General features: G+C 41.3%; 2 protein-coding genes across 15 annotated transcripts in view; one reads left to right on the top strand and one right to left on the bottom strand.

The window, feature by feature from the left end:
- Positions 1–18,506: 18,506 nt before the first annotated feature.
- cxadr (CXADR Ig-like cell adhesion molecule) lies at positions 18,507–34,906 on the top strand (the record flags this gene model as incomplete). Its single annotated transcript, XM_015030770.1, has 6 exons — positions 18,507–18,734; positions 24,381–24,585; positions 29,536–29,691; positions 29,787–29,909; positions 31,041–31,179; positions 33,088–34,906. Coding segments are annotated over 6 exons (1,155 nt in total), but the record flags the coding sequence as incomplete, so codon positions are not given.
- A 17,035-nt stretch (positions 34,907–51,941) lies between these two features.
- auts2a (activator of transcription and developmental regulator AUTS2 a) overlaps positions 51,942–62,003 on the bottom strand; it is a 360,916-nt gene continuing 350,854 nt past the window's right edge. For 10 of the 14 annotated variants that reach the window (XM_015030771.1, XM_015030779.1, XM_015030776.1 and 7 more), the window contains 10 exons: positions 61,210–61,254; positions 60,147–60,242; positions 59,094–59,165; positions 58,971–59,000; positions 58,238–58,309; positions 56,802–56,943; positions 56,583–56,684; positions 56,422–56,505; positions 56,050–56,299; positions 51,942–55,049 (listed from right to left, as the gene is read on the bottom strand). In XM_015030771.1, coding sequence (XP_014886257.1) covers positions 53,819–55,049; positions 56,050–56,299; positions 56,422–56,505; positions 56,583–56,684; positions 56,802–56,943; positions 58,238–58,309; positions 58,971–59,000; positions 59,094–59,165; positions 60,147–60,242; positions 61,210–61,254 — 2,124 coding nt within the window. In that variant the 3' untranslated portion in view covers positions 51,942–53,818. The remainder of the gene's footprint in view (positions 55,050–56,049; positions 56,300–56,421; positions 56,506–56,582; positions 56,685–56,801; positions 56,944–58,237; positions 58,310–58,970; positions 59,001–59,093; positions 59,166–60,146; positions 60,243–61,209; positions 61,255–62,003) is intronic. The other 4 variants (XM_015030777.1, XM_015030775.1, XM_015030785.1 and 1 more) reach the window with 4 other exon arrangements.

Here is a 62,003-nt window from a genome sequence, read left to right as displayed (position 1 = left end):
CTTTACTTGTATATGGAAAGTTTATCATCATTGCAGTATTGATATGATGAAGTTCTTGGATTCCTGTAAATATTGTGTAATTATGCACGTGATGTTACTCTCTCTCTTGGGTTTGTGTCTCCCGAAGCAGATTTAAGTGGTTACTTATTTACCACAAATCTTGTTGTGACATTCACTAGCAGTATGGCATATTGCATATTTTCCGTCTAATATCCTTTAAGAACTCATCAAAATGCATGGTTGTGTATCTCAGAGATCCACTGATGAGAGATTTATGACTGATTTTCTATCTTCAGTGTTTGTGATGTTTGACCAGTTTTACTTTATCTGCAAAACCATCCAAAATATTCTTTCAAGCACAACAGCTGTGAGCAGTCAATCATTTTAATCAGCTTTTAACAGAGACAATGTTCTCTACTGTTGATTTAAGACTGTTTTATTTTGCAGATTCAATTAAAGCAAGTGTCAGTCTTTCCACATTTATGCAGTCGTCTAAATCAAGGGATTTTTTCCAACGGCAAAACCTCCTGAGTTGAGCTACTACCAGCTCTGAGTGCAGCTAGGAACGCGCAATCGAACTCTGATGCGAACCAAAGGAGGAAACTCTGGTCCACCTTCAAACCTAGATCTCACTTTGGTTGAAGTGAACTCTGGTGCGGTTTGAATGCACATGTGAATGCCAAGCAGACCGGAGACTTCTCCAAAAGCAGGAAGTGGGACAGGGCATTCTACCAAAACAAACGCAAAGATCTAGCGTTGGCTGGAGAAATGACTCATGGTCTTAAAAAAGAGAAATCCTACTCCCACTAAAATCCGACACAACTCTATTTTTGTTTACATTTTGTGCGCTCATGTCAACTTTGGGGGTTTGCGTGTCATTTCCTTGCAGCGCCACTGCAGGCGGGGAGGGGAACAAGTTGTTCAAAGGGTTTGGATCGTTTGACGCAGCAAACCAAACTGGCTGAAAATATAACATGTTCCAGTTTTGGTCTCCAATCAAACCGAGTCTACAGAACTATCAGGCATGAAAACACTCCACAGTCAGATGAACTTTTATTGACATTTTTGTTTGTTTTAGTCAATAATCTATGACCGTTTTGTATCCCTCTGATGTCATCTTCAGTGTCAGAGTGCACAGACAGAACCAGGTCTCTGGGTTTAGACCTGCAGACAGAAAGTAAACATTTACAGCTATTGGAAGCAGCTAGTTATTTCCCTGTGCTTTAATGACGCTCATAAGCTGAGCATGGGTGGGGCTTTAAGCAGCTTTCGCGACTCTGTTCATAAATGCACTCTGATGTTGTAACAGGTTTTAGTTGGTGGTGATAAACCCTGGTTGCAATGTGAATCATGAATAGTAGTTGACATGACAACTCGCTCACGTAACCAATGGCTTCTGCTTGCTTCAAAATTCATGATAACATCAAAACCTGAGACTAGAGTGGAAACGAGAGTTCAGACTAAATTTGAAGTTCAAAAACCAAAAAAAAAAAAAAGAAAAATCCTTTAGGGAAGTTGAAATCAATCTAAAACAGTGTTTGACAAGATGTGAGCGTAACTACATGGATGTGTAGAAACTCCCTAACCTCGTACCGAACCTGAACTATCCTCATGTCTTCAGTTCTCTGGGCTAGGCGTCTCGGTGTGAAGATGCTCAGTGTGGCTGGCAGCCCCTCAGGGTGCTGCAGCTGCAGTTGCTGGTGTGCTGCTTCCTCTCTGCATACCTGCTGGGTAGGTGTCAGCTCAGCTCTCCACAATCCCTCAGCCTCTGGTAAATTATCTGTTGTGGAGTGTTTTTCTGCACAGCGTCGTGGAGAGCGGGTGATAGAAAGAAAAAAAAATTCCCTTTATCAAGAAAAACAGGCTCCGCAATTTATCGTAACGCTGTGTTTTCTTTTTAATTATTTTCTTTGCTCCAACTTCCAAAAAGCATAGTTTTTCGAGAGGTTAGCGTTGTGTAATTTATGGTGTGTATCACATTTTATCAGCTGCTGTCACAGAATGGGTTTACTCGGAGCTGAGTGGCGCAGGGCAGGGTTCTGTTCTGTCCTCCAGCAGAATGAGCAGAAGGTGAGGTGAATTGGAGGGAATAGCAGGTGGGGGTGAAGCAGCTGTTGAAGTAGCCATTTTTAGCACTTCAGCTCATTGAAAAACATTACATATAGTTAACTGCAGGCATGGTGAAGAAGGAATACAAGAACTGTGTGTGTGTGTGTGTAAATTCTTTATTGATTTGTTTTTACATGGCATTTTTAGATGTATTGCAAGAATGGACATTATATTATCCACATTAAATTAATGTTTGCTGTAAATAATGCCTGCTGATATAAACTTAGTGTTTTCTTACAAAATATTTACACAAAAATTGGTTTTAAAATGAGATTTAATAGTTTATGTGCAAAATGTTTTCTAATGTAGTCTGAATTATATTAGGAACAATAAAAAATTGATTGATCACTGATCTTATGAATGAATTTGTCACTATACTCGTATGCAATGAGAATAAATATAACCAGTGGCCATGACCATGTAACCCCGTCATTTGTTGCCTTTATAACAAAATCAGTGCTGAACTGAAGCCTTTACCTGCAACAAGATGAAATACTATTAATATGTTCTTATTTCTGTTACATGTAGCACATCTGTCTTGTTTTGAACAGTTAACGTTTTTAGAATACCTCAAGGGTCGGTGTTGGTTAGAAAGTAGTTAAAATGTTTTTAATTCTTTTTGTAAATGTGAGCCTAGAGTAGAAGAAACATTGTGGTATTTGTGATTGAAAAATGTGGCCACGACATTCTAGGTAACATTGCAACTTTCTAGATTGAATTATTTTCACTCTAGTAGTTAAAGCAGTGTTGAAATTTTCCGGTTACCGAGGTGACCAAAAGTGAGCCATTGTGTCTCCTTTATGTTATCAGAAGATGGATTTGCAGCAGTCTGGGTTTTCCCCCAGAAAACCTGCAATGGCCGGTGTTAGGGGCGACAGGTCAGTCCACCAACGGCCCACCATGTTTATGCATTAAAAACATGTTAAAAGCTAAAAAAATTCAGAGTGCACGAGCAGACGTCTTAATTTGGAAATGATGGTGTGTGAGACCAAAGGCCGGTTGCAGGAGTATCCCTATTGGTGCGCACCCTCTTGCACCCGGTGCAGTGTGTTAACTATAAACCTAGCTTAGCTGGTCTTTACTGTCACTGTTACTGGTGTATAAAAAAAGAAAAACTATTTAAAGTAAACAAACAACGCATAGCCTGATGGGAGTGCAAATAAACTGCCAGGGTTAATACACTGAGGGAAACCCTGATTATGACCACTGGAACGTGAAGTGAATATTTAGTCTTCAGAGTTGATGCATTTGCTCTTTTGGGCTGTACACACATACTTCAGATTCAGAGCTTATTTCTTCTTTTCAGGCAGAGACCTGAAACTGGTTTTAAAGGTTGCTGCCAAAGCATTTTTATGGCACCCAGATTCTGCTTTGACATCCAGATCAAAAGTTGGGGTGCACCCAATTAATCGGCCCCAATTTCCTTAATTTTGAGAGATAGGCAACCCTCTTTTGACCCTGCTGATACCACTGTGTTCTTCAGCTGCATTTATTTTAAATTCCAGCTACATTTACATTGATGGCATGGGTTTACTTTGCTATTATTACCTGGTCGTCATAGTTGAAAATTTAAGACTGGTTGCATTTCTTTAACTAAATTCAGGTTTTAGTTTGTACCAGGAGTTTTGGATCATGATTTCTATGGGCCAGAGTGCATGCTCTGTCAAAACCTATGGATTTAGGAATTTGACAGTAGTCAATATACCTATCAAAAGTAGTCTGAGGAAAGGAGTATTGGTGAGTGGCTTCAGGTTTCATTGAGTGACAGCAGCTCGGTGTGGTTCAGTTCAAAAAGCTTCTTCTGTGTGTGATTGAAAGACGCAGTAGAGTCTGTCTGCTTTGTAGCCACAGACCAATCCGGGTCTCCATAATGTAATGCCTGATGGACAAGTGTTCACGTTTGAATAAGTAGACCCACAGACAGGCAGCAGAGCTGCTGCTGCTGCCGCTGAGTTCTCCAAGAAGCAGCTGTTAAGTGTCTTAATAGAGCCCATGTATAATTCATAGGCACACACATGCATACATACACACACACACACACACACACACAGCTTTGTTGGATGACTGGCTTTCTCCAAAGTGCCAATAATTAGAAAAATAGTAAATCTACCGCCCAGTCACCGAGCCGCTTCCAACGACGCAGCTTTCTTTTATAAGGTGTGCGAGGGCATTGCCTTCACATTTAATCGCTCTGAGACAGATGAGCGTTAAGAAATTATTCATCTGCGACGGCTCGAGCCATAACACACCTCAGCGCTCCAGCTGTCAGTGAATGACCTTGGAGAATATAAGAAGATCCTCTTTTTTGTTGTCTGACATTTGGCCAAAAGCAGTTTTCTGGCAGCAGCTGAAGCAGTACGTCAAGTTCCTGGATATTGGTCTAATCTATATCATTTCTTTTTAATCTTTACAATTGTTTGTAAAGTATTTGGCTGATATTTCTCTTTGGTTAATTTCTATGTCAAACCCAACATATCAGTAGGTGAAAAGCCACAGCGTTGCGCCTCAGAGAGATTATCTTGTTGTCCGACTGATCCGAGATGTGCTATAAGCAGCGTTTGGCTACTGTCGGTCAGACCTTTTTAGATGTCATTAGAGTCATCAGGGAGTTGGCGGTTTGAACAGCAGGTTTCAGGCAAAAGCACTTTACTTCAGGTGCAACACCCTCAGCACTCGGCTGACCTTGCAGAAGCTTTTCTAGGTGCTATTTTCCTTTTGACTGCATGTGGTCTGTTCGTTTTTAGTGGGACTCGTTCCGTTTTGGACCAAGGTAGATACAACTTACTAGTTTGCTAAAGTTTTGCAGCCGATTGCTAATTGGATTTAAGTTTGGATGTTATCTGGACCCTTCTAATGCCAGAATAAACTTTGATCTGAAGAATCCCAGTGGAGGCTTTTTTTTCCTGTAACATTAAACACTACCAGCTGTTACCACGGTAACTATGCTTAAATCCAAATCAGTTTGTGAGGAATCTAAAACAAGCAGCACGTCCTGATTTGATTCCTTCTTAAAAGGCACTGAGTGCATAACACCCAGTGAGAATTACACAAATATTTAGGGACAATTGGGCAGAGATTTCAGGTTTGATTTATTTATTAAACATCATCGTCAGAAGAGGGAAAGCATTGAGAGAAATGCTTATAAATTAGGTTCTCTCTGGTTGCAAAATAATGCAACCACTTTTTTTCTGTTTTTCAGATACTGGAATCCAGAGTTGCATTGTGCTAACTTTTTTTTTTCTTTTTCTAAGAAGCATTTGTTAACTGTTTGTGGCAATGGGTGCAGAAAACTGAAACAAAAATCGCCCTCTCTCATGAAAAGTTTGAAAACTTGTCACAGGGAGAAAAAAATATCCCTCCTGGTTTAGTCAGGACACAAATTGTGGCATCACCATCGTGCGGGATGACTCCGCTCGTGCAGCGGAGTTATTTTTAACATTCCCAATTGCGTCTTGTCAGAGTTGGATGTCGACAAGCCCTGGTGTTCGGAGCTCCCTCCTCCTGTCGAGGCGTGAATAAAAACCCCCCAGCAGTCTTGCTTAAGCTGTAACAACAACTGACAAGCTTTTTGCCCTGTTGCTTTTCCACGGGGCTTCGCCACAGAGGTGCGTTTTACTCCACCTGGATTCGCCAGGCTTTGAGAGAAGAAGAAACTGCAGCCTTGAAAATAAATATCTGGCCCGTTTCAATGCTGGCTCGGTTTACAAAGAGAGGAGGAGGCGGATTACCCATGCTGTTATCTTCTAACAACGGCCTTATCTTGATGTCCTGCTGTAGAGTCTGGGAGGACAGGACGGCGTGCTCTGTGTTGTTACTCTTCCACAAACTCCTCATTCAGACTCCTCTGACTGCTGCCGATTTTTTTTGTTTTAAATGCATTTAAAAAGATATTGACTCTTCGGCGGTTATTCCAAAGTGCTTTGGCAACGTTTCAGTTTTGCTCGAGGCAAAATTTGACCACATTTTGTTTGATGAAATGCACAACGTTCAACTGGTTGGCAACTATTGATGGCACGCTCTGGGAGTAAAACATACAGAGGACTTTATTCCTCCAGTGTCCAGAGGTCTGCCTTTATGCAATGTCCTTAAGGGCAGAGAGTCTAATTTTAGCTTGGAACCTAGAGAAAATGGCATGAGCAAAGCAGAGTCATTGTCTGCCTGCTGGCCAGTTCGGCCGATAGCCATATTTGTCTCTGCACTATGGAAAGTGGGTTACTATGCAAATGTAGCATAAGCATTGGTAATGTCTTAATAGAGTTGACCTTTTCAAGTTATTAAGTTCTTCAAATCACTTTAACGCTTCATTAACATAAATAGCTTTAAGGAACGCTGTGAATGAAACGTACAGCGCCTTGCAAAGGCATGAAAACCTTTTGAACATTTCTATATTTTTGCAAATTCCAATCTAATGTTTTTTTTTTTTTTACTGGGATATTTTGATGTATCAACACAACAGAGCGCGTAATGAAGCTCCAGCAAAGTCAGATTAGATGGAGAGTCTCTGTAAAGATTTATTTTTAAGTTTTGGATTCAGGTCTGGGCTGTAACTATCTCAACCCAACACATAAATAAACTTCATAAAAACAATTCATCAACCAGCAAAATCTGACCGATATCGATATTGACCCTATACAATTTTACCACAAAGCATTTTTGTACTTATTTTGTAATGTGCAATGTTAGAAACTGTTATTCAAACAGAGCAGAATAGTCAAAAACAATAAGTATGAGAAGTGACCCATTACTTATTAACCAGTGACCCGGGATACGAGTGTTGCGGATAGAAATGCCGGGGTGGACTAAATGCTGGAGCGGAGTATTTCTATCAGCATGCTTATATCTAAGATTGTAGATACAGGCCGATATATTCCTTTTTTTTTTTTTTTTTCTTTAGCTGATACCAGACCAATCTCCGATATCAATAGCTGATCAGGACATCCTGATCTTTTATCTTCCAATCTACTCTGACCAGCGTCCAACAAGATCACAGACATTATTGAAGTGAAGTATCAATTTGTTAGCATTAAAGTAAAGGCTATCTTAATAAACATGCATGCAACACGTTCTATTTCTAAAAAATCGCGTAGAAAACCTTCAATCATCTTCCTCCCACTTTATAACTGTGCTGTTTTGTGCCGACTTGCTACTGAAAATCCAAGTAGACATATTGATGTTTGTGGTTTTTACAAAATGTTTTCTTTTCTGATTCAGTGGAGGGAACAATGTGGAAGGGAATGCGGTCATGCGGCGGCTTTAGTAATGGTCAGAGAATGGATGCCTGGAAGAACAAGGGAGGAACCCAGGAATTCAGCTGGAGCCCTTTCTGCCCGAGCGTTCACTTGAATCTGCGCTGCAACTGGCAGCTTAATCCGTTTAGTGGTCTGGCGGTGAACCCTCAGTCTTCATGTCTCTGTGATATCTCAGGCATGTTTGCAGCTAAATGAGCGCTCTCCGTTGAGCAGATCAGCCTGGCAGAGAAGTTCTGCGATTTGTTTCAGCTGGTATGAGGAAGTATTTTCTTATCGCAGAGAAAAGCAAGTCAGACCAGAGTCTGTTCATTCTCACAGCTTTCAATATACACACTTCAGTCAAATATTTAAGCCTTACCAAACTGAAAAGATGAACCTGCTCTCCTGTTGACATCCCGTCAAGAATAGTCTTTAATTTACTGTCTCTTATTTAAGGAGAAACCTTCTACGATGATATTTGTGCCTAAGTGTTGACCATTTTCAGAATAGTTTTTCAGGATTCCACACACCCAGGAGTGTGAATGAAGTAGCTGCGGTGCGTTTGAGTGTTTGATCAGTGAAGTTGCCTCTGGATCACGGTTGGCTTTCTGCCCCGGGGCTCACACAAAGGCTGGGGCGCCGATGGGAGTCTGGGTTGTATCCAGATGCTTTATTTGTTTTAGGGGTTGGTTGGTTTGGGGTGGGGGCAGATAGGCTAGGCTTCAACATTGCTGCCTTGTTGCAACAGAGACGCCCCTTTGTTATACCCCACTGAGACATGTGGTTTCCATTTCTTCTTTGCTTCACAGTAAACTGCTGGAAGCTCACAAGACAAATACCTGCATTTATTAGACATTGTTTGTCTAACAGGCTCACTAAATCCCTGTGTGGTATTTAATGAAAGGGCAACAGTATGAACGGTTTGGGTTGAAGTGTTCTTAGCCCCATTTTATTCTTCTTTCTCCATTTTCATGGCTGCAGATTGGTTAGTTTCAGAAATATTCAAGTTGTTTTACAGCCATATTTAATACATTAGATTATTATTATTGAAAAGTTCATTTATTTCACTAAGCAAACGCACACACTGATGTTTTAAAGCCTTTGTTTCTGTTTATGAATGCGATTTTCGGCTTACAGCGAATGAAAACATGAAAATATTACCTCAGACCAATTAAAAAATATATTTTAATACATAAATGTGGGCTTTATGAAAAGTATGTCTAATTCGTGCTTAGTGGTTGTTTTTTCAAAACATGACTATTTAGATATTATTTTTTACTTATTTACGATACAGATATCTGAGGTTTTATGAATCGGGCACACGCTCACTGGTACCTGATGTAGAACTTTTTTTTCAGTATCGGTTCCGATAAAGATATTAACATCGGATCGGTGTATCTCTTCTTTTAAGATCACAAACAAATCACCTGCTGTCTCATTTGCACCGTTTCTCCAGCCTTTCATTCTGCTTTAGCATTTCCTGCCTGTTTTTCGTTTCTAATTCCCCCGTTATCATGACCAAAACCGTTTCTGTGTGACATCTTCATTGGCGTTTATGGAAACATGACATTCTGCTGTCTCGCTCACACACCTCCCATTCAGTATGTACAGTTTGTCCTATTTTAATTATTTCCTCCTCCTGATATGATAATATTGGCACATTTAGCATTGTTTCCCCTGAGGATGATATCAGCGTGTTATCTGGGAGCTGCTAACGGCTCTGGCGCCTTGCCTATCAGCTCTGTGGCAGAGCCAGCCCTCGCATTGTCCCCAGCTCTGGTCATTGGCTTCAGCAGATTCCTGGAGGAAAAGGAGCTTTTTATGTAAGTTAGCTCACATTTGAGTTGTAGAATCGTTATCAAACTGTTAAAAAGGCTTTAGAGAAGCTTGGTGTTCGTTTTAGGGATGTTGGTGGGGACAGTGGTGAGATGGGGATTCGTCAATACCTGGCAGAGTTTGGGTGTAGTGGTGTTTTACAGACAAAATAAATATCACTATTTTATTCCCATTTTCCAAGACCGCCATTTACCGTATTTTCTGGACAAAGTCACTTTTTTCCCCACAGTCAAGTTCCTGTGACTTATGTTTTTCTCTAATTACACAGAATGCAGACCCAAAACATAACATGAAAACGGATATCTTTAAACCGCTGGTTGAAATATTTCCTCTTTCAGAAGCTGAAAGTTTTTCCCCATCATTCTCAGTTCCGTCAAAGGCTGGGATTACAACTTTAAAGCCTGCCAGTGTTTAGGCTACACTATGTCCAGCCTGTGCTACAATAAGTCAGCCTCTATCCTTCACAGTAATTTAATCAACAAAGAATACGAAGAGTAAAAGCTAAGATGACATCAGCATTCCAATTAAAGTATTTCTCATTTCTTGTTAGTTGGACCTAAAGTTTGCTTAATCGTACCCAAGACTTGGTGTGGGATTTCAGGCAACAGTGCCAGATTCATTTTTGAGGAGGGGGAGGACATGAAGTGTCTTGTCATTTTAAATGTCAGGGTTCTTGTTCAGGTGTCATGATGGCGCCTGTCAATCAACTCTGGGTTTGTCGCAATTTGTCCTAAAGTGATCTCCCCTCACCTGCAGGACAAAGTTGTCGGGTCTACCATACGCTGCGATCTGGCTGCTGATTTACTGATTGCTGGCTATTAAATGTGCTGCGGTCATAAAGATTTGGTGGAAAATAATCAGAATTTTTAGCTCACCGAAAAAGCGCCAAGCCGCCAAATAAACAAAAGTAAACTGACCAACATGTACATGATGTTTTGACACAAAAGATATTTTTTTTACCTCTGCAATTTTAAAGATGTTTAGATAATAAAAAAGATCCAAAAAATTATGTTTTCTCTATTTTTTACTTAAAGGAAAATCTCAAGGTCCGCACAGTGCATACAGCCGTACAACCGTGGGCGCCCTGTGCTCACCGATTTATTGCAAGTGCAAAATATGCACAATAATGTTGAAGATGGATAGATATGACAAAAATGGCGACTGGTCAAATATTTGGAAGATTACTAATATAATGAAACAGATGTCAAATATCCTCCAGCAATGCCAATTTAGAGCAGCAGGATAACCTAATGGTTCCAGCGCATCATCACGTTACGGCGCAGCAGCGCTATCTGGATGCTGTGGGTCTAAAACCAAAAGGCAGCGCAGATTTTATTTGCTGTTCCACAAATTGTGTGAGAAAGAGATGTCTGAGTGGGACAGATAACCAGCCGGACTGATGACAATATTTTTGCATTACAACCAACATGAGAAACACCATGAATAAACTTTAATGTGCTTGTTATTTAACAAACAAAAATGAATTTCAACAGCTAACAGAGACCTGAAAACCATCAATGGCCATTGATACTTATGGCCAGTGATGGCTGTTTGGCTTTTGGACAACAACAACAACAACAACAACAAAAAAAACCAAAACAAAATAATAAATCAGAGCAGGGCCGTAAAGTGGGGGGCCGATGGCCCCCCGCCCCCCCCCCCCGTTCCGACGCCTATGATTTCAGGATCATGTCCTCATGCCTAAAAAAAGCATGAAACTTTCACCCTGCACCCGTTTCTTTAACTTTTATTGGTTTGTGAATCTTTAAAGCAATCCATAACTGATTAAATTCTGCTCCATTTTTTTTTATGTAGCTTGGCGTGTCAGCTCTGAGGTCAGTAATTAAAACTGAATCACTCATTATGAAATAACTGCTCTTCCCTCTGCCTCTACTTCCCTCGCTGTATTCCCACAGTTGTTTAATGACTTTAAAAAAATTTTCTACTGGTATGGCAGGATTCCAGATGAACTAAAATGTATCTCATAGTGGTTTTCTTTCTTTCTTTCTACCCGAGTAGAAGGGTTTTCTGGTAAGCAAGGCATTTCATTAGCCTTTAAGTAATGACATTAGCTTTACTGCTAGAATTGATGTTTACGAATTCAAATTGGATGTTGCAGACATGCAATAACCACATCCTCTGGGGGGCTGCACTAAAAGCTGTCAAACACTCAGGCAACGGTGTAAAGTGCCAGTCATTCATCATTCCCACCATCATTTAATGTTCAATTATGTCAAAACAGCCTTTAGCTCCTCGGCACTGGGGGATTGATGGCTGCTCTGTGTGGCAAGTGGAGCTTTCAGGCTGCATTATAACGCAATCAGTATGGTTCAACAGTCCCAGCTCTCTGCTACATTAAATAAACGGCAGCCAAGCTCCCTCTCTGGGCACCCACCCCGCTTCAAATCGAACGGTTCCAGCGGGAGCGCCGTGGCTGCCGTTCAGAGCGCTCTTTCGCACCGGCAATGGAGCTAAGGAGATAGCCTTTGTTGTGCCGGAAATAATTGATGTGCCTCAGCGTTGGTGAGAGGGATTGGCTCGCCCAGGTTTGATTTGGAGTTTGGCTGCGCTAGGTTATTTGCTCGTTCCACAGCCCCACGGACTGCAGGGTTGCTGTAATAAATCACTAATGTTCATTCCAACATCGCTGCAGATCCAGAAAAATGTGAGTCGCGCATCCAAAACTCTGTCACTGTGGTTTATGTTTCAACTTAGTTATTGTTTCTCCTCTGCACTTTATTTTTCAAGATTTATTCAGGATTTTTGTTTTATAGACTCAAGGCAGGGGGTTCACACATTCCTTAAAATGACCTAAATTAACTTCAAAAATGTAGTTTGGCCTTAAATACGTTAAACACACATTACATTTTGAATTTTGTCATGATAGGACTATCTAGTCACTTACATTCTATGCATTTTCTTTCTCTCTGAACTTTTTTGTCTTGCAAATGTTTGAGTCTCACCATCAGCACTGATCTAAGAATAACATTTACAACGACACAAACTTAAAATATATACTTTTGTTGCGATGCAAACCTTAAATTTCACCCATAAATGCCTTAAAACGGTCCTGAAACGTCTTAGATTTGAATTGGTGAAACTTGTTGGAGACCCTAAAAAGAATATTGCTCTCACTGGATAATGAATAAAAGATGGCCCTCAATGTGTGCCTGTCTCTTTACTTGGAACCATCTCCCCCATTACAGTCATAATACATTTCCCTATTTTCAGCTGATTGGCTGCAATACTTCAAAGTTGACTGATTGTGAACTAAAGCTGTCAGAGGCTCTGAAGCACGCTGTAGACCAAATGCGTAGTTTTAACAGGATTAAGGCGATGCAAAGCATGAGGAAGGTAAATAGAAGTAAATCCCAGCGCAGTGTAATTCACCTCTTTCACTTAGCCAAGCTTCTTCTGTCACTGTTGTTGCCTTGTGAGCCTGAAATAGCTGCTGGCTTTATCTCCTGGTGGTAAGAGTTGGTTTTCTGAGCTTCAGGAGAAGCTTATCATCCACCATGGTCTCTGCCAGGGCTTCGAGGGTCTTGGGCGTTGGGTTAACAGAGGTCGGTTGTCAAACTGTAAGGCTTATTAATAGTACAAGCTGAAGCCACTCCTTGAAGCACACGACTTTGCTTTGTATGTGGAAAATTTAAAGTTAAGACTGATGGTTGAAACCAGAAATTTACACATGCTGAATAACTATATATATATATAATAAAATAAAACAGAAGCCAAAGACCTTTTTGTTTCATCTTTTTTGTGATGAAACAAAAAAGATAATGTCATTGTCCACAGAGAATGTGCTCTGTATCAGTCATGACTCCAAAACAAACAAAAAGTAGCAAAATTGCCATTTAAAAATGCACACAAGGACAAAAACCTTCACTTTTGGAGACATGCTGGAGATGTGTAACGAAACTAAAGTGGGGCTGTTTAGCCGTAACGAACTGGCATTGCTACATTTGGAGGAAAAACTGGGATTCTCATATCATCCGAACCATGAAGTATGGGGATTACAGTATCATCTTCCTGGGCTGTTTCGCAGCAGCAGGAGGAACTGATGGACTTGATAAAATAGATCTGGTCATGAGGAAATAATATCGAAAGACATCAGCCAGGAAGTTGAAGGCTGGGCTCAGATGGGTCTTCCAATGACCCCAAGCATACAGCCAAAGTTGTCTATGGACAGCAAAGTCAATGTTTTGGTGTGGCCTCCACAATGTTCTGATCTCATTCCTAGAGAGAATCTGTAATGCTATCAAATACTGGGGAAAACATATGTAAACTTTTGAAAACATTAGGAAACAAATCTGATATATTCTCTCTCTCTCTCTCATTATTGTGGCATTTAGCTAATAGAAATAATGTTGGTAATTCCAACTGACCTAAAGCAAGAGAAACCTGGTCTGATTTAACTTCAGACAGCGAGAGAGAAGAAAAGGTATTTTTATTTGCCGTCTGTAAACTCCTGGCTTCATCTGCATCTGATGAAATCGACCTTTGCAATCCGTGTACACATCAGTGGAAAAACTGAGCTACTTTCAAGTACTGAAAGACAGATGAGAAATGCAGGCCAGTTATCTCAGCATCTCATCTCATCTGTAGGTTTTCATCATTACCTCTGGAAAGCAGCTGCGACTCAACTGGAGCTACGATCCGCGCATGGAAACAAACCTGCTCTGTAAAAACAAACTGACTGGGGGATGTTTAGAATTACCACAACTACATTAAAACAGGACATTTGGAGCAAATACTGATGCTGATATTGTGCAATACTAACCATGTTACTCAGACCAATGAGAAACTGTTTTAAACAAAAGTAACTGTGTGCCTGTCTCAACAGACATTGAAATAAGTGCGATCATTTCAATTTTTGCTCTTCATATTCCGTTTCGGTTGTTTTGTTAATTTATTTTGGATATTTAAAATGTTTGCCACTTGCACTGGTAAATGTTTTTTTTTTTTTTTTTTTTTTTAGAAATGAAAGATTTTTTTTTTTACGTCTTTGAGAGTGTACTTGCACTAATATACCGTTATTATTCTGATATTAGTTGAAAGTTTTTCTAAAAATGACAGTATTATAACTTACGGCAAAAATTTCTGGGGCAACTTATCGTCCAGCAACATTTGGTATCGTCACACACACCCTATGTGTGTGTCACACACGTAACGTTCGCTTGCAGAGCCTTTTCATCAGTTACTTAACTTCTCTCTGTTGCTTCTCAACTCCTTCGCCGCCTGCCTCTGTCTTTCCCTCCCTGCGTCACGCCGCCCCTCGAGCGCCACAGCAACCTTCTCCGAGGGATCGGTTGCCAGGAGACGGGCTTCTCGCCCCATTGTATGCCGACAAAAAGGTGGATGGGGTGGGCGGCGGGGTTACAATCAGCAGGCCCGCGGAGAGTCGGAGGCCAGGGGACTCTCGCACTCCACAATCACGATTGTGTTAAAGAGGAGGAGGACTGGCAGGAAGGGGATGAAGAGGCCACTGATTGAGTGAGCGCAGACTGGAGCAATGCTGACACCCGCCCCCCCCCGCCCGACCCCGAATTCCTCGAGCTTACTCCAGATCTCCCAGTAATCGCGCTGGGTGAGCTGCGTCACGGTAGGATGGAGATTGGAGGCAGTGGGCGACTCGCAGAAACCCAGCCAGATGGGATTAGTTATTATAACAAACTTTTTAATTAGGCAACGCGGCTCGTCCCCCGCTGCCCTGCAACCTCACCGCCCGCCCGGCTCCTGCTCTGCAGAGTAAAGACGCACAAACACACACACACACTGGCATGCCTCTTAATTTAACTACAGACACCAGGCTCACGGAAATAAATGAGTGTCTGCTTTGCGTGCATGGCTGCGTTTGCCAGCAATCCATTTTTCATTTCATTTCCTTGTTTTCCTTGGACTGAGATGATGGCCTTCCTTATCAATCCATTATATTCACTTAAAGCTAGAAGGCCAGTTTACTTTTGCCCCGGTGCCATTACTCTAAGTAGCGATCGCTTTCACCCTGAATAAACTAATGATTACATGTTGCAGCCTCACACCGCTGCATACTTCATTTATCGTTTATGCCTCAGTCTGAGGAACATACTGCAGGGTTCACACGGTACAGAGAAAGTGCTGCTGATAGTTGCTGATTAACACCCTGAACTACTTTCTGTTTGCATGTCAACAGGTTTGATTATGGCTGCTGTTTTTACCAGAAGATCCCAGTGGTAGGTTAGATGATTAAAGACGGTCATGGTTTTGTTTGGATTTCTGTAGTTGCTTTGTTATTGTTGGTGGTTTTTAAAGACGGCAGATTACAAACTTTCTTGGAATTAAATATGTTCTTTTTTTCTTTTTTTTTAGTATTTTTTACATTTTCTTGACGTGCGTATACTTGTGAGTGATGCTTGAGTAAACTTCAGTAGCATTTGTTGTGAGAAATTTTTTTTTTTTTTAGAATTGTCATCTAATTATTAGTCGTCCACCTGTTGATAATTACCTGAGAGTAATTACAGTGACAGTGATTCTACAAGGCTTGCTTCATCTTCTATTGTACTTTGTGCTTGTCGCTCACATTTGATTTAATATTAAAAAAAATTCTAGGGGACACTAAGAGATACTTTTACAAGGTAATGTAGTTATTTGAGTTTCTAAGTTAGCAAAGCGTGATTTTTGATGTGTGATTTTCCAAAGCTGCAGACTTTTTCAGTTTTTAGTTTCTGAATGAAGCTGAGCTGCAGCCTAGACAAATAGTTTATGAACCTGGGGGTGTCATAGATTTAACAGATACATCAGACTGTGCCTTTTATTGCCTGCCAGAAATCAATCACTATAGTCAACTGTTCCAGCCGAACGCGTTCTTCTCCTTCCCTCACAATACAATCTTCTCTGCTTTGCAGCAACTGTGAATAACGCCCCAGCTCCTCATAGCGCGTGATGAATTGACACAGCTTTCCTTCATGAGGATGACAAGCCGAATATCCGTTTTGACATTGATAGACACATATCTGTTTGGGTTTTTTTCTTCTCCATTTTACTCCTCCATTCCCTAGCCCCCGCTGAAGGCGATGGATCACTCCCCAGTCAAGGGCGTCTGTCAGAATCTGTGGGCTCAAACGACCAGCTGCAGCTCTGGCAGTCGGAAAATGAAACCACCGTGTCACACGCTTACAGGCTCTGAAATTCAGCTTTAGTGGATGTGACTGGGATTGCTTCATGTTGTGCATCTCATTTAGTTGTGTGTCGATGCGCAGAGGGTGGGTACGGTTCTGGAGTTGAAATGGAGCAGATAGAGATAAATCTGCTACTCTGTTTCCTGTGAGCCCAAATTTTCATCAGTAAAATGATCCTTATCCTTTCAGCTTCTTCATCAAGAATGATGGATTGACTTACAGTCTAGGACTGTGGTAAAATAAAAAATAGTAGAGCACTAATCCACATTATTCACTTCCAATACGATACTGAGGTTTGGTGTCGACCCGTATCACTCCAGTACAGAAAAACGAAGCTGAATTAATTTAAAACATGTATTTTTTTAAAACACAGACATAAATGATCTGGACTACAAATTTGTTTGATAACTCTATACCAGTAAAGCACACTGTAATACACCAATAACTTCATAAACTCGGTGAAACACAAATTTATTCAGTCAGTATTATTAGGAGTATAAGAGCCAGTGTAAAATAAAGAAACTGACAGGAAAAAAAAATAGATCGACTGTCTCAAACGTGTAAAAATAAACTGCAGCTAACTTTCTTCCAAATGGTTTCTAAAGTGCAACAAGGAATTCTAAATATAATGTAAAATAACCAATAAAGCGTTACGTTGCTCAGAGCATGAAGCATAGAACTGGACTGAATAGATCTGCCCTTATGGATCGGGGACATTATAACCGATACCCGATGTACAATATCTGATGCAGATACTAATATCTGATCGTGCATCTCTATATGTAATGTAATGTAATGCATGTGGCATTTGTTTGCCTATGAATAGCATGATCGTGCTTTTCATAGGCAAACATGAAAAGCTTATGAGAAGCATAAAAGAAGAAGAAACTGTCCCAGAAATTATTGTGATAAATGATGATATTGTCATTTGAGACCTTCTGCAACTGATATAATTCCCATAAAGGAATATAAAATTTCCTCTTCCTGTTTCCCTGATTGTCTTTTCACACGACAGTAGACTCTTTCCATCAGTGGGGAGGCACCTAAATGTAACGCTGATCTAGCCAAAGGAAAATCCCATGTTTTTTTTCATTTTTTTATTACACAGAGAGCTTTTCATATCAACAGAACGGTTTTATTATAGGTTTGTACTTAAAGAAATCCCCCCCGACCCTATTTATTTATTAGTATGTGGGAGGTTGTCAAACGGATCTTAACACATTATGACAGCGTGTGACAGCCCTATTCTCTATGGGCTGCGTTTCTGTCACAGCTGAAATCTCCTATAGAACGAGATATTTTAACCCATTCTGTATCTGGAGAAGAATATCAGCAGCTTCTTGTCATTTTTAACCAACCAGTTTCTCATTGTGTCATCGTTTATTCCTGTTTTTTTTTTTTTTTTTACTGCGTAGTTATTTATTTTCTGAATTATATTCTGGTGGATATAATTACAGAGATGTACCTATTACTCAGCCAGGGATGAGAACTTGATCATTTTCCCCTTATCAGCAGGTCAACTTCTTTCCAAAAAACAAATCTGTTTTTGTATGCATCAAAATGAGGAACTCTCATCTTCTGCCTATAAATCCATCAGCTGACTGACTTCAGTTTATCATTTGTACAAATCAGATAAGGTTTGGGGGCATAGACTTTAATAATGGGGGGAAAACTTTGTAATTCTTTCATTTTCTACAGTGACAATGAAAGGGAAGCCTTAATTAATCCAAACTAAAACAACTGGTTTCCCAAAGGGTTTGGTTTGTTTGGCAAACCTCACTGGCAGAAAATGTAGTACGTTGCAACTTTTGGTTCCCGATCGAACCAAATGTACCGGACTATCAACTCCGTTGTTAAATAACGTCCTTCTTTTACTCTGAATAGTAATGAATAAATCTTACCCTAAAAGTTAGGTCCGAGTCCTTTTTTTTCCGGTGCTGTGGACCAGTGATCCACTGATTATGACCATGAAGGGCTCATAAACTGTGTTTATAGTAGCTTTAATAAATCAGGCTGATGTCAACAAGGCATCTGTTTGCAATGATACAGAGATATATAATGTTTTATGGAGTAAAGCAGCCTCCATCACTACAACCCTACTGTGGTATAAGATAAAACTCATCCCAGGCGGAGGAGAGTATCCAGTATTTCACATGTTAGGTGAAATATTGCTAAGTTTATTGCTAGACATGTTACAGCTCTGACTCTGACGCTCTTCATCCCTCTCTGTCCAGGCCTGGTCTCGGCTTTAGAGATCACATCGAGTCCGACGGCGCCTCTGGAGAAGGCCAGCGGGCAGAGCGTGAAGCTGGACTGCCAGTTCTCCCTGACCTCCTCAGACACTGGACCTCTGGACATAGAATGGAGTTTGTTGGCCTCCGACAACCAAATTAACGACCAAGTGGTATGTGACCGCGTGTTTTTTGTTTTGAGCTCTTTATTTTTCTTTGGTGGAATTCTTGATATTTCTGCCGTCATTTCTTTCTTGTTGAATAAAATGGAGCACAGTTTATTTAAAGGTTCTTCATTGTGTTTAAACCATTACATACCTATAGGACATTTAGACTGAGGTTTTCTTTTTCTCTAAGCTCTTTCTTCTCTCTCTTTCTCCTGTGGCCTTAGTGACTGTTTTTCCCTCCAAAATTCTTTAATTCTCGTTAGTCAGAAATGGGTCAGTACGTCGTCATTAGGTACCTCTGTTAATAACGCTGCCCGCTCTGTCCCATGACCCAACAAGCCCCGCTCTAACTAAAGAGACCTAAATCCTCCTCTGTTCACTGGCTTCTGATTTGAACTGATCCTTTCTACTTAGGATTTACCTTCCTTTTTTTTGTTGTCCTCGACGATACTGAGGCTTATTGTTTTTAAGTATCGTTTCATGTGCTTTGGTTTCACACGCCGTATGTTTCCGAGAATTTAAATACTTCCGACATCTCTCGGGGAACACATTTGTTCTCCTTGACCTGTTAGAGTCCCGCACATTCTAGTAGCCTTTAACCGACACATAATCACGCACGGACTAAATTCTTCGCAATTAGTGGCACATTAATTCCAAGTGGCTGTTTTTAGTATATATGATGGGGATCTGCAGAATTAGGCCAATGTGCTGCTGTGTCAGACAATGAAAGGAGAGCGAAAGTTTATAGCCAGAGGCTCCCAGATGCTCAGGAACCATGATGAACCTTTGCTCACATTAAATCCAGGCTGGACTCAGCAGGGCAGTTTGCTACAACATGTGGGCTTGCCTACAATGTCGCATATATCGGTATCTTTTTGTGGCTGGTGAGCCGGAGCTAATTCGTGGGGCTTTTGTCGGATGGAGTGAGAGATGCCTGGGATTCTGGCACCAGCAGTCATTTGCATTTTTTTCTCACTGCCTGGCCGCGGACTCGCTAAAGGGAGGATCTGTCCTGAATGCTTCCCACCATGGCGACAGCAGCCACACACGGCCCACTATCAGACTCTCACGTTACTGCAACTTTGAGTGAAGTTGCCGTGGTTTCCAGGTCCACATAATGTAACATAATCATTGTTCTAATTGTATTTTTGAGCATTTATTTTACTTTTGAGTTTGATATGCAGACTGATGCAGTTTCCAGAAATATACATATTACCTAATATATCTTCTTTTTTTTTTGTAAGTTGAGGAAAAATGAGGGAGGTGTGAAGTTGTAAGGGTGCGCTGATAAATCGGCTCAATTTCCTTAATTTTGGGAGATCTGACAATAGTTAAATAATCTGATCCACAGATCTTATCTTCCTCCATAAAGGCATGAAAATCAGCCACTGTCTCCTTTCTCACTGCCATGACAGAGCGCTGACCAACACACCCGCTCACCCAGTCATGTCTGCACATGGGCAGTTCACAACAGTCTCTGCAATGCAGCTAGTCTGGCAAAAACCAGCCCATTTGAGGAACATTCAGATGCATTTATTTGATGTAGTGAGGAATTGTATAATTTTTTTTCCCGATTCTTTGCCAGATGACTACAAAGATGCCAAATGACTTAAAAACCTCATGTATGGAAATGACTACGTCGTTGTGCACAAAGGAAGCTGTCTGCATAAATGTGCGGCGCTCTCTACCTGACTGCTTCATAAAAGCAAAATGGAGAATGCAGGGAGAGAGTAATCTACGCACAGATTCCATTTAAATGGCATTAATGTGGAAAAAAGACTTCGACGTCCCCATTAGACATTCTGCCTTACACAGCAGACCAGGGTAGAGTCACCGGATCCTTTTTACACATGTAGATTAAAGCAGCAATCATTATGAATGATTGTTGTGAATTGAAAATCAATTTTTGAACTCAAAAATCAGAATCGAATCGAGATGGTGAAAGATTCATAATCTAACATGTGGTGACTTTTCAGGCAAAAATACAGTCAACATCAGTAGGAAACTACTATACAAAGTATATCCCATGGAATAAATTTAAATTGTATGAATACTATGTTAGCATTTTTTTGAAACGGTGACTTGTTAAAAAAAAAAGTCACACATATTTCTGAAAAGTAGTCGGTTTTTTGTTTGCTGGTGGGAAATAGTGGAAGAGTTGAAGGATTTTAGGAGTTTAGGGGGGGAAAGGACATTGTTTGCGCATGCCAAGGGCCGTGTGTGTGTGTGTGTGTGTGTTTTTTTTTTTCCATAGAAGTTAATCTGTTAACCTTGAGTCTAATCAGAAGCAGAGATGTGAACTTCCAGGCCTGCAGCCTGACTCATTCAAATGAAGAGCCTCGGTGGGGGGGAGAGATAATGAAACGTTGCTCTCCCTGAGTGTGTTTGCAGTACACAGGTAACGCGGTGCTCTGCTTTGCCTCTCAAATAAGCCCCGCCTCCACCTTTAACTCTGGTCGCTGACGCATCACACACGGTGATGTCATCCTAAAGCGCAGCCGATGAAACCAAGGTTGAACTAATAACACTCTGCCGTGTTGTCTGTTGACAGGGAAGGGTCGTGCTGACCGGCGGTCGGTTGCTACCGGTTATGAGCTGCGGCGCTCTGCCGTCCTGACCCTGACTTGGCTCGCTTGCCTCCTCATTGCCCTGTTTCGTGTTCCTTTTTCCCAGACTCTCAAGGTTGCTGTGCAGTTTTGGGAGCTGGAGGTGTCTGCGTGTGTAAGCACTCCCATCTGTTTGCTCACGAAGGGGCTAAGCTGGTGGGAGACCTCATCCAACTCACCTTGGGCCGTTTTCATTTCCTTTCTTTTGTGCTCTTGTCTCACGTAACTGTTATTCCTGCTGGGTTTGCTGTCCCAATAAAGTTACTGGGATCTGCTTTCCTCCCCTGAGAGCAATGTGGAATTTTAACAGAATTACCTGCTTTAATGGTTGAAGTGTACAAAATGAGTCACGCTCGTTCCAGGAACTGTTGGCCTGATACTTTGGAAACTAGTGTTGCTGTAGCAAGTAAGCAGTTGTCACTAGTGGAAGTTCTAACTTAAAAACTAAATTTCTGCAATAGCTTTAAGAAAAGAAAGATGAGAAATAATTTATTTTTGCACAGACAAGGACCAAACCAGTTTTCTATTAACAGTTTCAGAATTCAGAGCAAAGTAATGATTTAGTTAAGCTACTCTATTTAATGAAAGATGCACTGATTTAAAAACGCTGGTCTTTGTAAATCTTTGATCTTCCGATACCAGTTTTTGATTACTTGGATTTAAGAATATTTTTTCTAAGATGCGTTTCCATTATGAATGTGTGCAAATCTTCGTCAACATTCTGCTAATGTCCAAAAAAACAAACACAGTTTCACCATCGCAGCCTTTTGATTAAACCAGAAATGCAAAGAAAATCACGTGAATAAGTTTCTTTATACAATAAGTCATTGAAAAAAACAAACATGACAGCGACTGATGTGAACAGTTACGTGAGATCTATTCATTTTTCAGCGTCTATCATTTAGGGTGGAAACGTAGACCGCAACACATTTGAATGACACAAAATTTTTTCTGAACTTTGTGATGCTGAAACCTCATGAGATGCCAGCTCTAAATTGTCAACAACAGCAACAACAACAAAAAAAAGCTGTGCAATCATCCTCCTACTTCATGTTGTCTTCTTTACCTTTTTCACTGGTACTAAGATCCGCTTGTTGGACATGTGAAAAATACACCAATTTCAGTTCAGCCAAAAAAAAAACAAAAAAAACAAACACCGCTTCCTTCCACAAAAACCTGTGTCTTATTTTCAATTGGTGCAATTTTAAGGTTAACGGAAACGCAGCTACTGTGGAGAGTCATTAACTATTTATATTGAGAGCGGAGGTGATGTCACACTGCGTGAGAGAAAAGCTGCTGTAAAACTGGATTTGACTATGATTAGCACAGCTAGCATTGCTAACTGTAAACATCAGCCACTGTGTTAATGGTGTGGAGTTTTCTAACAACATTTCCAAATCCAGCAGGTTCCAGCTTTTCAAAGAAGTTGATATTTTGTGTTCTTAATAACGCCAGAAAAAATAAAAATAAAATCCAGAAACCTGAATGTGCATAAGTGTGGAATGTTGGATCTGAAACTTATGTTTCATGTCACTGCAACCCCCTTTTTTTCTAAGCAAAGGGATTCCCAGGACATTGGATGTGCTTAATAAGTGTCTCTTGATTAAATTGATCTTTCAGTCGGCAAAGGACATTTTGGATCATCCGTGGATTATAGTATCATATACACTGCCCAGCATGCCTTGTGGCACTTTAGTTCTCTTTTCTTTGGATCCTTAAAACAAACCCTACCTTCTTGAGCTGCAGGTTATAAACTCTGGCCTGCTAAGTGTTTACATTCTGATCTTTAGAGAAACTGAATTATGTTTGAAAGAGTTGAGAAGGAAGAGAAGTGAGTGATACAGTAAGCTCCTTACTGAGAGGACACAGGCACCGCGGAGTTGTTTTGAAGGAGAGAGATTCGTGGAAACTCTCCACTTTATCTCAGTCATACAACACACACACACACACACACACACACACACACACACACACACGGCTAGTTTGATGGTGCTGAAAGCAGCTCAGTGCAGTGAACATCAGCCAGCGTTCCTGTATTCAGCAGGTGCTGCTTGTCTGTCTGTGTGAAGCTGCCAACTGGAGGAAACAAAGGCAGCGCTGTTGTTCCCGATTCTGTTGGAAATGAGTTTCTACACACACACACACACACACACACATAATATATGTATATATATATACATATACATATATATGTATAAGTTCTAGTTATTACCGGAGTATTGCTTGCGACTGTCTCACTGCTGTGTGTTTGCGTAGAGGAATGTTTCTGTCCTTGTTTGCTTCAGACTTCCATCATAGATTCATCATCCTGATTCTTCATGCTCCTCACTCAGGGGTGTTGCTGCTCCGTCGATAGTGGCACAGAAAACCTTGTTGATCACCGTCTCCATGGAGATTTGCAAGAATATTATGGTGTCTGGAAAAGGGAATGGGAACTCTTTTCATTATGTGCTCTCCTTTCCCCTTATTTTGATGATGTCTTCTTCCTCCGCCATCACTGTAGCAGGATTCTTATTAGCTCCACCTGGCCTTGTGTGTGTGTGAGTGTGTGTGTGTGTGCTTTGTTGACTCTGGGTGTTGGTTTTTCTCCACTGTGGTGGCTTTGTTCGTTCCACTTTCACTTTACTTGAGCAGAGAAAGAGCATAATGACACAGAGTGGCGGGTTGAGGAGCACTCTAAGGTTAAACTCTGTATGTAACAAGCAAGGAATTTGTTGCATAAATTAAAAATGTTATTGTGCTTCCTTGCACAAGGACAAAAACAGTACTGAATTGATTTGAAACTTTTCTTTCTTTAAACACAGACATGTCTGTACTAAATTTCAAATTTATTTGCCAACTCTGCACCAGCCCTTCACACTTTAAGACACCAAGATCTTCACAACCTTGGTCAAACATGTTAAAACAACACAACTTTAATTTGTTCAGTCAGTGTAAGTAGGAGCATAACAGTAAATGTAAAATAAATAAAAGAAAACTTGGTCAAACATGGGAAAGCACACAGCCATTAACTGTTAATTTTTTATTTTTTTTTGTCTGTGTCCAGGTTATTCTGTACTCGGGCGACCGGGTGTACGAGGATTATTACGAGCCCATGAAGGGTCGAGTCCACTTCAACACACCCGACCCGAAGAGCGGCGACGCCTCCATCAACTTGACCGGACTGAAGTCGACAGACACGGGCACCTACCAGTGCAAAGTGAAGAAGGCTCCTGGAATCGCCAGCAAGAAGATGCAGCTGATTGTCATGGGTGAGAACAATACGGACACCTCGCAAGCATTCATCATGGCCAGGAATGTCACGCTCATTTCATTCATTCTTTCTATGTGGTGGAATCATAACACAACAAACTAGTTTCTGTTTTTTAAAAACGAAAACTGAATAGACAAGTTTTTATGTATAGTGGGATCCTCAAATGATTCTGCTGGACATTTAATCACTTTTCCATCAAAAGTGCAAGAGCTCGTCCAGATAAGTTGAATTCCTTTCCTTTTAACCTCGGGGGTCTTTTTCAGACATCTCCTCGAAAATGTTATGCCCAAAATGAATTTAATTCATCTCAGCGACTTCCAAGGTTTATTTGAATTGTTCTGCTTTCAAAATGAGGTTCAGACTTTAGAGAACTAAAAATCAACACTCATATTACTCAGTGACGGCAAATGAAAATGGCACAAAGTGACAAATGTAAAAAAAAAAAAAAAAATCTCTCTAAGAAAATGCACTTTGTGATGCAAACGTTCCTTTGAAAGCATGCAGTTGCTATGCAAAACATCTAGCAAACCAGCAAACTCTGGCAATTTACTGTGCCAAAATTTACGGAAAAGCAGTGAAGCTAAGAAGGTTTGGAGAGTTGATCAAATTTAGTGTGCCAAAATTGCACAATTGTTTTTGAAATTTCTCAGGATATTTTCATAGATTCTTTTTTTTCTCCTCTTATAGCCATCCCAGCTAATTGTTTTGGGAACAAAATAAGAGTCAAAGTACCATTAAAGAAAAATTCTCCACTCATTCTCTGTGTCTCAAAGCTGTCTGTCGAATAATCCAAACCAGTGAGAATGCGTTGGTTTTGTATTTAATTCACTTATCATTATTTTTAACTTTTATTTAACCAGGTGAACTAAGAACAAACTCTTACTTACTTACTTCTTACCTGGCATTTACAAAACTCAAGACACAGCACACAAAACACATTTGCAGTTATTATATATGCATATATATAAATCTGAAGCTTTAATTGAAAATTATTGTATTTCTAATGTGTCGTATTGCAAATAATGTAATATGACTGATCGTTTTCTGTATGCAGAGTCATTTTGTTTTTCACTGGGCAGCCAACAGGAAGTAAAGACTACGCTCTCCGCTTTTCATCCACAGACGGAACTGGATGACACATCATAGTTGTATAAGTCAGATGATTTAGTCCCTAGGCAAACACACACTCACACACACTCGCACTCTGTGGCCTTGCTGATCAGTCAACCAGTTAAATGATGTCGAAAGTGAATCGCCTCCCGAAACTCGCGCTCCATTTGCATACGGGACAAACAGCCAGCATATGAAACTCTAATCCCTGTTGTGACGTGAGCTGCTGCTGTTACGAAATAATCAGGTAGAAGAAAACTTCCTCCGCTCGAAATATAATACAAGCTTTAGAAAATGGCTCCTGCTCCTCTTAAAATAGTATAAAAAAAAAAATAAAAAAACTGGGAGTGCCGAGAACACAAACAGGTTCGTCAGACGTTGTTATGGCACTGAGCTCGTCAGTAATGATAGAGCTGAATGTCAACAAGTGATCTCAGCATTTATTGTGGCTACAGCTGACTCAGAAACCATTAACACAGCGTTTTATGACTCATGGAGATTTAAAGGCAAACCCCAACAGGAGGAACATGGAAACATTGGGAACTTTATGGCTTGTTGCTAGTTTGAATTAACCTTAAGATGCTGATTTACGTTACGTTTTTGGCTCTTTAAAGAGTGTTGCCATCAGCCCAGCAAGAAGTTTTCATTATTCTAAGCACAAGATGGCGGCTTAAGAAAAGAGCATTTCTTACTTGAAAATTAGAGTTTTAAACATAGATGCAGGATTTCAACCCTAGATTACACAATTATAACCACTAATCTTTTTATGCCTCGTGTTAACAATAAGCATACATTGTTATTCCCAGTGAATGGATATTTTTGTTTTAATGATTCTTCTGTTGTCTTAATGTTCTTGGCCTTTTACTGGTTATAAGGTTGAAAATGAGGTTTGATATTCCTGACTTTTTCAGCAAAACGACAAGAAAAACAGATTTGAAATATTCCACTATGTGTGTAATAAACCAATATGATACGTGTTTCGCTTTCTGAAATGAGACGAAAATAGATATTTAACTTCTTTAATGTAAACTTTAAAAATTATAAACCCCCACTTTTCACGGTTCAGAGCATGTACAAGTACATTCAAATGAGGTAAAAGCACACATATTAAAATAAAAAGCACTAAATTAAACTACGTAAGGCACATCTATGCCTGAGGCTGCTGAGCTGCACAAATGTGTGTGCATAATAATGGCTGATTGCTGGAGGCCATGGCAGCGTACAGGCTGCTAGCTGTTGACCCCAGGGTCAAAGAAACATTGACAAGCAGAGGTGGGGACATGTTGCCTGCTCTGCATTTTTACCTTGACAGGAGAGTAGTCATGCATGTATACACAGGTAAACATTCATCAAGTGCATTTGGTGTTCATCCCTTTAACACACACACACACACACACACACACACACACACACACACACACACACTAGAGTGCACACAGTGTAAGTCAGGTAAAGGGGGCAGGACGTTGAAGTTAACAGAAGGAGAGCTTCCAGCAGCTCTGCATGTCAGCAGCTCCTCAAACACTTTGTTTTCAGTTTTATTCCATTTTTTAGTAATAGGGGACCAAAAACATTCAGTGGCTTTTACTAAACTCAAATCCACACCCATTTAATAAACATGGCACAATACAACAAAAGAGATTCTTGTTGCTGAAAAAGACACAAGCAAGCCATATCCTGAGCTGTCTTTATGTGGCTCTCAAGGGACGGGTCTGAGTTCATCACCACACCCACAGTTTGGGCCTGATCTCCAGTTTCTAGCTGTAATAACTGAAGGTGTTTGCTGCTTTAGGTCCAAAGATAGTAACTTCGGTTTTGTTTCTGTTTAGCTGGAAAAAGTTAAGGCACCTTCACACATTTATCTGTTCAGAGTCAAATGGTGATATCATAATGTAGAGTCGCGTATCATCTGCGTAGCTATGGTAACTAATTATATTTCTTGTTGTGACATGAGTTAGTGGGAGCATGTTGATATTAAATGGGAGGTGTCCAATGATTGGGCCTTGGGGTGCACCACATGTGATTTCCAGACACTTTGATAAGTTATCTATTAAAACAAAGAAATCCCAGTTCTTTGAAATCCCTATTAGTTCCTCACATTTTATTTTTCTATCCAGTCACCACCGTTTGTCACCATGTTCTCCTCAGCAGTAATGCCTCTCTTATCTCGGTGGGCATCTCATAAATTTCCTCAGAGCCGTGTCGCCGCTTGCCGCTGCCGACTCCGTCGACCTTCCTCTTTGACCTCATCTCCCCAGCAAATAAATCTGTTCCTCGGACGGCCGGCCCGACATAGGGAGCCACGCACCGCGGCCCCGCAGATGTGTTGGGTTGACTTTCACCTTTTAAAAGGCGCGTTCAAAATGTCATAGCTCCCTGACATTTACAGCGCGATGCGCTCGCGCACGCGTGGGCGGAACACGGCGGCGGCCGCACGCAGCGAGGAGACGCGTAGCTCCGTTGCCATCTGCCCGTGGCCGCTCACCTCATTTTTGAACTGTCGCCCTGTGTCCTTCCCCTTGCTTGTGTTTATTAGATTGATAAGAGCAGTCAGTGCTGTCAGCGTCCTGTTAATCCTTATGCTTATGTCTGCTAAGCTGGCCCCTCCCTACTGGCACCTGGCTGCCCTCCCAGCAGCCCCCGCTGCTAAACGGGGTTTTTGTTCCTGATGCCATGATGTCACTGCTCTGTCAGTGTTTGTCGAGCGCAGACCTTAGCCTCAGATTCACTCTGTCCAAACAAAATCAGAGTCCCTTTCTTTGCTTTGCTGGCCCACGTACCTCCCCTTCTGCCGGCCTGTTTTTAATTTGGAGCCGTGTTTGCTTTAGACCTCCCCCATCTCATATCCTGGCTATGCTGTGACCCGACTGCTCGCATTCTTCTGCACTGATTTCACGCGCGCACACAGCGGCGGTCCCGTATCGTTTCTGCCGAGCGGCATATTCACGTGCATTTGGACTCCCAGACGTTCACAGCTCTCTCGCCACTCGTTCGTGGCGATTATCCTGAGTGGCGGCTCCCTGTAACGATGGCAGCTGTATCAATTTCTCTGATTACTGCTTTCGTTCAGCGGATGACTGCTGTTTGAGCCAGAAGGGGGAGTTGAGTTTTAAAACCGGAGGAACTCATACACATACCGCACACTGCAAAAACACAAAATCTCACCAAGCGTTTCTGGTTGTCTACCCCAAATATCCCAGTATTTTTGAAATAAGACAAAGCGAGCTTACAAGAAACTTCAGCAAGATATAGGAGCTGGTTTTAGGTCAATAATTCCTTAATTTGTTCCACTGGCAAATTTTTTTTTTTCATTTATAACAAGACATTTTTCCCATGTTATAGGTAAAATAATCTCTTGGTGGAACTTATACTTTTTCATCAGTATTAAGGAATTAGTTTATTTTGATTGTTTAGTTTAGCTTATTTGGATCCCCATTAGCCATTACTCTTCCTGGAGTCCACAAAAAACAAACATTTATTACAAAAGCAGTTACACACACTTAATATAATATTAGTAGCATAGCATATGATAAATATACGATTATAACACTTTATGTAATGAAATAATTTAGCAGGGCTCTTTTAAAAGCAGATGAAAGAATGGAGTTTTGTGTTTTCATTCCTCTACAAAATGCTTCCATATCTTGCTGAAAAGTTACTTGTAAGTTAGTTTTGACTTATTTCAACAGTCCTAAGATATTTGCGCTAGAAACATCACAGAGATGGCTTGGTAAGATTTGGCGTTTTTTGCAGAGCACACGCAGCATGGAAAACTGAGAAACAGACTTGCTTCATCCTAATCTGGATGTGTTTGTTGTTTTTCCTTCTTTTTTTGCAGTGCGGCCATCAAAGCCAAAGTGTACTACCGAAGGTACCCTGGAGGAAGGCAAAGACATTGTGATGAGATGCTCAACTACCGAGGGAACCAAGCCGATGCAGTACAAATGGGAGAAAACCAGTGACAGCAAGCTGCTGCCTTCTTCTTCTGTGATGGGTATTTCACATTCTCACCAGCCGACCATCAGTCACCCCTCCGCTTTGGTTTTCATCTGTAATCGGTTGGATGTTGTGCTTTTGGTTCCTACTCAGACCCCGTGGCAGGAACCATCAATGTGAAGAACGTTTCTACCAGTGCATCTGGTAGCTACCGCTGCGTGGCTAGCAACCGCGTTGGCTCAGAGGAGTGCGTCCTCTACCTCCATGTGACCCCACGTAGGTTCCCCTTTAACTTTGTGTCCACAGACAGTGGCTCAGCAAGGTTTTCACACCCCTTTAAACTTTTTCTTATCTGTCCACGGAGTAAACATCTTGGAATCATCGACGTATGATTATTTAGATCACCTTTAATTTACAGTGTATAACCGGGACAATTATATTTAAGACCGTCTTAGTTCTAATGGCTTATTCTTTTAACAAATGAAAGCATAAATTATATTTTCTTAAGCAGTCTTTATTCAAAAGATCATGAAACATTTTTGGCTCTAGTTTATTTAGCTGGAGTGAGGACAAAATGGCTCTTTGTACTATGTAGGTTGCAGATTCCTGTAATAAACTAGCATAAAGCAATGAGAGGGACAGGATTAAATAGTTTTCAGATGTAATACAGATAAACTGAGGACTCTACCCATTAAGATTCTTCTGAATGTATTAGTTGCTTTGGATTTTATTTAGGAACATCAGAGTAAAGGGGTTTAAATAGGAAAGTACGCCACACTTTTCTGAATTTCAGTACATTTGTATTTAAAATCTATAAATCTTTAATGCTTTTTTTTCTTCCACTTCACAACACTGCACCATAAATCTTACTTGTAGCATAACAAAATGCAGCGGAAGCTGAAGACAAAGGACTTTTTAAGCGTTTTAAGCTTCTTTATGAAGGACTTCTCTTTTAATAAGGCAAAAGGTTTATCAGAGCATTGACCCTCTAATTACAAGAAAGTGCACTTTCTTTTAAATCGAGGAAATCAAATACAAATTCTGTGGTGAAAGGTGTGCGTGTACTTGGAGAGTTTTACCTTAATTTAAAACTTAATGCACTTGAGAAGCAGAAGATCAAAGTTCACGTACAGGAAACGATGTCGGTACAAAAATAATTGCGTGCCTCTAGTGGTGCTGTTATTCTGAGTGGAAGGAAAATGAATTGAAATTTAATGATTTGTTGCAATTTGATGCTTTGGTAAATACCACTAATGGAAAGCAGTTTACGAAAAATTTATTGGTATTGTTTTTTATTTTTAAATTTGAAGAGGAAAACATTCTTAAAAAAAAAAAAAAGAAATTATAAATTTTTACCAAATTACTTGTACATGACTTTTTAAAAACTCTTCTTCTTGTGTCGCCCAGCACACAACACTGGAGGCATCCTCGCAGGATCCATCATAGCCGTTCTCCTGATCCTGCTCCTTCTCGCCATCATCCTCTACTGCTTCTTCCGCGCTCGCAAGAACAAGAAGTACGAGAAGGAAATCTGCAACGAGATCAAGTACGGTATCCAAAACGCCCTGGAGGTTTGGCTCCCAGATGGGCTTTAATTTGAACTGGGGGAACGGCCCAGTTCCTTGTAAAAGTGAAGTTTAGTGTATTCCACTGGGATTTAAAGTGATAGGCCACCACAAATCGGCATGTAACTGTGGAAGGGAGAGGATATGTGGTTTTTAGAAAACATCTCAAACAAACCCGAGTCCTTCCCACAACAAATGTGTTTCCACTGAAATTAAATAAAATACAGTTAGACTCTTTTTGCTAGTTGAGCCCAACTCACAATGGACAATTTTTATTCCTATTTTTATCTTGATTTTCCACTTCTGACAACCTTAAGTACTCCTGGTTATTGAGATGACTCTAAAGATAATATTAAGAGATCTTCCTGTTGTGTGTGTGGTGTGTTAAGTCTGATCTGGTCCTCTAGCAAGGACATCAGGACCGCTCCCGTCTAAAATCTGGGATATTCGACAAGTTTGATCGACTTAACCCAATGTGGCAGCGTATGTGGAGACAAATGATTACGTAGCCTGTTGAATGTGACGGAAATACGGAGAGGAATCCAAAAATACACAAATGACAAAACCACTTCCATGGCGCACCAGAAAGTTCGGTGGACTTGGTATCAAACCATCACCATTGCTTCCTCCCAGTCGGCCATGTTTGTTTGCTCTGACCTCACGTTTGGTTTCGAGAGGTTTGGTGAGATTTCGCCATCAGACATCTGAATGTTGGTGGATGAAATTGGTTGGTGTGTGGTGAGTTGCTGTGAACCAGGCATTAGCTGACTTGTGAAGCTAATTGACACTTTATTTATTTAGGGTCATCATAACAAAAGAGGCCAGATACTCTTTTCAGATTTTAATTTGCAAAACCCATAGAAAACCAAGTACTTTATTCCCTCCACAATTATACACAACGTTAAGTTGGTCTGTCGCATAAAAGCAACTGAATTTTGTGTTTTATAGATAAGAAATATGAACAACTTCAAGTGGTATGCTTTTCTTCTAAAGCACTGTAAACTCCAGTTGAATCTGTGCTGATATCAGGTGAATTCCTCCTTGGCCTCAAAGCCACCAGCAGGTCTCCAGCAGTCGTGCAAAAAGCTTTTTCTCCATCAGCATTTTTTTTTTCCACCTCTCTTCAAATAAACAGCTATGGTAATCAGTTTGAAAGCTTTGTTTGCTCTGTGGATCCTGTGTCATGTCTGCCTGTGGCTGTCTCCCCACCACCCACCACAGATCAAGCTCTCTCCTCCTCCGGCTCGTCCACGGCTCCATCCGGCCCGTGGGCTCTCCTGCTATCACTCCGCCGCGGACTGAACCGCCGCAATGTGACACTGCTCACAGTGGAGGACAAAGAGGATTAGACCTCTGGTCCCGTCTCTCTTCCACACATTCGCCGACACATTGCTGCGCCACGCTAACGGACTAAACAAGCTGTGGCCCCTGAGGCTCTGTTTGATTGAGCATTTAACTGGATTATTGCTGCTTATTAGTTGTTAATGTGGTGGCAGAGGGAGGAGAGGGCATAGTTGTACTTGGATGCTGTGCGCCACCGCTGCAGGCTGTTACACAGTGTTTGTGACTTAGCAGTGCAGACACGGCTCCATCAGTTAGATTCGCCCTGTCCAATTATCTGTCTCCTTTTTACTGAGTCCAGCCATGTTGTACTCTTGAAATGACTCCTCCAGGCTCTATGGCATGGTTCCTGCACTCTGAAGAAAAAAAAATAAAATAAAACCTTCTCACCTTAAAAAAAAAAATCAGGTGGAATTCTTTAAAGATGCAGTATCTTTTACAAAAAAAATGTCACCATGCATGATTCATGATTTGTAAAAAGCATCCATCAGCATTAATTTTGTCCAAGGTGCAAACGCCATGAATGTTTTGTCTGTGCTTCCTCCCAGAGAGGACGTCCCCCCTCCGAAGAGCCGCGTTTCGAGCGCGCGCAGCTTCAGCCAGATGGGCAGCCAGCGCTCGTCCGTGGGCTCCATGTCGCCGTCCAACCTGCACGACTACACGCTGAAGTCCCAGTACTCCATGAAGTCCCAGTATGACAAGATCCCTTCCACCGAAGAGTACGACCGCCCGCCGAGTCAGGTCCCGCTGCCCCCGCCGACTGCCGCCAGAATGGCTGGCCCCAACCTCACCCGCATGGGGGCCATCCCTGTCATGACCCCGGCCCAGAACAGGGACGGCTCCATCGTCTAGAGAAGGCACCCTGGACAAAACGCCAGTGATAAAAAAAACAAACAAAAAAAATGAAGCAGTGTCACTCGATAGCATCTACAAAACGAGAAGGTCCTCCCATGAAGACATGGCTCTGCTGTGTTGGTGATGTGCTGTACTGGAAATAGAGCACATTAACTTTTTATCAAATACAAAACGATGACAACAAAAAAGGAAAAAAAAAAAAACACTTATGCATTTAATGTCCTGGATTTTCTCCCAGGAAAAGAATCGGTGTGGATATATAAAAGCAAGAATGGTCAATATACAAATTCTATTGTACATAACTGAATGCATGTTTTTTTTTTTTTTACATTGATGTCTCTTGCTGTAGATATACTGTTTAAAACACAACCATCCCCTTAGCTGGCACCCTGTACAGCTGTGTGTGTGTGTGTGTGTTTGTGTGTAAACAGACGTCTGGAAACTTAGTTTCTTTAAATCAAAGCCTGACTCTTCCTTCTCTTTTGCTTGTCCAGTTTTGATTGGTTGTGGCTTTTCTGATTGGGTATCATTTAATATAGCTGTTTTTTGTTTTTCAGTTCTCTGAGAACAAACTGACTACAAGTCAGCTGTTTGCTAATGAACCCTTGTTTCTTTGACTTTAAGTAGGGGGGCTTTAAAGGGTCCGGATTGGCCGATGGGGAAGGAGTGGTTTTGGTTTCCATGAAGTGTGATTGGATGGATGATTGGTACTTGACCCAACTTTAAAAAAATAATCCATTCTCCATTCTTCCTCTGAGGCTCTTTGGGGAGTACGGGTAACAGCTGGACAACAAGGTTCACTGAGCAATCAGCTTTGATTGTGTTTGACTACATAAAGCCCTGCCACCCCCACCGCAACCCCTTTTTACATCCATACACACCAAATTAACAAGACAAAAGGAGCGACCCTTGGTTTATCTGGCTGTGCGGCATGTGTAATCCCATGTATTTGTTGTTGCGCCACAAGGAGACGGAACCTTGATTAACCTTCTCCCTGCGGTCGATACGAAACCGATCAGGGCTGATGTAGCATTAATTTGAGATTTTAATGAAGGATGGTGATCACGGCGGGATGAAGGAGTTTCCCACAGAGCGGCATGCGGCATACTGTTTCACTCTACATTAAAAGCTGACCTTCGTTTCCAATCTCAGGGCACAATCAGTCAGTTTAACCTACATAACCGAGTCCTTGCTACTCCTATCTTCCGTTCTCTGAAAGCCTAGCTTCTCATCTGGATTCCACCTTTTCGGACAAACATTACAAAGTGCAAACTTCTGGTTGCTTTCTTCTTTGATGCCTTATTCTATCCTTTTTTTTGGCCTTACACTCTTCCCTGTGGTTTCCTCTTTTCAATCCGATTCTTTCTTGCCTTGTTGCCTTGGTTGAAATGTTCAAACTGTGTTTTGTGCGTTCTTCATGGTCGTCGCTCTCTGAGGACTATAATCATTGCTGTAGACATGGGCTGGGACAAACAGCACTGTTCCCTGATCGTTACACAGGATTTTAAACTATAAATATTCTGATGGTTTTAATACAGCGGTGTCCAACGTGTGGCCCTCAAAACGATTTTGTTCGGCCCCTGACCCCAAGTCACGAATGGTTAAAAATTTGGACAACAAAACAGAAAACAATTGATGTTTTTAGAGGGAATTTCACTCACACTGGCCTCTTGGTATAACATAAATTATTTGAACAGTATGACATAATTTTCATTGACAATAGCAGGAAGCAGCCCATGCCTATGCGACACACACTGATTCCTCTTTGCTCTTACCTGGATTGGCTCTCGTCTTTTATTGAGATCTCAGTCTGTCTGTTTTTAGCTTCTTATGCTTTGATTCTCTGTTTTTAGTTGCTATTTTTTTATGAATTACAGCAAAGATTTATGTACTTTCTGTTAGAAAACAAATAGATTCTGACTCCATATTGACGTTACTTATTGAAGTACCAACAAAACTGAATGAATGAACCATCAAATATCCAGTTTATAAATATATATGTGTGCTTGAGTGTGTGTGTGACTACAGAAGAGCACAGTGTATGTCATCTGTGCTATGTTTCCTGGCTGTGTGTGCGTTCTGGTGCCAGTATATGGAATTTTATATTACTTATTCCCAAACAGAAGCAAAAGCAACACCTTGGCTGAGCTGTACAAACTTTTGTCTTTTTTTCTTTTTTGTATTGTTTTTGGTGTGTGTGAGCAGCTGTATTTAATACTTGTTGCTAGGCAGGATGCGGCCCATGTAAAGATCTGCTGGTGAAGTGTACAGAGCTCCATTAGAGGCCATCCTGTTGCTCCTCCATGCTTGTAACCTTAATGTAAACTAACAATACTAACAGTAGGTTTGAAATCTGTACTAATACTGTATGAAGATTGCATTGAGGTGCACACTGTGTTCAAATCATATTTTCTCTCTGTGTATTTTTGTGCTGTATTTTTGAATAATAAAAGTCATTGAAATGAAGAACCAGTTGCCTTACGTTTTTTGTTGTTGTTTTAAGGATTATTTTGGCTCTACTGCATACCTGTCAAGTTCTGGACTGGAGAATACGGGACACAAACGTAAGAGCGTGGCGGGGGGATACCGGAAGAGAGGGGAGGATGACGGAACTGACGTAAGAGCAAAGGCGACACGATATTTACGGCCAATATTTAGTTTCCCGGCCAAAACGGGAGACTTGACAGGTATGCTCTACTGGCCTTTATTTGAAAGTAAAGCGGTTTGTGAGAGAGGGAGGACGCGGCAGAGGTCAACAGGCCGGGACTCGAACCTGTGACGGTCACGTCGAGGACTGGAGGCCTCCGTTCTTGGGTCGTGCGCTTTAGACTACGTCATCACCGCGACAGAACAAGTTGCTGTTAGCTTGTTAGCATTCTCCGCTCCGGCGGGAAGGGCGGCCTCCTGCAGCTTTTCGATTTGTTTTAATTAGCCAGCCGGTTCCAGCCCTTCCACCAGGTGAGACGAGGTGACTTTCTAACCACCTAATGATTGTAATTAATCAATATCTCGGGGGCAGACACCATCGCCACCTGCAGCGCCTCGGTTTCAGCTCAGAGTAAACTCCCATAGCTTTGTGACCCGTTTACTTTATCGCTGCAGAGTTGATCATTTGTTTCAGTATTTGCTTAACTTTTTTTTTTGAATTTTTTTTATTTTTTACAGTCTAAGCTAATTTCCTTTCCTTCCTTGGTTAATGTGCTAGGTAATTACTTTTATTACGGTTCAGCACTAATCAAAGTTGTACAAAATGAGCTTCCTAATTAACTGAGCAGAGTGATGGGGAAACGTAGCTCCTGGTTGACGGCTGAGGGGACGCGCTGCACCTTAGCAGTGTGGTGGGCTCGTTTTTTTCCCCTGGCAACCGCCTCTCACCTCTCACTGTTGATGTTGACATGGAGGATACATCAATGCCTGATTATTAGCCGGTGGCTCCACTATGTGTAGCCCGTTGACAGCTAGTCAATAAAAAGACTAAAGCACTTAGTAGCAGTGCTAAGCGGACGTCCATTGCTATAATTGGATGTCAGTAATGGATAGGGCCCTGGAGCATTGATCTGTGACTGGTCGAAGTCTCTGCTGGCTCCATAGCAGGTCGGCTCATCTGTGGTCCTGGCCTGAGATCCCACTAATGGATGTGAACAAACTTTAAACAGATTTTAATTTAATTAAAAAAAAAAACATGTCATCACCACTTCTTCTGTTTGCTATTCTGTTGTGAAATATTTAATCAAGATAGAAATTAACCCTACCAAAATTGGCTTCCACTCCAGACAGTGACCTCAGATAAGGAAACTCATCAGTGTCAAATACAGATTAGATCTTTTAATCAAGTTACTTTTTCAAATCAGGGGCAACCCCAAAGGGTGGTCAAGGGGGGCCATGGGCCCTCCAGATAAGCTGCCACTCAGTAATAAATTAAGGTCACACAAACTGTACAGTCATCTTTTTCAGTCAATACATAAATATAAAACCTAATAACTCCACACACATGCACACACACACACACACACACACACACATATATATATATATATATATAATTTTTTTATTTTTTTTTATTTTTATTTTTTTTTTTGATGTGTGGTTGTTAAATTTTCTGGGGGCACCACTTCTTCAAATGAGTGTGTCTTTAGCTAATCCTTTACTCTTGATTTAGTTGTTCCAGAACTATTTGTTTCACCAAGATTAGAGCTGCCATAATTGATCAGAACAATCAATCCTCATGGCATGTTGCTAGGCAGGGTGCGGGCCATGTATAGTGTGAGCGATACAATTGGAAGGTTGCTGAGATATAAAATGTGGTAGGGTAGGTTGCTATAATTCAGACATCACGCATTCACTCTCCACATATTGACATCATGTTTACCAAGTTGGAGGATGGGCTGTAAAAGCACTTATTCATGCCGTCACCTGATGGATACTAGTGGTTTCTCAGATACAAAAACTCGCAGATTGGCGGGGACATAATGACAAAGAGAAAAGAACGATGCTGTCACAGGAATTTTAACACAATTTCCTGATATGCTGCAGCTGTACGATTACAATAATTTCATAAAAATCCCAATAATTTTTCCTGCAGGGCTTCTGCACCATCAGCTACCTCAGCCCCAAAATGACAGATTTAAAAGGAGCCGCATCCTACCAGTTAGCCACACCTCGCATGCGGTGGCGTTATTCCAGTCAACAGCAGTGGTTAATTTTAACGTAGCTGGAGTTCTGCCTGTGTGCAATGCTACTGTTACATATGACATTTAACCGGTTGTACATATTCAAAACTAACTAAAATGCTTGACAGGTCTCATTTCTTCTGATGTTACACAAACAGAGCTGAATAACTAGTTGTTGTTTTTATTCAGTGCATTTAAAAACAAATAAAAAAACTTTAAATTGTGTGAAATCCTGCTGTTTTCTTTTCGTCTGCATACGTTTGTCAGTGGGAAACAATACACCAGTAGATAGTATTTTAATGATTACACATTCGTTACATTCATTAAAAAGACATTAGTGGCATGTTTCCCTGCATGCGTGCACATTACATTTATGGACTAAAATGCTGTTCCCTCATCGAGTTAATGTACAGTGAGTCATACATCATCCCTCTGTGTCCTTCTGCCCAATATCCATTTGTGACTTCTTTTTTTTTTACCTCGTCCTCATCCTGCCAGCGGAAGGGACAGAGTGGTGCTCTTGTGCTAAGCACCTGGGGATTTATGTCTGCCTCCTACTTCTGTCTCTCTCCTCTCTGCCTGGAAAGGGTATTAATTGTTTGCACTGATAGAGAGGAGGGTGGGGGGAAAGAAATAAAAAAACAAGGTTCTCCATGAGGGTTTCCTTGGCAACCTTATCTGCGTGTACACAGTCTAAGCCGGCTGCCGGTGGGATGATTTATCTTGTAAAGCGTGAATCGCTCCCCGCTCACAAAGGAGGCCTCTAAAAGCACGGGTTTCATCAAAGTTGCTCTCCTCCGGCGTGACGTCTGCTGTCACAGGCGCTAAGCTTTTCTGCCGTTTTTAGAAACCGCAGCCAGGTTGGGAGTGAGCTGAAGAGGGAATTCTGCTCGAACAGTGGAATGTGCATATGAATGAAGACCGAGCTCAATTAGTCCTATCTGCGCAGCCGTGCATTAACAGTTTTGGCTCGGCGCTCGCAGCACTCTGGATGTTGAAATGACAAAGATTATAAAATGAATGGAGGCTTTTACAGCTGCCGTGGTTGAATGACTGAGGAGTTGAAGCAATTTTCGGACATGGCCTTCGATTATTTTTTTTTCCTTCTTTCTTCCTTTGGTCCCTTTAGTGTTTCTGAGTGTATAATCGGGATCCAAAGGAACTCCCAGAAGTGGGAAGATGCCTGTAGTCGTTCACAGAGTGCTGCACACTCATCGTTTCCCTTTTGCACAATGTTTCGAAGTTAATTTCTGTCATGCATAAGTGTGAGTAATTTTACTGTCCCCGCAGTAAATAAACTCAGTTTCTCAGTTGAAATTAAAGCTGACAGTCTGAACTTTAAATGTACAGTCACTGTGCCATGTCAAATGAAAAGGGATCGGGAGGAAGGAGACGTTGCGTCAACGTGTCACCATGCAAACATTCACGGCGCTCGGCTTGTGGACGATCACCCCCGGTCTGTCTGCTGCTTTCCTCATGGGGCTTGTCCAGCTGCCCCGTCGCTCCCCTTTGCTCAATAAGGAATCATCTGTCAGAGGTCAAGCTGTACTCCTGTTGCAACTTCACTGCACCACGTTGGGTCACTTTAACCACGTTTGGCTGACAGAAACGTGGCTTTTAATGAGTGACCTTCCCCTCTGTGCTCCGGGGGAGATTCGTTTAGTCATATTTTTTCCCCAAGATTCCCCCCTCTCTTCTCTCTCTCTCTGGGTGGCTTCATGGATCCGTGAGGTGATGCTCATCTGCAGGTTTGACATTTTACTCACTGGCAGCAGGAACATCGCATGTTGTGAAGAACGCGGCGGTGCCCTGCGAGGGGAGCACCCCGTGTGTAGGGAAATGAATGTTACCCGAGTTTCTAGAGTTTGGAGATAGGACACCTGCTTTAATTTCCTCTCTCATCACATCTGTGACGCTTTCGCCCACCTCATCCTGCTACCACGCATCTTCCATGGAGTCAGGCAGAGATTGAGTTCAGGATAGCTCTGCCGTCTGAAACAGGGGTTACTCCAATCAGCTGTTTTTTCTTTTTTTTTTATGTGATTTGTGCTTTTAATCTGAACCTCTGCTGGACTCCATTACAGGTGATGAAGCTTCAATGCCGTAACAGAGCGCACAGTAAAATGTATCCTTGGTGAGCAACAGGGCCCCTGTTTCCATTTCCTCTCCCTCTGATGATTGGGGTCATCGTCCTTATTACCAACGGCGATATATCACAGGTGTGCCTCTGAGCCGTGCCTGTGCATGTATTTATGCACACTGCTGGGGGAGTGGTTTATGCGTGTAGAGTCATCACCCAGAGTGGCCACAGCCAGGTCAAAGGTCAGGGTGGTGATTTAACAGATTGGAGGCCATCCCTTTTCCCTGTCCACCAACCCAGGGAGAGCTCGCCTCACCTCAGGCTGTTTGCAGAGATTAAATCCTCTCTCCATGCTGGACACGTAGCTCAGGCCAGCATCGCAAACAATATCCATCCTTTCCTGCCGTCAGAGGACCGAAACTCGGGATGAGGCTAAAAGGTGGCTTCTAGTTATCATTGTTCTGGGTTTGTAAAGACACTGTCTACGTAGAATTCTGACCATTGGATTTAACCAATTCATTCAGCTGTTTTAAACATTATTCGCACTCTAATTTCATGTCTTTTACTTTTAGTTTCATCAGGTCACAGCACGTCTCTTGAAAAACTAATTGTAGTTTGATTTTTATATCGCTCTTGAAGCAATGGCTTCGACAAAACACATTTATCTTTAATAAACAGAACCTCTCTCCTTCCTGGCCTTTAGATTATACCTGCATATAAATGTTTGTCAATTGTACCGAAGGATGAACCAGGCTTGGTTCTCCACTGTTCTCTTCCCGACATCTTGGCTGATTTCCTTTGAGTTTCTCACAATGTCACATGAGCAACTGGTGTGTCTGCAGTTTTTGTATTTAAATACAAGCAAATGTTGTGTTCAAAAAAAGCTTACAGAGCCACGATGTCATCAACTGGAGTTTTACAGATTGCTTAAAAGGACAGTAACCTTTATTGTATGTAAACTTCCCATGCTGAACAAAGCAATACAAATGATCTTGCACGTCGTTCTACAACTTAGCTAATTTTGGCAGTCCGGTGAATCAGGAAATGTTTAGTCTGATCTAAAACCAGACAGTGAGAAATAAACATGGTTTTAACAGCGTGTGTAAATATCTGGTGTCATCTGTCGTCATGGTGCTGGGCAGAAGGTTGCATCCACTCGTTGTTGGCATAAAAGTCTGCATCAGGTGTGTGAAGGATGTCTGCAACTCTCCTGCTGGTTGTAAAAGTGAAAAGCCCAGTATGATTAAATCGCTTGGCTTTTCCAGAATGATATCATGTGAGGCATAATACATTACAAGTACTAAAATGCAAGATGTTCAAAGAGACCCCAGAGAGCTGTTGAGTTGATGGGTAATCTTCCTTCAACAGCTGTGATGTCCTTTGCTGCTGTGTGTTTCCCTTGAAGGTCAAGGCTGTGCGAGAACACGCCTGTTTTCATTCCAGCCCTCAGAAAGGCTCAGATATCGCTTCCTTGTTGATAGCTGCCAGCTTTCCTCAAGCTCAGCAACTTGCTGTTGATGTTCATCCATCCATCCTACAGGCTAATGGACTGGTGTAAGTGTTGTCCTGCAACTTTTAGATTTGTACACACCTGAATCAAATGACTGAACTGTGTTCTTTGCATGCAGGTAGGTTTGACAGGGTCCTGCTAATAACCATTTGATTCAGGTGTGTTACAAGTGTTTGGGCATTGTCTCCTCTCTCTTCCTGTTTGTGCCATTATAATCTATTCCCATTATAATTTGTTCCTTTAATTTTTTAGCAGTTTATTGTTCAGCACATTGATCAGGGCTGTTGTATTCAGCATGCCTTATGAATAAAGCTTATTAGATTAGGTTTTATTTATTTTGTTGAAGCAGATGCATCCTACAGACCACTGGTCTTCAAAGACTGAAGTTTGACACCAGTGGTTTGAGATCTGAAATTTGCAGACATATGGTTTGACCTTGATCTCTACCAGGCTAGTCACAACCCTCTATTTTTGCTAATGCATTGTACTTTTCTCATATTCAGTGATGTAGCCTGGTGTCAGCTAAAAAGTGTATTAAGCCCATAATAAACTTTGCTGTTAGTGGAAATGCCCACAAATGTTTTATAGGCTAACATAACAATAAGCTAACCGAAGATCATGCTAACTGACTATTAGGCTATTTGAATGTTAAGCTAACTGAAGATTAGGCTAACTGAGCTTTAGGATTACAGATTTTTTATTTAACTGATGGTTAGATTAACATTCTACTTTTTAGATTGTTAATCTGATGATTAACATTTAACTATTTGAATGTCAGTTAGCTAACATGGAGTTAGCTAACTGTTAAGCTCAGCAAAAATTAGGCTAACATCAGGCTAGCTAAAGATTAAGACAAGCTAATTGAAAATTAGGCTAACTGAGCCTGTCAGTGCTAGCATTTAGCAGCTCAAGCTCAGAAGACCCCATATATGCAGCAGGTCATCTTTTTTATGGTCTTGTTTGGTTCCTCTTCTTAGCATTCCTTAACATGTCTGTCTAAGAGTGTTTATCCTGTTCCTGACACACTTACAGACATTGTTGTCAGTAAATTGGTTCATTTTTATTTTAGTATAACATGGTATAACAGGGTTAGAGTGTCCTATTATTTTTAAAAACAAGATACTGGCAGAGTTTGATGAGTAAATGATAGGCAATGATTAAAGATATGATAAAAAAATCTCTTAAAGAAAGTGAGACATCAGGAGATTCCAGTGTAAATTTGGGCAACTCTGTTAGTATTCAAAAAGTGAGTTGAGCATTGGGTCAGTTCCCTTAAAAAAACTTTCCATCTCAAACATCAACATACAAAAAAGCAGATAGTCTTCTTCTTTTGAACTGTTGTGACCAGTTCAACCAAAGTTCAAGACGATAAAAACAACTTCTCAAAAATACCCTTTTCTTAAGTTGCCTTTTCTAATAAGTAAGTCAAAGTACAAAGTTTGCCACCACAAACCATAAGAGCCAACTCTGAGCCATCTAAAGCCTGCAGGTCTAGTCCTCTTATCTGACATGGATCCAAGATCGTGAGACTGGATGGATTTCATGTATTTACAATTTTTTATTTGCAGTCCGTGTGGGATTTGTACCTTTACTGAAGTTTTCCAAGTTTGGATGTTGCCTGTGGAACATCTAAATCTACCAAACCAAAGGAAGCATTTTATTTATGTAACTAAACAAATTGTTATATGGTGTGTCCCACTGTTAATTTAATAAACTTGCCAGTTTAGCAACTGGTATGCAGCCAGCCTGCAGTACATCAGTGCATCCACAGGCATCCACGACGCGTCTATAAATGTTCCTACCCCAACACCTTTGCCCCCCGAGCTTCACTCGTCAGGGACGTTTGCATTCTCCACACCAGTTCTGGCCAGGTGCATGCTAAAATTTGCTGACATACGTCTGAGCTGAGCAGATTTATCTCAATCTCTGCCGGGAATCTCAGCTTACTCAGGAATGTGCTCCTCATCATCCCAAGGCGTCCTAGCATGAGCTTCAGGAAAGCAAACTCAGGGCGGTCAGCTCGATAATCTCAGGATCAAGCCTGAAACAGCTGAATCTTAGTGATTGTACTGTTTTTTACTTTATACGTGCAACTGTGATTGTTTTTCTCAATAATCCCTTGAGTGTTGATTAAATTTTACTGGTAGTTTCATGTTTTATGTGTCTTGGTTCTTCTGAACCAGTGAAAAGAGAACGTTTTTCAGTGGTTGGAGTAACACAGTGCTTCCCCACTCCTGTTTGTTGACTGACTCTGTCAGTCAGCTGATTGAAAGAAAGCAACAAAACCTATAGCTTACAAGAAAGACAAAGTTAGCTGCTTTGTGAGTAATTGATAGGCACTGATAAAAATATTTCTGGTCAAGAAAAACACGGGTGGCCATTGTTGTGAAACGGTGATGCTGTTTTTAAAGCTACAGTAGGAAAAGTAAGACTTAAGTCTGAATTCCCAGTCTGGCTAATATTTGCTCCAGCTGCTCAACATTGATGGTATGGATTCTGCTGTAATGCGGGTGGGTAAGAAAGGAAATTAAAATTGTAATTTATGCAATTTGATGTATAGATTTAAAAACATAGATGTATTATTTTAAAAAATTACGACCCTGCATCCTATGGGAGAGGCCTGTGTCTTATTCCTATTAGAAATAAACTTCTACTGAGTTAAAAAACCGACTAAGTCTGCCAGATTATATGATTTTGGATCCAGTTCGAATTACTAGAAATAACTGCTGCTTCCCTGTTTTAAATACAAAATAATCGGATGATGTCAAATGTTTTACACTTTTTGTGCTTAATCAAAGAAAGCTTGGTGTTTTTACTCAAAATTAGTACAGTAATAATCTATACAAAAAAAATTGAAGACAGCCAGTCCGGCTGTACTGTCGGTGTGGACGTATAATGCGTTTCATTGCTTCCTTCGCTCCTTTTGAAGGCGTTCGGTTCTGAGGCCAAGTCGTCCTCTTTTGATCCTTTTCAAACACCGGGCTCCCCCTGCCACCCACATACGCGTCCCCGTTTACACTGTTCGGCTAATGACGAGCAAATGAGCTGTTGGAAAGGCTGAGCGTCAACTTAATCCCAACCCGTCAGCAGCGCCGCTGGGCCTTTATTTTTCACGTCTCAGGAGGGGGGAACCGCCACGGGAAATGGAACCGCTGAGACCTGGGATGTCTTCCCATTTCTGCTGGTATTTATAGGCGAGCTCAACCATGTTTGTTTGATGGTGATTAGAATTGTTGTCAGCAAAGTGTGTGTATGTATGTGTATATATATATATATAAACTGGGTATCTTTTCGACATGGGACAAATTATTTTTCGTGCCCCAGAAGATAAAAGTGATATGGGGCTTGTGAATTGTGTGCTGCCACAATAGGTTCGTAGATAGCTTTGTTTACCCCGCTGAACATGATCTTGTTGTGTTTTGGATTACCGAGAAACCAGGCATTTCCCGGAGGCAGGCTCTGTTTACAGTGGCGGCGAATGTTCCTGTTTGCTGGTGCGACACGGGCTCAGGCGTAGAGGCAGGTGGGCTGCGTGGCATCCGACAGAAAATCAGGAGGAATACTGGAGCTTTGTGCTGCTGGGTGAGATCTGTGGTTCACACACAATACACAGGAAACACAAGAAGTGTCCTTTAGGCACGCCAATGTCATTCTTCCAGTTTGACAGCATGGGTGACGTTCAAATACCAAAGCGGCGCTGGTCAGAGGAAGTGAAGCCGTCAAACCGGTTCTTCTCCTATTTCAGGTGGCCTCCACCTGCCATGCAGCACATGATGACAGATCAAGTCTTCCCTGCCTTTTTCTGTCTGCCTTACTTTACATCCGTGTACTCTGGTGCCACCTTCTGGTCACAAGGCAGAAACCGCTGGGAGGTTTTCAGGACTTGATGGGATTTTTCTTTTTTTTTTTAAATATCAATGAAAGCCTCAAGGATTCCTTTCAAACCTCAATAAAAATTGATTTTCATTTTATTTAATTTAAAATAAAAAAAAAAATCCCCAAGGGAAAAATGCCAAACATTTAGTGTTATTATATTTCCTCTAAAAGCTGTAAATGGTAGATTGAGCCAGTTTGTTGATTGGTAAAAACTTTCACATTCAGAGGTTTTATTTTCTCCAAAAAAAAAAAAAAAGAGTTAATAACTTATAGCATGACGCACTACTGATTTATTGTCGCTGGTCTTTTTTTCAAATGCTCATAAAGGATCAATTATTCAATTGGTTTTGCAGTAAACATTGTTTAGTTTTAATGATAATGTAGGATGATTGCAGGTTAGCGGTGCTGGTGTTTTGTGTGGTTTCGTCACGCGGCTCCTCGCTGTCTCTGTTGACGCTTCAGATGTGTCTGAAATTCTCGGGGATTACTGCAGAGCTCTCCGTATTTACTGGGACTCAAGTTGAATTCATATGAATTGAAGTAGCATAATCTAATACTGAGGGAAAAACCCCAAGGTTTCTTGGCATATGGGAGTCATGGTGCCTCTCTTATGCTCAGGATTTCTAGGAGTTAGATCAGGGGTCTGTGTTGGTTCTGGATTAAGCTGTTTTTTGTTCCTGTATTTAAGTCATAGGCCCCAGGGGTGTCAAACTCCAGTCCTCATGGGCCGCTGTCCTGCAACTTTTAGATGTGCCTCTGCTGCACCACACCTGAAAAGAATAATTAGGTCATTAGCAAGGCTCAGGAGAACCGATCTACATAGGGAGGAGGTAATTAAGCCATTTCATTCCACCGTTTTTTACCTGTGGCACATCTAAACACTGCAGGACAGCGGCCCTTGAGGACTGGAGTTTGACACCCCTGGCCTAAGCAATAAGCAATAAATTGATTAATCGCATGATGAATTAAAATGAGCTAATTTTCTCTTTTCTGTCTCTCTCTACCAATATCTGGATAACAAAAGTTTTCTGTCTGGTGTTTTGGTCTCAACTAGCCCTTTTTTCTGAAGGACAATTTTGTTTTGAGAAACTCTATTTTTTTGTTGTTTTGTTTATTTATGTGTGGACATTTAAAGTGCCTTCCTGTTGCAGTGTTAAATTCTTGCATTATTATACCATTAACATTATTTTACTTAAAAACAGTCTCAAAACTACAATATTATCATTTATCGCAATAACTTCTGAGACAATTTATCATCCAGCAAAATTAGTTATCGTGACCAGCCTGTTTGGTCGCAGCTTCCTTCTGAAGCAGGTTTTGTGTTTGCATTTACTCAGTAATTCATGTTGGAAGTATGTGCAATGAGTTTTTTATTTACAAAATTTAATATTGCAATTGCTTTGAGATTTTAGCTTTTATTTTGTTAACGTGAGCCTTCCAAAGCAAGTTATCAAGAATCACTCCGAAAAAGTCTGATTTCAGGCACCCTTTATATTTTAATATTGTTAATTATAAACTTAACACTATTCTTATTCATTTTTTTTTTTTTACTTATTTGTCATGGCTTAGTTGTGATTTATTTTTGTTAAACCGGTTGTTTAACTGAAATAACTGGTACTTGCCATCATAATCAGCAGCAGTTCCAAGCTATTAATGTTTAGTCATTAAGAAAGTGCAACATGTTAATTAGATACATTACAGATATGTTATTTGTGTAAAGTTAAAATAAAAAAGTGGGAAAAAAGCAACTGACCCTTATGATGCCATGTACTCTAAACTTTATAAGAGCACCTGGTAAAATTATTATTTTTGTTTACAATTTATCACAAAAAAAAAAAAGTGTGGCAGTGTCTTCATTGGCATTTCAAGAATAAAACCCTTTTTTTCACTGGTAAATTATCTTTGGTGGTGAGCTCCAAATCTTAAGGGCTGGAAAGGCCTCCTTACCATCACCCTAAGCTTTATCAGCTTTAAGTTGGATCTCTGGTCTCCCAAACGGTAATGATTCCTACAGTCACAAGAAACATGTTGGTAAAAGTAAATGACTACCCTAAACCAAAATCTGCCAGTAACATGAACAATTTTAGGCTTAGCTGCTGCTTTTATCTTGTTGCTGTTTCCGTTTTTCAACACACATCTACTTTACTTAAATCTGATGGTTTTTTTCCTTTGGGTTAGAAAAAAAAAAGTCTTAATTACACCCCAGGGAAACGGGAAGCCAAGGACTACCAATAGGAACGTCCTGGAAACTCACGTAAACTTAAAAACAATAGGATACATGACGAAACAGTTTAGTTTTATTAGCTATTAACAGTGCCAGTAAGTGTTTAATGTGCTGGTTTTTTAGCGCTATTGCACAGTTTGGTCACCTGTCAGATGTTTTAGTTTTCAGTAGTCTGTATTGGACTGGAGTAAAATCCTGCTGCTGTTTGACTGAACCAGCAGAGCAGCAGGGACGGATCAGGACATGGGAAATGGATCACTGTTGAGAGACAGCTGCTAATTATAAAAGACAACGTGAAGCTGCAGTTAGAGCGACTTGAGGATCACGTCATTATGAGTTCATATCCTGAACATACTTATCTCACTTCAAGAAAGTGCCCCATTAAAAAGGACTGAAAAGATTTTCTAGGACTTTGGTTCTGGATTATGTTTGGTATTATTGTAAGAACAATCTTTTTTTTTGTATTTTCCAGTTGCGTCTTCATGAGGAAACAATAACCAGTCAACTTAAGGGTTTGCAATATACCAACACATTTGTGTAACCTTTGCTTAATGAAACAGTTTAATTGGGTCTAAAGTGTGTCGACAACCTTGTAAAAATTCCAGGTTTTTAAGACCATCATTTGGTTTTAAAAGACCAGGTTTTTAAGACCAAGTATTTGTCAGGATCCCATCTGACAAATACTTTGGTCAGTTTCTAGAGCTAGTTGCTTGACAATGTGTTAGATCACTTGAAGATGGCTGGGAACATGACTGAGTGTAGATTTTTATTTATTATGCCCAAAAAGCCCAGAATATGTGTCATAATAAAGGTTAAACAAGTTTGGAGGTAATTTGTCAAGATTTTGGCTTTTTAATAGCAGTGTGCACATGAATTAATCCCTTCTCTGTTTACTTTGTAAAACAAAAACAGAGGGAAATGTTAAATCCATAAGTTCTTATGAATTAGATGTTGTTGTTCTCCTGATTGCTTATTTTGAAAAGTGGATATGCTCAGAAAACACTAGGTTCGCCGATTTTAATGTTTATAAAGCACTTGGGTACCGAAGAGGCGCTGGAGGCTAACTTATTGTGGTTTGTCGCCCTCTACTGGTGAACATCCCAAACTACAGCGTTCCGTATTTGAGAGCGCCTGGTTTTCTGGTGAACTGAAACAAAAATAAATGTAATTATCTCATGATCCCAACACATTTATTTTACAGTCAGTTAAAATGTAGTACAATGAAAACAATCAGCATCAACATGTTGCTTTTATTTATTTCCAGGTCCAGTTCTGTGGTTGGATCAGTAATGTACACATTACTGATACTGCAGAGGACTGCACACGTACAGTCCTCTGCTTTGTCTGAGATTCTGGGTTGGTATTATTAAAAGTAACCCAACTAGACCTGTTTATGTTTGACGATGGACTATGGACTCAAAATAATTTCATAAACCTACTTCCACTTCTTACAAAACACTTCCTTCAAGCAAAAACTAGCCAGTGTAGCCAGATGTAAGAATAATGATAAAGAATACTTCCTTACCGGACCTCGACTCTACTCAGAGTTTCTGGTTCTTTCTGGACCGGATGAATTAGAAACAAGGAATACAATCCACCTCTCTCAACAGAGTCATGCTATACAAAAAGCTATATTGCTCATGACTCTCCCTTTAACAGGATTGAATGAGAGCTCTGTTGCTTAAGAATAAATCTGAATCCTCAAAATTACAACATACCTCTTAATCGTGCACATCACTATGGCCAGACCAAAATGGCCACCGCCTTTCTGCACCATTCCACTTGATTAAAATATCACTTCACAGGGAGTTTGATCTTTCTCCCATTTACTTGGATTCCCTCTGCTAGAATTTCTTCCGGGCCAATCAGCGAACAAGAATGGAAGTTGTAAATGATGACATTGTTTTGTTTTTTATGTGCTTTTTTAAAATAATTGTAGTCTGCTTGTAGTTTTAGCAATGGTAGCAGAGGAAGTGAACAAACCTTTTTGGGCCACATTGGCCACGCTTCCAGATACTGAATTAGCATTAGCACCCATGTTGTTCAGTTCCACACTTCTCTCTTTCCCGTACAGAACGGTTGTCTACAACACAGGCAGTTTCTGGTAAGCTTCATAGCTTCGAATTGGCACATTCATGGCCAAACATTAGTGATTGAGTAACTTTTAAAACTTCAATACAGTACAATCGTTTTCCCAACAGCCAAGAGCCCAGACCCTCTGTACAAAGCAAATAGGGTCTGGTTTTTACCAGGTTGAGATCAGACTCCAATAATAGAAGGAAAATCTCTCAAAGCCGACACATTCTTTTTATTGGAGAAAGCAGACAGCTAATGCATTTCTTCACATCTATTAACCAAGCTGAACTATTTACAGCACACCTCCCATTTAAAAAACCCTCCAGAGTCTTTTATGTCTGTAAAAAGGAAAATTAGAGTCGGTCTCAGAGGCAGGAGGTATTTACTTGGAGGGAATAAAAGCAACTCACATTTCCCTGCAGTAATGGATCGAGCCTGCTTTTGATGGATGCCTGACTCGGTGCTAAACATTAGTCAGAGAAGGGTGCATGAATGCTGTGGTTATTCAGTGTAATGGGAATGTCAATAACTCTTGCATCCTCTGATGAATACACAATCACTATGCCATGATTCATCAGTGAAGGCTGCTGATGTTTTCAGAGCACCGTTATTGAACCAAGCACCAGCAGTCACTTGTCAGAGTTGCAAGTGTCAAGTCATTTTGCAGTGTGCCAGCTCTTTCTGCTGTAGCTCAGTGAAAGGTACTTTGGATTGAATTAAATTCCTTTAAAAAGCAACGGACAATGTAATGGAATATTTTTCAAATGAGCGTTCTCAGGTTTCCTCTGTGGAATATAGAGCAGGTGAAAAGCTGTTTAATCATATCGTCAAATTACATCTTTAAGTATGTATACCTCTTCCAACTTTTTGATATTGGAAACAAGACGTTTGACTTTAATTCGTATTTTAAGCGATAGACTAAATGCGTTATGAATTAAAAAGATGAGGATAGAAATCTGAAAAATTTGCTCTCTCTCTACAAAAAAGTATTTTGATGATGTAATGTAGGTGTGCGAAACTGCACATTTTCAATCTGATACCAAGGAAATAAATCACCAGTATCTCCAATAACAATTCTGATACTGATACCAATACTTTTTATACATCACCACTCGATATAAGAGATGTTTCTGGACATTGGTGAATTCATCTTTCCTTCTATCCTGATTGGTCTGCCAGTCCCTGCTGGTACCCTTTTGTAAACTCCAGACAGGCGACCATGTTCCTTTTATTAAGGAGTACATTTCAACTGGCTGCTCTAGTCTGGCCTGATTGGTGGATTGCTGTAGAGAGGGTTGCCCTTCTGGAAGGTTCTCCTCTTTCCGCACCGGCGTTCTGACAGAGTGACCATTGGGTTCTTCTTGGTCTCCTCTCTGACTGAGGACTTTTCTTACACAGTTGCTGAGTTGCCAGTGCAGGAGGAATCCAGCTGGTTTCAACCTTCTTTTATTGACCGATGATGATGGAGACAGCAGAAATGTTTCTGGATCCTTCCCCAGATTTGTGCCTCAAGACAATCCTGTCTCAGAGGTCTATAGGCAATTCCTTTGATTTCATGACGATGGGAGCCGAGGTATTGACAGGTGTGAGTCTCTCTAAATCAAGTTTAATCAATTGAATTTCCTACATGTGGACTCCATTTAGATTGTACAAACAACTCGAGTATGATCGGAGGAAACAGTTAAGTTTTGAGCTTCCTGGCTGCGGATACTTACGCAAATGTGATTTCTTGGTTTTCTATTTTTAATAGACATGGAGTATTGATTGATAAAAATCTAATACAATTTGGAATAAGGTTGGCTGTAATTACTGTCAATGGTGGACCAAAAGACTACTAAGCAAAGGCTATGAATACTTACATAAATGAGATCTTGGTTTTTATCTTTAATACATTTGCAGTACACTCAAAAATATGTATTCCAGATTTTCAATAGTTATTAGTGTGTAAAAATTTGAGGAGATATTAATTTAACACAATGTGTAATAATGTAACAACAAAATATGGAACAAAGGAAGTGCTGTGAATACTTTCCAGGTTTCACTGCTAATTGAGGGTGACTTCAGAAGATTTTCTGTTATAGCTTGTAATGGAACAAAATGGCTCAGACAGCTAAAGTACACATTTTTTAATAACATGGCACAATTTACATATCACAAGTTTAAATGAGGAACATGCTGAAGATTCAGTCGCTTCATTTTTTTGTACATGAGCTAGAAAGTTTTTTTTTCCTCCCTCTGTACACGGTAAACAGCAAAAGAGTTTCTCAGGTAACAATCTTTTTGCATTACGCATTAACTAACCACTATGGCTCTGGTGGACATTTTTATCAATAGATTAAAAAAAAAAACCCACTGCACAACATGATATCACAGAGTTTTTTTTTTTTTTTGAAGCGCACAACTAAAACCTTCAGGAACTACTAAAATAGATCTCTGCGAGTTAGAAACTAACGGCCCATAGCTCAGACTTGCTTTTTTTGTCTTTTTGTATTTGTAGGTACAACAACTTAGGAAAGCACTTTATTACACTGTCTGACCAACAGAACTTCATTCCCAAAACATGTACTTTATACACCATCGGCTGGGCTAACGTGCCATCCTGGTGTTGACTGGGCTGCATCCCCCCAGAACCAGAACAATGGGAGACGAGATAAACTATTCATTGAGATTCTACATTTAAGAAAATACTTTAGGATTCAATACAGGAATGTAGATTGTCACTACAATGATAGAATCATTCTTAAATATGATCATTTAGTTGAATCCGAGAATGTGGAGCAGTTAAAGGGGACCTATTATGCAAACTTCACATTTTGCAAGGTTTTGTACTTTTAAAAACAGCCCAAGTGCTTAAAAAAGAAAACATCCAGCCACCGGTTTTTGGCAGTAAGTTAATGTTTTTTTGGTGTCTTGAAAAGGATTATTTCATAAACCTTCAGAATGTAACGCCATAAATCAGCAGACCCAGCCCTCACCTAGAACCCAAGCTGACCTCCATCATGTTTGATCAGCAGGTTTTACCACAGTATGAGCCGTACAATGGCTGCTGGAAAAGACAAGTGCTTTGTTTTTGACTTACAATCTCGAAACCACTTGGTGTACTATTGTTGGTTGTGCAGGAGACTCCATTTCTGCTTTTCAAAGACGAATGGTTGTATAATTGCGCATCAGTTTGCAATCATTTTCTCTTGTGAGTGTAAACATCGAGTTAGGGGGTGTTGCCAACAGCAGCTTATTTGGATTTAAAGTGACAAGAGTCCCTAAAACAGCTCATTTTGAAAGAGTAAATCTCCTTATCTAGGAATGATTTTGTTTTTTGATTTGATTTTGTAATGAACATGCTCTGACCTATCGTTACCTGATCAAGGAAGCGTAATAGGTCCCATTTAAAGCCTGTGTGTTTCACTATGAATTTTGTGTGGTGAAGAGAATTCAGCCATGTTTTCCTTTATTGGTGCACAATCAGCAGTGCTGAGAAGGCCAGCTTTCAGAACAGGAGCCCAGACGTTTGTTGCATAGTTGTATGTGGGGGTGTGGGGTATCTCTGGAACATGCTGAAAAGAAAACAAATAGCAAAAAGCACATTCTGAATCAAAGCCTTAATACTCCTATATTTACATTTAGTCAAAGTAAAGCTTTCGAAACACTCTTTTGCATATTTGTACCATGATTTTTCAATCCATACAGAGTGAGCAACAGCGACTGTACATTATCTACATGACTGTCAGTGCTAAAGTAGCTGTACATTCCAAAGTTTAGTCTTACTCCACATCACTTTTGCTATACAGGATAAACACACAAAACCATGGAGCAAACTAAAAAGAGAAAAAGTTCTTTTCATTTTAGTTTTATACAAAAACACGTGTAGACACGTCCGCCTACATAAATTATTCACAGCTATGTTACAGTCTCGCTTTGTCCAAAGCTAAGTGCTGGGTGTCAGTTTAGTGACGGTGAGGCACGGGGCTGACGGGAACGCCGACACAACTCATCGCGCCTCGATGTCTTTGTGAGTCGGTCTGTCCCTGATGTCTGTGGCCAGTGGAGTAGTCCGTCTGGGGGAACCGGGCCGGGCACCCAGGGTCGGGATGAGAGGTGGGGGAGCGCTCAGCGACGCTGTGGGTGGCGTTTTGTTTAAGATGCTGTTCTGATGCGCCGCGGCAGCGGCTGCTGCTGCGGCTGATGGGCTCACTCTGGAGTAGTGCATGCCTGGGAGCCCCGGGGCCATAAGGCCCGGGGCGGGGTGGGGAAGGTGTCCGTCCAGGATTGGGTGGTGCATTGGGGGATGGAGGCGGCCGTGCTCGTAGTCCTCTCTGAGCATGTTGAGACGGTCGCGTTCCTCCAGCTGTGCGCGCTCCTGCTCCCTCCGCTGCTCCAGGGCCAGAGAATGGACGTGGTCGCGGTTGAAGTCGTGAGGCTCCCGGTCCCGGTAGGAGCGTTCCGCCTCGTAAAGGCGTGGAACCGCAAGCCGGTGCAGGGAGTCGTTCCTCAGCAAAAGGTCCCTGGCCAAAGGGTCCCTTCTGTGGATGTCCAGACCTCGGTAGGGGTCCCTCATTGGGTCCCAGTGGAAAGCAGGATAGGGGAACCTCTCAGCCCCAGGAAGGGGGCTGGCACCCATGAAGGGGGCCACAACACGAGCTCTCTCCAGACCGCTGATGCTGTTGATGGGGTGGACCCCTGGCATTCCCATTGGAACGGGCACCGAGGAGGGTGGGTGGAGCGTTGGAGTGGAGGGTGCCTGTGACGGGGGTTCACTGATCCTCTCTGCTGCCCCATCCTGCTCCTCCTTCCTCTCCTCCTTCACTTTAATCTCACTGTTCTTCTTCTGCTGCTCGTATGGTAGCTCCGCCTTCTTCTCCATGACCTCCCTGCTCAGACCACCATTAGGACGCTCCAGGCTGGTCTGCCGAACGTAGGGCGACGTGGTGCCCCTGCTGGGCACCTTGTCCTCTGACACTCTGCCATCATGGATGACTGGTGCATCCTTGTCGCTGTGCTGGTTGTCTTTGAGCTTGTGGTCATCTCCGTTGTCTTTCCAAGAGTCTTGGTGCTCCCTTTCTCTGTCTTTGGCCTTCGTCTCCTTGTCCCTCTGAGGGTCCCCAGAAGCGGGAGGCAGGTGGTTTCTGTGGTGCTCAGGGGGCCGGGTGTGGCCGAGGAGGTTGATTGGATGGACCGGGACCGGGGATGGATGGCTTGGCTGGCGCTTCTCTACTGAGTCCCTAGAAGAACACAAAGGAAGTCGTCCTCAATAGTGTGTAGCACAGTAAATAATTACATCTCCACTTATTTAAAAATGAGTACAGATAAAATTATCCCTATCATTTTATCTGTAGCAAAAGCCAACATTTCTAAAAAAGGGAACTTTGACAGTTTTTCTCCGGTTCACTTTAAATTATCCATCCATCCATCCTTCCATCTTCTTCTGCTTATCCAGGGTTGGATTGCGGGGGTAGCAGCCTAAGAAGGAGTGCACTAATCTTTAGAAAACTTAGATCGGCCGATTCCGATTTTGGCTGACACAGATTCCTCCTCCCCATCCCCCCCTTTTTTTTTTTTTACTGAAAAGTCCCCAAATATAGCGACAAAGCTGCTAAGTTTGCAACAGTTATGTCACTACTGTTAAGCTCACTCCACTGTGATCTGGTGGGTCTGTCGTTGTGACACAATGAGGAATTGGTTCTTCACCAGATATACTATTATCATAAGCCTGAGAAATGGCTAATGAAAATTGCAAGGCTGTTGTCCATGGAGGATACTGTCTGCAGAAATGTGTGGCGCTCTTTCCGTGAGGTTTCATAACAGTAAAACAGAATAAGCAGAAGCGGGAGGAGGTGGTCTACGCTGTTGAAAGATGTGTCCGAATACGTAGGATCCACTACCACAGGCACATCGACTGTTCAGCTTAGCTTTAGTATCGGCAAAATGACAATCATCAAAGAATCAAATGGATCGGGACTGATTTATCGGTGCACCCCACCTTTAAATACTTAATATGGCTGCTCAGGCTGAGATCAGTGGAGAAGAGTTGAATCTGAAGACATCAGTCATGAGACAATAACTAGGGCAAAGTGTTGGCTCATTTGTAGAGTTTATTAGTGATTTCTAAGGAAATATGAGACTGACTGATGAGTATTGGTCCATTTAGCTCTTGCTGCAACCTTTTTGTGCTCCCAAAAGATAAAGAAATGGAGACTAGTTGGACATCTCTGGAGCACTCACCTGTCTTTGTCGTCTTTACCGACTGAGTCCCGCTTATCTGAGTCCCGATCCCTTTCATGCGAGCTGACTGAGGCGCTCCTCTCTGAATCTCCAGGCTTCAGCCAGGGTGGAGGCGTGGGGAAGGATGGGGGCGTGCGGTGGAGGCGGTTCCACGGCTCCTGGTGACTGCTGTTGCTGCTGCTGTTTAAGTGCTGCGGTGCGTTGGGGCCCTCCTTGTGGCCGAACACGGAGTTGGCCGCTGTTAGGGATTCAACACGTGGAAAAAACACAACAGGACGCAAGTTAAATGCGTATCTCGACAATTCCCTCCTCTGTGTCGATATCTGATGCATCGCGTCGTAGCGAACTGCTCATCACGAAGCTGAAACTCACTGAGTGCTGGATTTCCAAGCCCCCCGAAGGCCGATGAACTGAGAGACCCCAGTCCTCCAAAAGATGACGGCCTATTGAAAGGCTCTGTGGCGAGGCACAGAGATAACATGTTACACTTCACATTTAATTAACAGGGGAATGTTTCATTTCCTGGAACAAACCAAAGGGGAGAGTCCTCTTGCCTAAGTGCGATGCTGGGGTGAGGAAGTTTCCTGGATGAGGGGGTGGGTGGCCGAAGGGAGCAGCTGAAGGGTGGGTAGGACCTGAGGAAGGAGAGACGACCAAAGACCGTGACATTACCAACTTGGAGCTGATTGTTGTTAAAGTTGAAGCAATGGAAACACTACTTTCTACTGTTAAACTTGACATATGCGACCGACCTGCAGCAGAGAAGAGTGTAGCAGGCCGTGCCAAGTCATTTGGGTGATGGATGGCACCAAACAGGCTGGGGCCCGGATGTCGACTGAGGAACTCGGGCTTGAGGCCGAAGTCTAGCTTGTGAGGGTCGACCTGCATCTGCTGCTGGAAGACGCCAGATCGACACAGAAACGCATGTCAGATTGGACTTTTCTTTTCTGTTTTCTTTCTGGCTGAACACGTGGCCACTCTTATCTTCAGAAATGGTAGACTTCATGTAAGTTGGTTGTTTTCTTGCCATGAACCCGGTTTGTAACCCCACTCTGCATATCTTCAACAGGGCTGATGATAAATGAGGCTCTCACAAGCCTCATTTATCCCCAAAACCACTTGTGGTGTGATTGTGGGATAACCGGAATACCGAACCACGTCCAAGTTTTAACCATCAGACCAAATTATGTTGCTCAAGACGGGAAACAAATAGTTTCCAGTTTTATATTGTCATGTAAAGAGAGGATGCAGTGCAGAAGAGAAGATCCTACTCAGGTGTAGCAACTGTCCACCATGGGGGTGGCACCATCATGCTGGGGGGGCAATAAAAACTCTTCAACTTCACCTCAAATCAACAGCTGGTTCAAACTTCACAATTAGGTGTTCCAACACAGCAATAATCCCAAACGCATTAAAACTGGAAACATTTAAGCAAGACTATAAAAGTCAAGTCCGTGGCAAGAAACCCAACCAGCATAATTGAGCTTTATTATTTCTGATTAGCAAAGTAGTCAAATACCCAGCATTATGCCAAAACCTCGCTAATGGATACAAAAGGTGCTTGAAGTTCAGCTTCTAAAGGGACAATTATTATTAATAATACTATTATTATTAACCTTTATTTCACCAGGAGAATCCCATTATATTGAAAATCTATTTTACAAGAGAAGCCTGGCAGCAGCACACAGAGTTTAGAGAACATCCGGAGCAAAACAGAAAAAGGTGCATTAATAAATGAGTAAAACGATTGCTGAGTTAAAACATTTACAGACAGATGATTCCTTCTCAAAATCAGTGAGAACATCGTTAGAAACCACCTAGTGACAACGTCGCCTTTAGATTCATATGTTGCTGCAACTGGTTCCAAGAAGATGGAGCAGAAAACTGAAAAGATTTCATTCAAAGTTCAGTTTGGACTCAAGGCACCGAAAGTAAAAGTAAGTTCTGACGACATATGAAAGTCAAGCATGTTGTTTAAAAACTGAACCCTTTTTGTGTTGTATGAAGTTTTGTCGTATTGCCAGCCCACCCAACATTTAAAAGGTCCAGTTGCAGACAAAACTCAATGTGGCAAAGAGCTGATATGTTTCACCATTTAGGATGATTTTCATACCATGAATTTGACTTCAGGTCAACGACTATCAAAGCTGTGGCTTGAAACTGTTCAGAGAGTTAGATGATCTCTCACCTTCACTTTCTGTTGGTGGTGATACGTCTGCCAGGCAATATGGACATGCATGGCACACCACTTCCCAGGTTTCTGTAACCACGAGACAAACACCGTCACTAACCCATCAAATAAACAACCACAACATGCAAAACGTCCAACAGGAAACGTAATCTTAAAGCAATCCTTTCTGGGGATTTTATTTCATACGAATAACAGGATATTTCTAACCTCACTGTAAGGAATTTTAATTAGTAGCTTTGATACAGAGTTGAACAATTTAGGAGCAAATCGACATGCAAGTCTTTCTTTTCAGTTTCAATTTACATCGATGCAGCTTTCCCTTGTTATAGGACAGATATTCCAAATTGAGAATTTAATCACGACTCAGATTTGCTTGAATAAGGACTCTTTTTATGTTCGACTCATTGCACACAACATTCCAAAGGAAGAGCAACACTCGTTTAGTCCATGCACATTTTGTAGACTGAATGCCGTGAAGCAAAATTACAATGATTGGTTATAAAACAAAGGTGGTGGGGCAATTACAACAGATTATGGCTTTTTTTCATGGCCTCGTGTTGAGCATATTATTGGGGGGGGAAAAAATTCTAAATCCTGATTCTGCATTTACCTCCAAACACATCTGATATTAATACCACCCACCACTCAGTCTGAACCTAATCAGAAAACTCTTTTAAAGTATAACGGCTGTTGGTGTGTTTGCAACAATGCAAGGCTTGAGATGACTCACCCTCAGAATGGGCCGAAATGGATCCGTTAGCTACAGGACAGACAGAGAAGAAGATGTAAAGTGACTCCATAGTGACATTATTCAGTGTTAAAACATGACTCTGACCACAGCACACTTTCTCACCCTGGGGTCCTTTTGTAAGAAGGTGTGAGGCACCGCCCCGGGTCTGGTGGACACGTCCAATGGGTTAGAGGTCTACAACGCAAAAGATGTGGATTGATTGGTTAGATTGTCTGTAATTTGTGGTAGGCTATGACAGATTTATAGGAAACACACACACAAAAAAACCCTGACAGTATGACATTTTCAGAGATGCATTGAGAAATGGTGACCAGAATCAGATTATTTTCGTCCAAAAAGTCTGACCTTTTCTTAATCTATGAATGCACCATGCCTAAGTGCTAACTGCACTGACGACATTTTTTGAGTTATGCGAAACAGACTTAGCTTTTGTTTGTATCAGAAATATGTTTAAAAATGAAATCAGAAAAAGCTCAGAGATGCAAGAAGTTTTTTTCAAAATGTAGGATGGATACCAAGATATTTCTGTGGCTCATTCAAACTACAAGAGGTTGAGAGAGCAAGAAAGACTTCCAACAGGTAACAGGAAGGCTGAATGGACTATAGCTAATTTGCCACATTTTATTATTTTGAGCTTCAGACCTCTCTGTATGTCATGAAACAAACAGGATTTGGAGATGTTAGCAGGCTTTTGGGAATCTTAGAGTAATGGTAAATTTACTCGAAGCATCACAGTCGACAAAGTCAGCGGCCAAGGCTGTCCAAAATAGTTAAGCTGCTTGAATAGTTGAAACCCTTATATAAACACCTTTAACTTCCTAATACACCTTAGCTGTAGAAGCTAATATTTACAATTTCCTTATCTCTGTTCTCACACAAATAACATGATGTCACCTCTGTCCCCAGTGTAGAAAAATATTTTTGAATGCCATTCTTACATCTTCTTATATTAGAGTTCTTAAGAGGAATTGCAATATTTGAATGGTTTGGCCAAAGAAGATGACATATCGACCATAAAGTTCTGATCGGTGCATCTCTATAAATTTGAGTGACTAGAAAAATATCAGGAAGCAAACAAATAGAAACATTTTAGACATTTTCATAAATTTGATGTGCAATTGGTCTTCCTGTAAGTATATCATGTTGGTGTCTTACCTTGGGCTGGAAGGCACCCTGCAGGGAGCTGAAGGGCCCAGTTGGAGGAATGACAGGTGGGAGACCAGACATGGCTGGAGGGTATGAGTGGAAGAGCTGGAAACAAAAAAATAAAAAAATAAAGAAAAAGAAGTTTCATAGACGTGTCTACCAGGGTGAGGAGATGGAACAAACTGTGAATATTCAGATAGATTCAGCATGCTGGCATTTACTCAGGAGTCCTACGGTTTTAAACGGTTCAACATGACTGCTGACATGTTTCACCAACTGATGTAAAAACATTGGATTTAATAAACACCCCCTTGATACGGAAATTAGAATGTTGCAATACAAGCAAATGGCATGCAAACCAAACAAGTGCCAAAGGCTTACATATATTATCTTTTAGCAGTGGATGTTTAATCGACCACTTACTACACCCCGCTCTGGTCAAATGCATCACTTTTCACTTTGCACATCAGTTTACGTTCTTTAACCATAAGAGATGCAGCAGAGCTACGCAAACAATAGCTTCTGGATTGGAGCGATTTTCGTAGCAAGCGGTTGCAACAAGGGAAGTTTCAAAGTATTTGTTGGCTTTAAAAACAGTGCGTTGAAAAAGATGAAGGTGGAGGAATGCCTGAAATAATCCACAACTTGGAGAGATCGAAAATCTCATGCTCTGGTTTCTGCAGTTGCTTCAAAAGACGCAACTACAGGCGATGTTGAAGGATGAAATGTTGCAGCAAAGGAAAGCAGTCAGTGGCTGTGTTTCCACTGCGCAATATGACATTTCGGAAATGAACTTGCTTAAAAGAAAGACAATTTTGAAAAAACTTGTTTTTCGATGAAAAGCTTTGGAACTAGGATGAGGTGGTTTTTAAGGCCGTATCAAAATTGGAAGCACTTTTGTCGCATTAAGTGATTTTATACTTGAAAAGTCAAATTGCACAATTAAATAGTCAATGGAAATGCAGCTACACACAAACACACACACACACACAGAGTGACAACAGCAGCAGTGGCACGACAGGAAAGCAACAATTAGCTACACACTGAGATAGCAGGCAGTAGGGAAACTCACACTGTGTCTGTAGAAGGGATCGACTTTTGTTGGGTATTTGTCAAACTGTAGGAGAAACGAAAGAGAGCTGAGTACAGAAGCGTAAAGAAGAGAGGTCCAACGGTTCACGTGTGTGTTACCAGGACTCCAGACATCACAAACTACATTCGAGAACTAAAAACATGCAAACAAAACAAGATCGAAGACGGGAAATAAGATTCGAGTTAAACCGCCCCCAACGCCAGCCTGTTTTTATTCTCCCTGCTTGTGATCATGTGAAGACCTTGTAAACCAGTGTGGGCTGGCGCTCATTTGGTTGCAGGCTCAGGGCGGACATTTCCACCGTCGAGACTAAACACTATGGCCATAAAGAGGCTTTTTATGGCCTCATTAGCTGTCAGAGGCTTCGCCATGATGCCTTTGAGGTATCTTTAGAGCCAAGCCCATGCTCTGTGGGCCGCGCAGTTATGAATGCGTGAGTATTTATGTCAGGCACCCATTGCCTGTGGTCGTCCCTAACAGACAGCAGCGGCTCTAATGCAGCACATTTGCCAGTAATGAAAACCTCCAAACGGGACCAAATGATGTCATTAAATTCAGAATGAATTAAGAGTATTATGTTCTGAAAGCTGGCTCTGAACTTAACATGCTTTGGGCGACTTATTTCCAATTTAGAAAATAACAGCATTCGAAGCCTGGAGTTTTAGAGTTTGCCAGAGAAAACAGTAAAAAAAAAAAAAAAGGAAAGAAAAAGATTTTCTGGGAGAATAAAGGAGCTGCTGTAGCGAACACATGGTCATCATAGAAGAAACCGA

The sequence above is a fragment of the Poecilia latipinna genome, unplaced genomic scaffold, assembly GCF_001443285.1.
Source record: "Poecilia latipinna isolate Pla-1442-1.1 unplaced genomic scaffold, P_latipinna-1.0 Scaffold192, whole genome shotgun sequence".
Taxonomy (NCBI): Eukaryota; Metazoa; Chordata; class Actinopteri; order Cyprinodontiformes; family Poeciliidae; genus Poecilia; species Poecilia latipinna.
Note: the sequence above shows the minus strand (reverse complement) of the source record. Positions and strands in the feature narration are given on the sequence as shown.